We start from the raw sequence: 72,089 nt of genomic DNA on the forward strand, positions 1-72,089 counted from the left end.
CTGTGTTGCTCATCATTAATTGGATCTTTTTTCTGCATAATTTATCTGAACTAAATTACAAGATATTCCTTTCCCAGTGCACTATGTTTACAGACTTCTAAAATGACTTATGTCTGCAAGGTTTTACTTCCTTAAGTTCTGTTACAAGCAGCAGTAGCATTGGAACAATTTTGATAGTGGAGATGCTAAAAGCCATTGATGAAAACTGTAAACCCTGTAGATGATGGAACCATTTAAAGCCAGAGGGTGCTAACTCACCCCTAATTCCAGCACCGCTGATGAGCAGACACAATCATAATAGTACATGTCATTTAATATATGGACAGTCTAATATTAATTTTAAGAATCTCCAATCCTGATCAATCACTTTTGGTCATATCCAGACACTAAATAAGTTCCTTTTCTTTTCTTGATCCCTTGCATTTTGAAAGAGAGAGAAGGTGGAAACAGTATTTTTAATGTTTTCCTTGCAAGTCTGATTGTTCAATAAACCTTCATATCTAGGGAAACCCTGAGGACCAGAGCTTCAGCGAGTTGAAATTGTCCTAGCTCCACCACCTGCTTTTGAGCTATGCTGATTTAAACCTGCTGAGGCTCTGGCCCTAAAAGAGCCTAACACAACCATGTTTTGCATTTGTTTATTATCGTAACTGTTTCATATTTTGGTGCATTATAACAAAGCCAAGAACTGTACAAATGAAAACAGGAGGCATTTTTGAATTGTGGAAAAATCATCGCCACAACTTTGATAGCAGAGAAAGAGCACTGAATAAATGTGATCCCTTTGCTATATGATGGAACATGCTGTGGAAAAATAGGCACTAATGAATACAGAGAAAATGACAACAGCAACTACATTAAAATATGACAGTAAAGGGGGCTGTAACTGCCAACGTAATCCATGAGAGTCCAATTTTTTCAGTTAAATCCCCACAGAAACATGTCAATCAAACTCCAGACACATTTTACGCTGTATGTTGTGTTGTATTTCATCATATAGCCAGCAATATCTGAGGCATAGAACACTGTTTACAGTGAGGACGTTGCAGTTTAATTCTTCCTGAGTATTTCAAGTGGAAGAATTAATTGTCAGTAATTTCTGTAAGACTGAAGTTTTGGTTCCACTTTTCCAATGTAACGCTTATGACACCAACAGATCTCCCTAACCATTCTCTGTTTCTGTGCAATTACACTCGCATTTTTACCTAATTTTATATTCAGTCATACTTATGCTGTATCCTGGATTACTACTTTGTTTCCTTTATAATGCCCAGGGATTCCTTTTTAGTCATACGACAAGGCATGGGTGTAATTATAGGGGAGGACAACGGTGGTAAAGGACAACAGTATTTCTCCTCTGCAGCCTGAAGTTGGTTCTTCATGTGGCAATGCTCAGCCAACTCCCTTCCCTCTGCTGGCCTCCCAAGGACTGTTGGGCTCGAAGAAGTATCAGGTGCAGCCTTCCCCCCTGTAGGTGCCCACATATCTCCCTGGCTAAGGAAGCTGCTGCAGTGAAAATCCTTTCTGTAACCAGCTGATCTCCTTCCTTGCCCTACCTAGGCTTTCCTCTGCTGGCTTGGTGGGGGAGATGATGGAGGAGAAGGCAAGCAGAGCTGGCGAGGAGCAAAGTCAGAGCCACTGCTCCATCCTACCATAACCTTTTTTTCCCTTCTCTTCCCCGGCGTTGGAGATAGGTTGGGGAAGGACAATGGTTACAGGAAGCTTTGAAGGGAGAGAGAACTTTTCAGGGGCAGGTTACCTACATGACTTAGAAGGGCAAGTTTCAAGAAATCAAAGGACCCTTTTTTGTACTATTCAACTGAGCCCTGCTCTGCAAGGTCTCAGATTCAGAATATGAAATTTGTCCGTCTCATCCCCCCTCCCCCCAACCTATCCTGCATAGCATTCATAGAACAGCTAGGTGGAGGTTTTGGTTCCTTAGGTGGGCCAACAGGAAATGTATTTTTCCTCCGAGGCATTCAAGCTATCAGCAACTTGTAGTCCAGACCCGATGTTACTGGTGCATGAGAGGTAAATATCCCTATCCTTTCAACTGAGGGGATGTTCTACAGTAATTAGTTTGGCAGCATTGTTCCAAATGCTATTCACTAGCTACCAGGACCCGAGTACTCTTCACTGATCATCAGGAATGGATACTCCTTTACTCTACTAGCTCTTGCCTGACACTTGACGTCTTTGACCCCATTGAATTATTGCTGTAACAATGGAAATAACATGCTGTGCAAATACCACCTCCAAACCTGTAATGAAACCGAGTTGTGCATTTTCAATATGATTACTGCCTGCTATCTAAATTTCCTCCAGCAGCATCCAACAAAAACTGCTTCTGTCACAATTGTCTGAGGAGGAAAATAGATGAAACCTGCTTGCCCTTTCTGTGAAGCCAAATGTCACCGTTATAATGATTACAGTAAGAAGCATTGCCGAGCACAGCTGCAAATTCTCTTGTATCAGTTCTTTTTGGTTCTACTCCATCTGAAGTTAATGTCAACCTATGATTGTACCAGAAGGGGAGATTTGGTTAGGAAAATTCAAACTGTGGGGGGGAGGCGAGGGAGCTGCTGCACCAGCAGAGCTAACTACAGTGTTATAGAAGAAGAGGTACATTAAGGGCCCAATTCAGCATAGGCCTTCAGCTCATTTGTGCTGGCTAGTCTAAAATGAAGACTAGTTCCTATAGATACAAAAATTCATCAAGGAACGCTGTCTAAGTTAATAGGTCAAAACATGTACCTTTGGGCTAGTGCTCTCTTCACAAGAATGAGAAATTAAAAATCACATAAAACTTGCTTCTTGTCATCCTAACTCTGTGCTGTGTCTCATTTGGGAGCAATTTCTGCTGTGCCCAAAGCTGTGTAAGGCATATGCCAACAGGGGGCTCTAGTGTAGCAGAAGGACTTCAGGGAGTCATTCCAGTCAATGCATAATGCAACAGAACAGTGGCACATTGAGGGACCCCTATGCAGCTGAGGAGGGTACAGTGCTGCACCTAGAAGTTTGAGCTCAACCTACCACTGTTTCTAATGCTAATGCCCCTGATGCTTGTGTGTGTATGATATGAGCCTGCTTGGACTAGTAAATCCTTATCCTGAACCACTGCAGAAGTGGGAGTTTTGCCTTGTGTCCGTGAGTACAGGATCAACACCATAATCTGTGCCTCTCTATTCTTGCTGCTTCCATTCGTATGCATGTGCCCCCTTGCTATACACTATTAGCTTGTTAAAACATTCAAGAATCCCGCTTAGCCATCAAGGAATACAATTTGCGCACTGGTTTACTATGGAAAAGTAGCTACTAGCAAAAAGTGGCTAATTTTTCTCTCCCTCAAACACACTTTTTTTCTTTTAATTAAACACAATTCGAAAATAGCAATAAATGGAAAACTGGGAACAAATGACTTTTACTGTCAATGTAGATTTGGCTAAGGGTTTTAAGTACCAGCTTTGATGTGTTTGTAGCAAGAGCTCAAAAAAGTGGTTGTCATTCAGCAGGAAGAATTCTAAAGTTAAAATGTTCAATGATTCTAACATTACATATCACAGAAAACTGCTTCCCTATGCATAGAAAAAAAACAAGAACAAGCAAGAAACACATTCATTTGAATTTGGTTCTGAACATTCTGGAATAATGGACACAAGGCAAAGAATAGCCATGAAAGTAAAAGAGGAAGAGTTAGTTCCTGTCAGACCTTTGTTAACAGGAAAGAATAAATAATGGCCAAGAATATTTCCAAGTTAGACCTGGAAAAATATAAATAAGATGAAGCCTTGAAAGAAGATCCTTGAATTCAGATAAATGTAAAATACTCCTAACTTGCTGTGTCTGGCCTTTATAAGAAAATCGTGTGCAACATTAAATGAGAAAATAATTTAAAAAAATAGCTGATGAGTCAAAGGCCACGGTGAGTCATTACTGTATAATAGGCACATTTTGACACAGAGGACACAGTGACAGCTCAGTGAATCTGTCTGTATCATAACATATAGTATGATAAAAAGATGGCCAAGGCACATTTTACATTATTAAAAAGGTATTGGTCACAATAACTTTGCTGAAGTAATTGGGATAAATAGTAATATTCTAAGACAGCAGACACCCAAGCAGCCATCTTACTTTGCTACAAACTAGCATGTAATACTGTTGTCCTCTAAAAACAATTCTGATTCTGCAAAACAACAAAAAACAAACAAAACAAAACAAAATCCCCAAGTATACCCACAACTTATTATGTTTTCAGCTATATTTTTGTGTGGTGATTTTGATAGTCCATAGAATTGTAGGACTGGAATGGACCTCAAGAGGTCTTCTAGTCCAGTCCCCTGCACTCAGGGCAGGACTAAATATTATCTAGACCATCCCTGGCAGGTGTTTGATCTGCTCTTAAAAATGTCCAATGGTGGAGATTCCACAGCCTCCCTAGGCAATTTATTCAATGCTTAACTACTATGACAGTTGGGAAGTTTTTCCTAATGTCCAACCTAAACTGCCCTTGCTGCAATTTAAGAACATTGCTTCTTGTCCTATCCTCAGACATTAAAGAGAACAAATTCCCCCCCCCCCCCCCCGTAACAACCTTTTATGTACTTGAAAACTGTTGTATCTCCCTGCAGTCTTCTCTTCTCCAAACTAAACAAGCCCAATTTTTTCAATCTTCCCTCACAGGTCAGATTTTCTAGACCTTTCATCATTTTTGTTGCTCTTTTCTGGACTTTCTCCGAATTGCCCACATCATTCTTGAAATGTGGCACCCAGAACTGGACACAATACTCCAGCTGAGGCCTAATCAGTGTGTAATAGACCGGAAAAATTAATTCTTGTTTTGCTTACAATACTCCTGCTACTAAATCCAGAATGTATGCTTTTTTTGCAAGTGTTACATTGCTGACTCTCATTTAGCTTGTAATCCACTATTACACCAGATCCCTTTCTGAGTATTCTTTCTTAGCAGTCATTTCTCATTTTGCATATGTGCAACTGATTGTGCCTTCCTACGCGAAGTACTTGCATTTGTCCTTATTAATTAATTAATATCCAAACTCTCCTCAGGCCTGATGTTTTCGTTAGCTTCAATTTGTACCAAATTTTATTTGAACCTGCAATCTTGATAACTATATCTATCTATCTATCTATCTATAAAGGTAGAAACCAAAAGGTATATATTTCAATGATATCCCCTTTTCCTCTAATGTATAAACATGACTACAGCCAACCTGGTGAAGCCATGAGGTTTGTGAGGAGGCTAAATATGAAATCCTAATAGAACTCAGTATGAATTAAAAAAGGCTTTGATACATGAACCATAAGAATATTTGCAGTAACACTAGTTAAGAGAAAACTAAACTGGCAACTAAAATGATCAGGGGTTTGGAGAGGGTCCCATATGAGGAGAGATTAAAGAGGCTAGGACTTTTCAGCTTGGAAAAGAGGAGACTAAGGGGGGATATGATAGAGGTATATAAAATTATGAGTGATGTGGAGAAAGTAGATAAGGAAAAGTTATTTACTTATTCCCATAATACAAGAACTAGGGGTCACCAAATGAAATTAATAGGCATCAGGTTTAAAACAAATAAAAGGAAGTTCTTCTTCACACAGCGCACAGTCAACTTGTGGAACTCCTTACCTGAGGAGGTTGTGAAGGCTAGGACTATAACAGCGTTTAAAAGAGAACTGGATAAATTCATGGAGGTTAAGTCCATTAATGGTTATTAGCCACGATGGGTAAGGAATGGTGTCCCTAGACTCTATTTGTCAGAGGGTGGAGATGGATGGCAGGAGAGAGATCACTTGATCATTACCTGTTAGGTTCACTCCCTCTGGGGCACCTGGCATTGGCCACTGTCAGTAGACAGGATACTGGGCTAGATGGACCTTTGGTCTGACCCAGTATGGCCGTTCTTATGTTCTTAAAAATTTGTAAAGGACTTCAACCCTCTTTTTTGAGGACAATATTCAGTCACTGATTATCTGTAGTTAGGAGGAAACTTCCCCCATGGGCATGGTTTTGCCTAATTGTACTTTATGTGGTACTGGCCACTGTTGGAGACAGATGAAACCTGTGTGCAGATCAGAGCATGCAATTTGCCCTTTCAAAATAGTGAAAACTCCTTAACTGTGCTCACTGTATAATATGTTTCAGTAGGCTAACTTCAATCATTGTGGCCAGATCCTCACCTCTTACTCCCTCCATTCTGCTTCCCCTCTTACTCCTTCCATCCTTGTGCTCCCTCTCCATGCTGAATTCTTTACATCCTCCCTATGAAGATGACAACAAGATGGTCTCATTCAGGGCAAAATATAAGACCCTCCATCTTGCGAAAGATTGTTGCAAAGTGACGGGGCAGTAGTTGGCAATATTATTATTTGATGACTGATGCTTGAGCACCAATCAGACTATTATATGTTTAATAAGTTCACCTATTCATGCCAGAAGAATATTCTTTTTGAAGGAAGTTCTAATAAGCACTAATACTTTTACTCACTATTGAGCTGCAGTATTCCCTACTACCTTTCAATAGCCAAAAGGGTATGGACTTTATTTGGTGCTTTAATCATTCTAGTACAGTCCAGATGTCACAGTTAAAGCAGTTCCTCATCTAGAATCTTTGGCTTAGTTTGGAAAATGGCTGCAGCTGATGGGAAATCTGATTGGGCAAGAAACAGTGTACACTGGTCTCGTTATTAATGCAGATAAACCTAAGTCCCTGGCCATTACCATCTGACAGCCTCCAGATCCAGATTACAACAAGCTCAATATTAACCTTCTGGATGGCATATTGAGGAGACAGCAACTGTCAAATATTTGGGCAGCATCATAGACAGTGCTGGACAATGACTGAAAGATGTGGATGCACATATAGCGGCAGCTGCTGCCATGCTTTGGGCCCTTCAGCAGCCTCTGTGGAGGATGTGACATCGATCTCCGTACAAAGCTGTGGATCTATAGAAACACAGTTATACAAATTCTGTTGTACTGAAGTGAAATGTGGACACCGAGGAAGGCTGAAGATCACTGGATTAATGTTTGCAATTCTGATCATCTCAGTCAGCTGCTCCATATCAAGTGGCAGGACATCATCAGAAATGAGGATACTCAAAGCTGAACCAAGTAACTGCCTCCATTGCCACTGGTCTGATTTTGGCAGCTTTTTTGTTACGGACATGGTATTAGAATAGAAGATCAATGAATTCTGAAGTGTGTGTATCAAGGAATGCTGCTACATGACCAATGATCTTGTGGGGACCAAAAGCTTCAGTGGCGCAACAAGATTGTATATTCAGCTTATGTCTGTCACTGGCAAACAGATCACCTGAAGCATCTTGCCAGAGATCAGTGTGGGTGTTCTCAATTTGTAATTAGGATTATAATCTAGACTCTTTCCTCAATCATCATCATCCATGGCAAATCCCAGAGGGATGTGGCTTCCTTGCAGATTGAGATCTACCTGGATCATTCTCTGGCTAGGTTGTTAAGGTGGCCTGACATCACAATGGCATAGTGACCCCTGGGAGACTGTTTACCCTCAAGCTGTAGAAAAAATAACAGTAATAGTACAAAACCAGCTGACACATGGCTCAGAATACACAGTTTATGTGACTAAAATCTCTCTCTCTCTCTCTCTCTCTAATGTTCACTTTCACATATAACTTTGTGATTAATTCCCACCAATATTTTGGCATTTATGATTTATTTTAAAAGTAGTGTTTTGTTAATGTGAGAACAGACCTGGAATTTCTCCATTCATTATTTTTGGGGATTCTCTCTCATATGTGCCAAAGAACACTGCAAAACAGTACATTTTTCTGGAATTGATAAACATGGATATTTTCATCAGCATTACCATTAACATTGTCATATAACTTAGATCATCTTACGCTAGTTGAGTCTTAGTTGTTAATGAATATGTAAAACATCAAAAGCTAAATCCTGAGTTCTGCAGATGGGAGATAGGAAATCCCTTTCCCTGGGATTTCATGAAAATGTAAGGAGTGTTTTTGTGGATAAGGACCCAAACCAACAAAGCATTTAAGCATACATGTAAGTCATATTGAAGTTGATGTTAAACACCTAAAGTTAAGCACACAAAACGCTTTTGTGCATTGGGGCCAAAATGCCCTGCAAATGCAGAGTAAGTTTTAACATTTGGGTTTTGTTCTTTAGACACTGTAAAATAATATGATTATTTGACTATATTGTGTTTGTGAATTATTTACACGCTCCCTCTGTTTATCCTTTTCTCTGAAGTTTCATACTCTCAGATTAGTGATTCATAGCATGCATTCCATTGCTAGTTTTGTCATAACAATACATTTGCAGTGGGGCATTCAACAATGTGAAAACATTCCCATCATGTTCAACTTGCTTGTGCATACAATTTGTAGGCTGAAAACTTCTTGTCTATTCCTGGTGACTGCTTCATTTATGTTTGTCATATCATGTTTCACTCAAACTGTAAATATACTATTGAATTTCCTGGGTGTGGGATCTGTACCACACTGATGTGATTTACAGAATAACTTATTCTACTTCATATTACTCCAATATGTTTCTTATAGCTTTGTATAGTACTTCATTCTCTTGAAGTGTCTTTTGTTTAACCTGAGAGTCTGGAGACTGTAACATTCAGATAGCTCAGAGAAGCATTCGTAAATACAGTGGCAGATTTTTTTTAAAAAAAGTGCACCTGCTTCTGTTGCCAGCATTAAGTAAGTTATGTGCGAATTAGGCACCTAAATACCTTTGAAGATCTGGGCCTTTATTAATGACTCTGTTTGTTCACTGATGGTCCCTTTGCTTTTCTAAGCTGTGCTGTAAGGAAGGGAGTAACCTCAGTAAAGAGAGCATGGAGCAGGATCAGCCGGGAGCTTATAACAATAGCTAACAATGACTAATTGTAGTGTAATAACAAGAGTGCAATTACAGTAATTGAAACCCAGTTAGAAAAACTAATCCAATTGCTAATTTGGTATGCAAGGTGACAAGTGTGCAGATAGTTTTGGTGAGTGTGGGTGAGTTGTAAATGTCAGTTAAAAAGACTAAGGCCAAATCTTGGCAGGTGCTGAACACCTGACACCCTGACTGATGTCAGCTGGATCTGCAGGGGCTCAATACCTCTCCCATCACTGCAGGTCCTGACCCTGCAAACACGTAAGCATTGACTTCGGTGAATAGAATTATATAACTGCTTCAGTGCAAGATTCATGAAGTTGAGATGCCACAGTGATTGGAATTAGACTGGAATTAGAAATACCTAGATAGTTATAGTTACCAGTGATTACACTGCTTATTGGGTGCACAGGCAAGTGCATAATTACTTTGCCAGCGAACACGATTAATTTGGTGAGTGCCATGAATAGTTGTGTGTTACTTGAAAAACAGACCATAAAATGCATGTTTTAATGTATGAGTTATGATTTCTGGGTTAATCAGTGGGCTGAAAATTTTTGTGACTTTAAAAAAAAAAAAAAAAGATGCTGACTGAAAAAGGGGGAAATACCGTGAATGATTTATAACTTAGTCAACTGACTACACACTTGTAAAGAGGTTTTACAGATTAATCTACGAGACCATAAAAGAAAAACGAATTGTGCTATTTGGGGGGAGAGGGGGACGCTGTGGTATTTACTGTTAGTTTATAAAGAAATAGAGGGATTACATTTGGTGCACCATACTCCCTTCTGCTTCTGTGAGTGGAGATTGACCAAAACCCATGGATCTAGCTAGGGTTCAGAAATGTGAGGAGTGGAAGTGGAGAGAACTGATACCTCAGTATGCTTCTTGCTTTCCCCAGACCTCTATTCAGTCCTCCACACTCAAAGATCCCTAGGGATATGATGGAGGCAAGTAACTTTAAAAGAGAATATTCAAAATGATCTGTGAATTAATTAGGTTTTTTTAAGTGTTCATTGGCTGAGGTCAGTTATGTCAAGTTTTAGCCCAGCATACATTTTAACAGTTAAATTCTGAAAATAAATTCTAAAATAGGATTTCACATAAGAGCAGTTGAAATGTTAATGCTATAATGTTTGGTCCGTCAATCCAGCAAGGGCTATTAGTCAGGATGGGCAGGGATGGTGTCCCTACCCTCTGTTTGCCAGAAACTGTGAATGTACAACAGGGGATGGATCACTTGATGATTACCTGTTCTGTTCATTCCCTCTGGGGCACCTGGCATTGGCCACTGTCAGAAAACAGGATACTGGGCTAGATGGATCTTTGGTCTGACCCACTATGGCTGTTCTTATGTAAAACTAGTTAAGAAATGTTTTTTGTTGATTTTCTTTTAAACTTTTCTCTTTTTACTTTACTTGAACTGAACAAAATGATTAAGTCTTCCATTTAATGAAATTCTCACATTGGTCCTTCCCAATCACATTGTAACTACAGATATTATACATACATCATTTTTTCTGACAATCCATTTTAGTCACATTTAAAATCAGGTTTTCACTAGAATAACTACTTTTTAAATTAAGGCACCTTTTAAATTATGGTAATTAAATTCAGATGATACTGTATGCATGAAATGCTGATTTTCCCCCCCCCCATGCTACATAGTAAGTCATGTCTCAATACACATCCCGTAATTTGTTAGAATGCTACCTTTTCTGTATTTAGTTTGTTTCTAGCTTGTTAACAATCAAATGTTTCTGCTGTGTGATTTATAAAATAATGCACATCTCAAAGAGAGCTAATGATAATAGGCTATATACAAACTAGAATCTTAATGCTATATAGAAATATTGTTTTTTTCTGAATTTGGTTTGATATAATAAATCTATTAGAAAGCAACAGGTTTTAACTTGTCTTTTTGGCACTTTATTTTATGAGGTGAAACCTTAGACTGATTACATACATGGTTTTCTAGAGTTCCAACTGTTGCAAAATCAAATGACTTTTGTGAAAACATATTAAATATAATCTTCACTTTGGCTCTTACTTACTCGATATTGCCTGTCTATTATAACATGTAACACAAACACTTACAAGACTGTGCTCCCACTCTGTATGTGGCTCTTCAGAAACATTTGGAATTTCAGCTTATTAGCCATTTTGTTTGTTTCCTTTGTTCATTATTTCCTTCCTTCCAGTAGTTATAATTGTAGCATATACAATGCAACTTCATTACCTAGTAGAGTTCAGGGCTTTATTAATGTGAGAATCCCCATCACCATGTGATTCCCACCCTGGGGTGTCCTGTAGGAACTACTGGAGAACCTCCTGGCTGTCGTATTGAGCATACATATCGGTACCCATTTCTATGCAATGAAAGAACCATCACTCTGGACACTCTTGAAAATCCCCTAAAATATTCAGTTATACAAATAAACAGCTTTCTCAATCACTTCCCACTGTATAATAATCCTACAGTAGAAAAAAACTACAACCATTTAAACTACCTTACCATGGTCCCACCAATATATATTACCTCACAATTCTCTCTGAATCCCATAAAACAGAGAGAAAGGATGGGCTTCAGCAGCATAGCCTAGTGGTCAGCAAAATTTGACCGTGGGCTTGTCTTCATTACGGGGGTAAGTAGCCCAAAATTTATGCTACTCCAGCTACGTGAATAACATAGCTGTAGTCAACGTAGCTTAGGTCAATTTACTGGGGTGTAATCACTGCACTGCATCAATGGGAGACTCTCTCCGGTCGACTTCCATTACTAGTGTTATCTTAATTACAATATGTCTATTTGTACAATGTGTCTTAAGACTTTTGAGTGAGATTTGTCTAAGAAGTAAATCCAAAAATCTGGTTTAATCCATGGTGAATGCACCTGTTCAAAGCAATATGAAATGAGCGTGGTAAACTAAGCAAAATATTTGTAATCATCTGTGAATTATATGGTAATTTGAGAATGCTTTCTACCAACAAAGTTTTAATCATTATGTAATTCTAACCATAACTTAATTTGAAAGCCAAAGGTTAAGGAGTTAATCAAACCAAAATGATAGTCACCCTGTTCCCAAGAAGAACCCTGAAGTCATTGGAGTAAAATGTGTAATGAGTATATTTTTGAATTCTACAGTAATTGAGTTTAAAATATTGTTCTTCTGCCATCTTGATAAAGCAGCATGTGGATGTTGGAGTAGTGAGCTTTGAGGGGAGTAGTGAATTCAGGTGCATTGCTTTTTATACTCTGCCATTGCTGAAATACCATCCAGCACCTGTTTAGAAGGCAGGATTGATACATCAGAGTTAAGGCTGCAATTCTTTCATGGAGGTCACGGATTCCATGACTTTCTGTGACCTCAGTGGCTTCTGCAGCGGCTGGTGTGGCTGACTTCAGAGCCAGCTGCTTGGGCCCCCCATGGCCAGCTGCACCCGTCACTGCTGGAGCGACCTGGGGCCAACTGCTCTGGTGGTCCCTGGGGCCAGCCGCACCAGCCGCTGTTTGGGAGGCCCTGGGCAGCTGGTCCCAGTGACTGTGTGAGCAGCGGCTGGTCCCGGGGACTGCTGGAACAGTGCTGGTGCAGCTGGCTCCAGGGAGAGCCCAAGCAGCAGCTGGTGGGGCTGGCTCTGGGGAGCGCCTGAGCAGCAGTCCTGGGGGTGCCCTGGGGACTGGCTGAGCAGAAGTGGTCCTGAGGCGGCTGGAGCAGTGGCCCCCAGGGGCACCCAGAGGCCATCTGGAGAGCGGTCCCTGGGAGCAGTGGCTGGGGGGAAGTCTACTCCCAGAACTGGAGTGGGGCCCCCCCAGAACAGTGGGGCCCCAGAAGTAGATTTAGGCATGGGTAATTTTGGTAAAAGTCATGGACAGATCACGGGCCGTGAATTTTTATTTATTGCCCATGACCTGTCTATGACTTTTACCAAAAATACTTGTGACTAAATCTTAGCATTAATTATAGTTAAACTGCTGTGAAGTTGTTAGTCAATATCTACAGCATCTTTGGGCACTCAGTCTACTTTTGTACCATCTATTGTAAGGGGACTAGAGGTGGGTGAAATTTTTTGATCAGAACTTTTTTTGTTGGAAAAACTCAGATTTGGGTTTATGGAAACATTTAGCAAATTGGTGTGAATTAGTTGAATTTCTTGCATGAAAATGCCTTCTTTCCCCTGTCCCCACCCCCCAAAAAAGTTCCTGCCAAATTTAAACATTTTGCTGACATTTTTGAAATTAAACATTTTGAATTTTTTATTTGAAATTACTTCGTTTTTGAAACTTCAGTTTTATTAAAAAAACCCTTTAAAACATCTTGAAATCAAAACAAAAGAAGTCCTTTCAGGTTGAACAATACAGTTAGTATGATCTGAAACTTCCACTTTTTAATTCACTGAAAATTTTGGTTTTTGGGTCAACCCAAACTGATTTTTAATTTTCTTTTTTGAAATTGCCTGCAAACTGAGGAATCGGTTATTTTCACAGTCCCAAGTAGGAGTTCTCACTTGGAATAATGACACCCTGGGGATATGGATATGGATGGATATCTATAGATATAGATATATGTGTGTGTGCATGGCACTTCATAGGCAACTGAAAAATGACAGTGCCCTGCTTTTAGAAGGTTACATTCTAAATTAAACATGGCACCGAAGTGGTTGACAATTATAAATATGGAGCATTGGAAGTTGTTAGACACTAGTGGTGAGCATTATAAAAAAAACAAACCCCAAGAATAGAATATGGAAGGCTACTATAGAGATCAGTTATGAGACATGCTTATTGTTATGTCTGTATCTTATTAGTTCCACTTTCTTTTCTAAGAATATATTTGAAGATGGTGGGCTGAAGACCAGGGTGAAGGTCAGTGACCAATATTGTACCCTAAGTTCAGTTTTTTCTTAAAGTACTTTCCGGACCAACATCAGCTCAGGTGAATTTGTTTTATTACTATGTTCAGACAAAAGCATTGAGCTCTCTCTCTCTCTCTCTCTCTCTCTCTAAAATTAAAATCTAATTCAAACAAAAAACCTTGTAATACACTAGTGAATGCTTCTTGGCCATTCCCTCTACAGTTTTCCAGTTCTACCAATTCTTGCAAGTTTATTGAGAGTCTTGTGATATTTGGTGTTTATTGTAATGTCCCAGTTCCAGGAGTCAAGACCCAGATCCACAATGAGACTTGGACACTTAAACCTCAGATTTAGACACCTAAATCCTGGATTCAGATATCACAAATCCCCTATTTGACTGCTGCTTAAACCTAGAGGCACCTACATTCACTTAGAGCAGTGGTTCTTAACCTGGGGTGCATGCACTCCCTGCGGGGGGGGGGGGGGGGGGGGAGATGCTCTTTCTGGGGGTGAGAGACATGCCAGATTTTTTTAGAAAGTAAATCATCGAAAACACAAATTAAGCACAGGCACGTAAGTACAGCTACTTTGTTTCATCAAACCTATGTATATATTAACATCATACATTTTTAAACGATTACTGTAATATACAAACAAAAAATATATCTAGGTTTAACGAACTGACCTACTTCAATGATTTTTGATAAGGGGTGCGAGAACATATTTTGAGAACCAAAGGGGTGCAGGCTGCAGTAAAGGTTAAGAACCACTGACTTAGAGTATTAATTGTTGCTGTAAAAGTTCCCCAGGTGCCTAGGTTTGTGCTTCTGGGCATGCACACTGCTGCCTCAGGAAGATGTCTGGATGCTTATCTCACCCCTATGCCCGAGCATAATCCTCAAGCCAGGTGAAGGCATCCCCCCAGCTACCTATCTTGTCTGTGGGGCCCAATCTGGTAGGGGTGCTGGGAGCACACCTAACCCCAAACAAAATAGATGGGGAGCAAGAAGACTCCCTTATAAACTTTAGCCCAGAATTTAGGGTATTCATGTGGCATGTGGAAGATTCTGGTTCAGTTACCCCCTACCGCTGACTGAAAAGGCAAAGGGATTTAACAAGGGTCTCCCACCTCACAGGAGACTGATCTAATCACTGGACTATGGGCTGTTTCTCCTGTTGTTTTCCACTGTGTATAACTAATTAAATATGCAGTGGGTCAGTGACTGAGTGACAAGGACTCTGTATAGTCCTGTAATAAGGGAGATTGCTTCCTCCTCCTCTGCTGGTGGTTGTGTGTGCCGTTAGGCATGTGCCACCATTATTCTTGTAAGAAATAGCCTTAGCGCCTGCTACTCCTCCAGGACAGGGTTCTTGGCTGTAGATTGCAAGCGGAGATAGGTGCCTCCCTGAAGCCCAGATTTGGGTGCCTATATCTGTGGGAGGGACAGGGATTACAACACATACTTCTTGTCAGCATCTCCCATTAGCTAGCATAGGTGGCTCCCTGCCTAACACACTGTCTTTTGTGGATCGTCATTCTTAGGTGTCAATCTCTCCCTATACATTGTATATGGAACCCATATGACTAATCCAGGGTTTGTGGATTCCAGTGATTTTTCTAGGTGCCTAAGTCCCTTTGTGGATCTGGGCCCAAGTGATTTACATGAGAATCTCAGCTTTCATTTTAAAAAAAAGTTAAGTGTGTACCCTAATGGTTGTGTAGAAAAGGTTGAAAACATGAACCCAGAAGGTTCAAAATCCAGCAGGCAAATAAAAAGACCATTTATTTTTTTTTATTTAAGTCATGAGACGTTAAAATAATCACATCATTTTCTGGGTGGCTGACTCATGACTCAGTATTGACTGAGTTTGGCAATACTGCTTTTTATTAGGTTTCAGAGTAGCAGCCATGTTAGTCTGTATCCGCAAAGAGAACAGGAGTACTTGTGGCACCTTAGAGACTAACAAATTTATTTGAGCATAAGCTTTCATGGGCTACAGCCTAATTCATCGGATGCATGTAGTGGAAAATACAGTAGGAAGATATATACACACAGCGAACATGAAACAATGGGTGTTACTATACATACTATATTAGAGCATAAGCTTTCGTGGGTTACAACCCACTTCTTCGGATGCAACCCATGAAAGGTGCCACAAGTACTCCTGTTCTTTTTGCGGATACAGACTAACAGGGCTGCTACTCTGAAACCTATACATACTATAAGGAGAGTGATTAGTTAAGGTGAGCTTTTATCAGCAGGAGAGAAAAGGAACTGTTTGTAGTGGTAATGAAAATGGCCCATTTCCAGCAATTGACAAGGAGATATGAGGAACTGTAGGAGTGGGGGGGAGGGAATAAGCATGGGGAAATAGTTTTACTTTGTGTAATGGCCCATCCACTCCCAGTCTTTGTTCAAGCCTAATTGAGTGGATGGGCCATTACACAAAGTAAAACTATTTCCCCATGCTTATTCCCTCCCCCCCACTCCTACAGTTCCTCATATCTCCTTGTCAATTGCTGGAAATGGGCCATTTTCATTACCACTACAAACAGTTCTTTTTCTCTCCTGCTGATAAAAGCTCACCTTAACTGATAACTCTCCTTTATCGTGTGTATAGTAACACCCATTGTTTCATGTTCTCTCTCTCTGTGTGTGTGTGTGTGTGTGTGTGTGTGTGTGTGTATATATATATATATACTTCTTACTGTATTTTCCACTACATGCATTCGATGAAGTAGGCTGTAGCCCACGAAAGCTTATGCTCAAATAAATTTTTTAGTCTCTAAGGTGCCACAAGTACTCCTGTTCTTTTTGCTTTTAATTAGCTTTTCTTAACTGACAGAATAACTTAAGTCCTGACGTGCAAACCTTACTGACAGCAAGTAGCATTCATGCAAATAGTCCCTTGGAGGTCAGCAGAATTACGCTTTGAGCAACAATCAATCAATAAGGGTGTCAGGATCAGGCCTTAGTTTATAAATACTTACATCTTTATAATAAAAAAATCAGATATATGCAGCCATAATACAGCTGAATGTTCTCTAGTCAGGGTAAAGTACTCAGTTCACAGTCTTTTATTTGATCTGCTTGGGAACTGGATTAGTGTCACATAAAATGAAAGCTGTATTGCTTAATTATCTATTCTGTGGCACAACACACCAAAGCCATCTTTCCTTTTCACTGGAAAGAAAGACTACTTTGAAGGAGCTGCCAGACAGAGCAAAATGACACTCTAGCATACTGATGGACAATTATTCATAGATTAGAAGGTCAGAAGGGACCGTTAAATCATCTAGTTTGATCTCACAGATCTTATAAGATTTGGGCCATAGCCACTAATATGTACCTACCTACCTTTAAGCACATGAAGAATGACTTAAGTGAAACTACTTGTGCTTTAAGTTAAGAACGTTCTTAAGTGTATCTAGACTCAAGCCTATGTTTGATTCTTTTTTACTAAAATATGCAGATTTCTAAAAAAAAAAAAATAAAGCCCTTGTATTTACATTGCTTCATGTAATTTTTTGAACACTGAGACATTTTGGTAATGATATAATGTAATTAATAATCAGTTATGAATTTGCTGTATATCAGTAGGACACCCCATGAACAGAATGTAACATTGGTTTTCATAGTTTAATTTTTCAGAAGTACTGGGCTTTCTCTAATACTTCATGTCACTTCTTGTTAACCTGAAATCATCATTTCCATTAGAAATCATGGAAAATGGCCCTGTTACACTAAAACCAATTAACTAAATAACTATTTTATTAACCATGAATAAAATATTTAGTAATTGAGGTCATTCAGCATTTTGATGGGTCAGGTTCTAAGTCCCTAATCCTATTATTCAGTTTGTCTGTGATAACTGCAACTATTTAATTAATAATTATTATACTATGGAAGAGAATTAAAATTCCCCCATTATTTAGTGAAGTATTGTAGTGCCTCTGTAATTCTGAGGGTTAAATCCATTTTTGACTAGCCATGCTGTTAAGTGTCTGTTCTCAAATGCTGATAAAGTGCAAGAAATTACCTTTCAAATTACAGTAGTGTCACCTATGAATGTACTCAATATCTCTTCGGGTATTTTTCACCTTCTATGAAGATGACAAAATCTGCCAGTTAAACATTGCGCAGCTCAGCTCGCAACGCAAAGTGTTAACACTTTAGATTTCATGTGAATTCACATGTAAGAAGGGATGTGTGTGTGTGAGTATTGACAGAGTGGATCCAGGGTGAGAGAGTGACTTCTCATCCTTTGCCACTCTTCTCCTATCCCTTTCTCAGTCACTGTTCCTGGAACCCCACCTAGGCTATGTGGGGTTACACTAGCACTTTTGTCAGTCAAACTTATGTTGCTCAAGGGTGTGAAAAAAACACACCCCTCACCAACATCAGTTACACTGCCAAATAAATTTGTTAGTCTCTAAAGTGCCACAAGTACGCCTGTTCTTTTTGCAGATACAGACTAACACTGCTACTCTGAAACCTGTCATTATGCAAGGCACTGCATTTAGCCGTATGGAGTGGAAATCATCAACTTCATGAAAAAACTCGTACAGATACAGACAGACATCATCTTCCTTTCCAAATGCAAACAGATGGACATCATACCAAAAGGACTAAAGGTAAAAAATCCATTACAATCTACATATCACACAGACTATGCTGAGAGATTGTGCCACACACTGTCAAAGAGACTGCGAAACCACCTGATCAACATCCTATACAGGGAAAGATTAAGACTGAGCTCTCAAAACTGGATACTCTCATGAAAAACCAACCTTCCACACAAACTTCCTCATGGATAGACTTTACAAAAACTAGACAAACCATTTACAACACAAACTTTGCTTCTCTACAAAAGAAAAAGGACACTAAACTGTCTAAACTGCTACATGTCACAAGGAGCCACAACAGTAGCTCCCTTAACCCACCCAACAATATTGTTAATCTTTCTAGCTATTCTCTTAGCCCAGCAGAACAATCTGTACTATCTCAGGGCCTCTCCTTTTGTCCTTCCAGACCCACGAACATGATTCAGTTCTGCGGTGACCTAGAATCCTACTTTCGCCATCTCCGACTCAAAGAATACTTCCAACACACCTCTGAACAACATACTAACCCACAGAGACCTTCCTACCAACACTACAAAAAGAAGGATTCTGGGTAGACTCCTCCTGAAGGTCGAAACACCAGACTGGACTTCTACATAGATCGCTTCCGGCAACGTGCACGGGCTGAAATTGTGGAAAAGCAGCATCACTTGCCCCATAACCTAAGCCGTGCATAACACAACGCCATCAACAGCCTCAGGAACAACTCTGACATCATAATCAAAAAGGCTGACAAAGGAGGTGCTGTCGACATCATGAATAAGTTGGAATATGAACAAGAGGCTGCTAGGCAGCTCTCTAACTCCACATTCTACAGGCCATTATCCTCTGATCCCACTGATGATTATCAAAAGAAACTACACCATCTGCTCAAGAAACTCCCCGAAAAAGCACAGGAACAGATCTGTACAGACACATGCCTAGAACCCCGACCAGGTGTATTCTATTTGCTACCCAAGATCCATAAACCTGGAAATCCTGGATGCCCCATCATCTCAAGCATTGGCACCCTAACGGCAGGATTGTCTGGCTATGTGGACTCTCCTCAGACCCTATGCTACCAGCACTCCCAGCTATCTTCAAGACACCACTGACTTCCTGAGGAAACTACAATCCATCGGTGATCTTCCAGAAAACACCATCCTGGCCATTAGGGATGTAGAAGCCCTCTACACCAAAATTCCACACAAAGATGGACTACAAGCCATCAGGAATAGTATCCCCGATAATATCACGGCAAACCTGGTGGCTGAACTTTGTGACTTTGTCCTCACCCACAACTATTTCACATTTGGGGACAATATATACCTTCAAGTCAGTGGCACTGCTATGGGTACCTGCATGGCCTCACAGTATGCCAACATTTTTATGGCTGACTTAGAACAACGCTTCCTTAGCTCTCGTCCCCTAACGCCCCTACTATACTTGCGCTACATTGATGACATCTTCATCATCTGGACCCATGGAAAAGAAGTCCTCAAGGAATTCCACCATGATTTTAACAATTTCCATCCCACCATCAACCTCAGCCTAGACCAATCCACACAAGCGGTCCATTTCCTAGACACTACTGTGCTAATAAGTGATGGTCACATAAACACCACCCTATATCGGAAACCTACTGACCGCTATACTTACCTACATGCCTCCAGGTTCCATCCAGGACACACCACACGATCCATTGTCTACAGCCAAGCTCTAAGATACAACCACTTTTGCTCCAATCCCTCAGACAGAGATAAACACCTACAAGATCTCTATCAAGCATTCTTAAAACTACAATACCCATCTGCTAAAGTGAAAAAACAGATTGACAGAGCCAGAAGAGTACCCAGAAGTCACCTACTACAGGACAGGCCCAATAAAGAAAATAACAGAACGCCACTAGCCGTCACCTTCAGCCCCCAACTAAAACCTCTCCAGCGCATCATCAAAGATCTACAACCTATCCTGAAAGATGATCCCTCACTCTCACAGATCTTGGGAGACAGGCCAGTCCTCGCTTACAGACAGCCTCCCAACCTGAAGCAAATACTCACCAGCAACCGCACACCATTCTGGGCCAGATGGACCATTTTTATGGCCCAGTGGGGCTGTTCTTATGTCCTTATGATTATATGTGCATGTGAAAAATTTCACTAACATTTTGGGGCAAAAATGTCCATTTTTTCAAACTGCTCTAGTGTTCAGATTTTGGGTTATATTTAATGCAGATGTTATTACGTATATTGTACCACCCTTTTGAAGATAAATATGGCTTCATAATAGTAAACCAGAACTTGGCCCTCAAATCTTAATTGAGCACGAGGGTGACTATTCAGTTAAATTCCCTCAAAGATTGGATTAATCTGTTGATATCTCTGCTTGCTCTGGGGTGTCTGCACGATTAAATTATGTCACATTGTCAGTTGCAAACTTCACTTTACTTTGTGAATGTTCTGGTTACAGCCAGTCATTTTGGCATTTTGTATCTGCCAATATCTTGGTTTTGCAGACTTAAAGGTATCTGGAGAGAGGTTGTTTCTTACTCTTATAAAAGAATAATTCCCTTGCTGACTGGAATTTATATTCAGGCAAAGTATTTAAGAAAAGAATTCTAGTCCCTGATGTCTTTTTAACCCTTAAGTGAATTTCTAATCACAAATGTCACTTACAGAAAAAAGTGAGTCAGGGTGAGTAAAATTGGTTTATCTATATTTATTTAATTATGACTATTTAATATTTATATCCTGGTATCAGCTACAGACAACCACTGGGATCAGGGCCCCATTTGCTGTACAAAAGACTCAGAGAACTACATGGGACCTTAGTAGGCCAATTACAGAATCATTTCCGGGGCAGCTCAGGGGGCCAACTACAGTGATTTGAACCTTAAGTGCTAATCACCCTCTGCATTATTATTTTTATGGCAGTAGTGCTTAGAGGCCTCAATCAAGGATCAGAGCTCTATTGAATTAGGTGCTGTGTGCACACTAAAAACAGATATTCAGTGCTCCAAAGACCTCACAACGTGGGATCATGACAGGCCCTGCAATAGGAGGAAAAAGCAACAGACATGGTGGTGAGAGCACAAAATAACAGTAAAATGAGAATCTTTTGCATAATAAACTCTAGTTTCTGCTCACTCCCTGCTTACTTATTGGCATCCTCCCACTGCTGCTGCAAGCTGCCTCTTTATGCTCCTCCCATGGCAGTCCATGCATCTGCTGTTGTGAAGTAGAGGACATAGAATGTAGGACTGGAAGGGACCTCAAGAGGTCTTCTAGTCCAGGCCCCTGCAGTCATCGCAGGGCTAAGTATTATCTAGATCATCCCTGACAGGTGTTTGTCTAACCTGCTCTCAAAAATCCCCAATGATGCAGATTCCACAACCTCCCTGGGCAATTTATTCCAGTGCTTAACCACCCTGACAGTCAGGAAGTTTTTCCTAATGTCCAACCTAAACTGCCCTTGCTGCATTTTAATCCTATTGCTTCTTGTCCTATCCTCAGAGGTTAAGAAGAATAATTTTTCTCCCTCCTCCTTGTAACAACCTTTTATGTACTTGAAAACTGTTATCATGTCACCCCTCAGTCTTCTCCAGACTAAACAAACCCATTTTTTTCAATCTTCCCTCTAGGTCAGGTTTTCTAGACCTTTAATAATTTTTGTTGTTCTTCTCTGGACTTTCTTCAATTTGTCCACGTCTTTCCTGAAATGTGGCACAATACTCTAGTTGAGGCCTAATCACTTCAGAGTAGAGTGGAAGAATTACTTCTCCTGTCTTGCTTACAATACTTCTCCTAATACATCCCAGAATTATGTTTACTTTTTTTTTTTTTTTTTTTTTGCAACAGTGTTACACTGTTGACTCATATTTAGCTTGTGATCCACTATGACCTCCACATCCCTTTCTGCATTACTCCTTCCTTAGGCAGTCATTTCTCATTTTGTATATGTGCAACTGATTGTTCCTTCCTTAGGAGTACTTTGCATTTGTCCTTATTAAATTTAATCCTATTTACTTCAGATCATTTCTCTAGTTTGTCCAGATCATTCATCATTTTAAACCTATCCTCCAAAACCCTTGCAACCCTTCCCAGCTTGGTATCATCTGCAAACTTTATAAGCGTACTATCTATACCATTATCTAAATCATTGATGAAGATATTGAACCGAACTGGACCCAGAACTAATCTCTATGGAACCCCACTCGATATGCCATTCCAGCTTGACTGTGAACCACTGATAATTACTCTCCGGGAAGAGTTATCCAACCAGTTATGCACCCACCTTATAGTAGCTCCGTCTAGGTTGTATTTCCCTAGTTTGTTTATGAGAAGGTCATGCAAGATCATATCAAAAGCCTTACTAAAGTCAAGATATACCACACCTACTGCTTCCCCTCTATCCACAAGGCGTATTAACCAGTCAATTAAAGCTATTAGGTTGGTCTGACACAATTTGTTCTTGACAAATCCATGCTGACTGTTACTTATCACCGTATTATCTTCTAGGTGTTCACAAATTAATTGCTTAATTATTTGCTCCATTATCTTATCCATTACTGAAGTTAAGTTGACTGGTCTGTAATTCCCTGGGTTGTCCTTATTTCCCTTTTTATAGATTGGCACTATATTTGCCCCTTTCCAGTCCTCTGGTATCTCTCCTGTCTTCCATGACTTTTTGAAGATAATTGCTAATGGCTCAGATATCTCCTCAGTCAGCTCCTTGAGTATTCTAGGATGTATTTCATCAGGGCCTGGTGACTTGAAGACATCTAATTTGTCTAAGTAATTTTTCACTTGTTCTTTCCCTATTTTAGTCTCTGATCCTACCTCATTTTCACTGACATTTGCTATGTCAGGCATCCACAGATAGGACTGTGTTCCCTCATCTTCTATACTGCCAGTCTCTCCCTGCAGATTTGGGTGAACGAATCCCTCACTGAGAGAGGCTGGTGGTGTGAGGGAAACCAACAATTATTTCCATTAGAGCAGTGCCTCTTTTTAACAGAAATTAGGGTTCTTCTCATTTTGCTTCAGATAGAAGCTATTGCATTATGAATTCTAATCTCTGCTTTAGTATGTTAATTCTGTTTAGGTTCTTATGTCAAACAATGGGTGACATATCAGTCATGATTGTTCTAAATATGGAATTGACTTTTATTTAGAAATTATAGAACTGAAATCTGAATTGCATTGGTGTATTATATTTATGATCTGAATTCAGGTAGTACATTGTTTGTTCAGCAGGAGGTGGAGATATGTGGCTGTTCGAAGGGAGATAGTTGAGTCTGAGAAGATGATGTGAATGGAGTGAAGGTGGGTGGTTAATGGCTTACCTGCTTATTTCTTGGGATTCTGTGATTTGTGTTGGGTGCAGTCTAACAACCTTAGCTCTACATTAATGAAGGTTTCTATGCTATATTGTGTCATTTGGTCTGGTTTATTAAACTGTGAATGGCTTCACAATTCTGTTAATTTTTCTGCAGGCAAATTCTCATTCAAGATCAATATTCATGCTTCTCTAGTTGTATAACTAAGTAGGTACAGAATACTAAAACACTTCTATGTGCACTTTATTGTTTAACTACAAAAACAAAAATTGATTTATGCAACTGTTTAAAGACATAAATATTCTGTGAGCTTGCTCCTAAGCAGCTGTGCATCTGGAGAAAGAGCAGAAAAATCAAATTCTTTCCAACAAAAACACCACTATATTATTACTTTGTAGAGTAGCATTAGGTCAGAGTTTCCATTCCATTTCAGAGTAGAAATCCTAAGAACATGGTTTTGCAAATGTAGAAGGAAACTCCTCTCATCTACCGGAGAAGACCATTGACTGCAAAAGATGAGAACAGGTTAGAGGAGAAATGGAATCCATCAAAGCCTGTCCTTTTCAACTCAAAAAATTACTATAATCTTCAAAGTGAAATTAATGATTATTTTATCTTGGTTTGAATAATCACCTGGTGTCTGAAAGTCTATCCAAAACTGGGGGCAGATTCTGTGTCCCTTATTATTATTATTATTCTTTCAGGAAATCCTTATTCAAGTAAACTGTTCCATTCAACTATGTGTGTGAGTATACCATTTGCTTGAATAAGTATTGCAGGATCAATACTTACGTACCATTACCATACATCTTATTATAGTTTTTTGTCATTTAATGTCTTCTGTTAATCAAATTAAGGGTCCTCTGCTGCAAACTCTTACTCATGCAAATAGTCCCCCAGCCCCCTTATCTGACTGATCTACAACTCTTGCGTATGCAAAATTGGCCTAAAAATATCACAAGAACAGGTTTCCTTTCATGACTTCATCTGTTTCCTCATGGGCCAGAAAACACATTAAGAACCAGCTTTCTCTTACTACCACTGCCTGCAATAGTGGCATTTCAACACTTCTGTTTCTGGTCTTGACATGTAGAGGCTCCCACAAGTTAATAATTATAAATGTTTACTGAATCTTGGAAGGGGTTTGACTGAGGTGCATGATACTTATGTTATAGAATCAGTTTGCCCAGATTCATTACTATGTATCCCTGGTTTCTTTCCTTTCATGAAATCAAATATAACTATGAACTGAAGATTGGTTACACTGAAAATGAGGTTCAACATCTACTTTGAATCTATTTTGAATGTTTGGGTCATGTTTATTATAGTTCAGTTACATTTTGAGTTTGGCGGCAATAAAATACTATTGACTTGACTGGGAAATACAAGGACAAGACATTGATATTGAATGTGCCTGGGGTCACTCTCATCAAAACTGCTGTCAGGCATAATTGGATAAGGGTGCCTGGGCACAGTTAGAAAGGGAAAAGAATCTCCTATTTTATGTGGGGAGTGCCTCTCTGGTGGCAGCATCTTTGAGGTGATGACAGTGCAGGGTGATGGCAGGAGCTGAACAGGGAGCAACTACCTATATAATGGAGTCTAGTGTGGGCCTCCCTACCCAGCAATTAAATCACCCCCGCTGGGTCAGGTGGTAGAGCCCCCAGAGAAGCTCAGGCAGCACTAGCCTTCCAGCATCCTTGGACTTCTTCAACCTAGGACAGCTAACTGTGAGTGGGAAGTTGGGGAGGAGGGAAAAGGTTAGAATGCACCAGCCACTCACAGTTGCCAAGACTGAGGCTGGGACTACGCTTAAAGGACTTGCTTGCGAGTGGGGAAGTATTTCCCATCAGGGTTGTCCTGGGTAGTGCATATAGTTTCACAGGTTTCTGGGTGGGGGCTGAAGACGGTGTTATTTAAACCATATAAAATTGAACTTGGCCCTCTTTTGCTGTCATCAACACCTGGCAAAAGGGTTACACCAATACCAAAAACATCACCTTTTATCTTGTGTTAAATACCATATACTGGGCTGCGTGATGTATGTGCAGAGAAAGGAGGGTGAGAAGATGGGAGAACTGCTTATTTGTTCTCCAGTTTAAATGGAGATGGAGGAGTTGGGTGTGTGTTTTTTTTATAACCACAACTAAGTAGGGAAATAATGACTGTGGGAAAACTAACTTCTATTAAGTCCACTTCTTGGAAATGTTTATACTGAAAGATATCCTGAGTGATAATATAGCACCTTGTTTAAAGTTTTGTTATCTGAAATCAGAGTGGGAGCATCCTCTTTCAGGGGAAAAGACCAAAATATACATCCCAACATCCTGAAAAAAGCTGACATTTAGTGAAATCTGGTGCATTCCAAAGTAAAAAAAATAAAAAAAATAAAATAAAAAACCAACCCTATGCACTTTCAGAAGTAATTGTATAAGGCCCAGGATAAGTCATTAGTGCCATGGATGAATTACTTAACTAAAGAGGGGGTCATCTCCACCAGAGGCAGGGAAATCACCTCCACCTTCCATTCTGCTGGATAGCAGAATTTTAACAAAGGCTCCTGCAAACCCACTGTAGTTTCAAGCCAGCCTTTGATCTGACTCGGGTAACATAATAGAATAATAAAATAGGCTGTACTATTGTGGGTGGGGGTGAGGAAGGGAAGAAAGAAAAGAAGCCATCATTTTTAAGTTCTCTCACTACTCTCACTACTTTGATGAAATAATGTTAGTCTGCTGAATTCACCCTCTGTCCAGGGGCTTTGCAGATGAGTTGGGTTCTTAATGATTTGATTGCTCACTGAGTGCTTGAATTGCTTTTTACCGAGACAGAGAGTCCACTGGTACTAAAAATCCTCCTCTCCAGGCACTGTACATGAGCCAGCTCCACTGCTTTCCCTCTGACTCTGAGTCATTGTTATTGAATTCTGTACCTTTCTCTGGGGATGCTGAGTAAAGTGATTGTTCTGAATAGAATTAGACAGGGAAATGTAGTAAAGCTTGTTGCAAGCTGGAAAGACAACAACTTTGTTCTGTTTGTTTGCTCCTGATCATGACTGCTAACTACACAGATCTTTGCCCCTGAGCCCTGGAAAGAGTAGCAACACTGTTCTCATCTGTAAAAACAAATGTCTGTTACCTAATATTAAAATGTCACTAACAAGTACATTAAAATCCTCGTATTCTAGGAGGAGTTCTTCAAATTGCACACATTGTGTTTGAATGTGCATTTTATATACATATAATATAATTATAAATTTTAAAAATACTTACTTTTACCAATACTATCGCTATATAATACAATTTGATTTTACTTTACAGCATGCATCTCTATATATGGTTTGTGCTGTTAACCCTGAGTTAGCCTGTCCGTCTGGGCTTCCAGACTTAGGCTATTTCATTCCTACTGTCTTCTTTGGATAGCATGGGAGTGAAAGTCCTACTATATTATTTCACTAAGGATTCCTTTCTAGTGATACTGTAGAGCACTAAAAAAAGTAATTTATTCAGATAATTATATGATATTAAAATCATTCTCAAATAGCTTTGGGAAGCAATTATCCAAAAATGTGACCTGATTGGCATATTAGACTATTTTACTGCTGATAAACTTATGTGTATAACATCACTCACACAAAGCATGTTATAGTAAAAGTGACATTACATGGAAGATTGAAGATATTAATGAAAGCCACAGGTCTTCACACAGAAATTTAAATAAGTGCAACTAACCCAAATCACATTTGAGTTCTTCAATAAAATTTCAAATTTTGAAGAGCGGCTGGTAGGATTAACTAATAAGACAAAATACAAACAGAGAATTTTGTGTGTGTGTGTGTGTGTGTGTGTGTGCATGCGTGCTTGGTGGGGGAGGGAAAGAGACACACAAGATCTCTGTAGAAGTGAACCAACCACACACAATTCCAAGTAGTGAGTAGTACATTTTTTCTAGATTAGCAGTGATGGCCATCAGAAACAAGTTCATTTAAATGTATTCCTTACAAATTCAATCTAAAGAAGTAGCTGCAGTTCTCTGACCCTTCTGTGTTTTGCTCAGAAGTCGGTTGTATTCTGCATCCAACTACTTTGAACCTGAGCCAACTCATTCCTAAATGATACTCACTTAAGACTTTCATAAATGTAATTTCAGAGATAGTTTTAATGGACAACTTTAGGATGGTATGAAAGAACTGAAAAATTTCCAATTACATCATCTAGCCTCACTACAACATAGCATTACCTGTAAATCTCCTTGAAATTGAAAAGTTTCCTATTTTAAAAAAATGGCTTTGATACGTGTGACTACAGTGAGGACTGTTGAAAAATAGTGAAATCTGTTGCATGGAATCTTGAAAAGAAATGGAGAATGGCAAGATCTAGCTTGTGCATTTAACAAGACTCCACTACAGTGAATGGCACATGAAATATGACTATTTTGCCAGACACAGTAAAAATACCATTAAGTAGACACAATATGAAAATATTAACATGGATGCAACGCTAATCATCAATGAAGATCAGGAGACCTAGACATTTGCTGCAGGGATTTATAGTCACAATGCTGGAGAATTTGTATTGTATTGTCTTGCACCCTATTAAAAAACAAACCAAAAAATCCAGCCTCTTGAAGTCTTTGAATTATAGTCATGAAAGTTACACTATGCCTAATTGTGAACTATACAAGTTTGACTCTGCACTGCATGTGATCTCCAGTATACAAATTACTGTCTGTATTTAACTATCACCTATCTCCTGTCATCTGCCTGACTAGGGGTCTGCCAAATAATGTTAGTGACCATACGTTCTGCAGAAATAACTTTATAAATTACTAATTACTGTTGCTAGTGGACTGGATTGTAGCAAACATGAACTTATCCAAACTTTCCCAAACTTTCCTTGTGGTTTTCCCCTGATTAGCCTCATTGCTCTGTGCTTAAACAAGATAAACACTTGTGCTTCAGGTCATTTATAGAGGGAAAAGTTCTTCCTATTCCACCTCCGAGTTCTGATAGTCTTCTATGGTCTGGAACCTTGCGGGCAGAATTTGGAATGCCCGTGCAGGAATTAGACTTATCACACAGCTGTACAGCACAGCTCTTTGGGGATCCTCTCGGTGTTGCCATAGAGGAGAATTTGGGTTTGGGGAACAGATTTGCGAAAGGGAAAGGACAGGGTTAGTGGATTCACCATGTTTCTCCCCCTAAATGGGGGAAGAGCAGTTCTCATAATGGCTATTGCTGTTCATTGCGTTCTCTCCTCTCTAGAGAGTTAATAACCCTATGCATATTGATATGTTTAACTTAATATTCCAGCAGTATTAACTGGCACTACTTCTGTATCTCCCCTCCCCTGTGTAAGAAGCAATTTGCACAAGTGTGGATTGCCTGTCCAATGGGACCTGTGCTGCTAGTAGGGAGCCTCAGAAGAGTCGAGAGGCTGACCCTTTGCAGACTGGGGGTATGTAGGATTGGGAGGCCATTAGTCCTACCCCACCAGAGGGGAAGATTTCAAGGAAACTCCACACATAATATGTTGATCCACCAAAATGGCACTTGTTTCCATGGAGGGGATGATCTGTTGCAAAATCTTATAATAAGATAGCAATTACATTGTATCACTGATAAATCTTTATAACATAGATCTCAGCTTCACTATACCAGAATACTTCTGTCATACCTGAAACAAAGCCAGAATAGTATTGGTAAAAAGAAATCAACAGACAAGGCCATGCTGGATTTTGGAAATTAGATTTGGGTAGAAACATGATCCAAGATTTCAAAACAACTTCTGAATTCAATGCAGGCCTCACACTGTGTATTTCAATGTGAACCTAAAAACATCTTGATTTCTGAACACTATAAAAATGTTGAAAATGAAACTGCAGCCAAATCATTCTCTCCCTGAGGATGGTTTAAGAAACTACATCAATTTAACTTAACTTTTTTTTTTTTAAGAGTCAAGCACTCAGAGATTAGGAAGTGCTAGAATTGTGGGTTCTTATTTCAGCCCCCTTTTGCATATTCATTGTGATAGTCTTTAGTTATGTTCAGTCACTATTTCCCCCTCCCCGAGGACATAGTTTTTAGGATACAATTTTCTAATGTTTAAAAAAATGAAAAACAGAAATTTTATCGTATAGAACAGTGGTGGGCCCTGTGCCCATCAGGGCTTTGGATCCGGCCCGTGAGATTGCCCCCCGTGGTGCCGTGGGCCCTGCGCCGCTCTCAGAAGCGGTGGCACCATGTCCCTGTGGTCCCCGGGCAGGGGGGGGGGCAGAGGGCTCTGTGCATTGTCCTTGTCTCCAGGCCCCGCCCCCCGCAGCTCCCATTGTCCAGGAACGAGGAACCGCGGCCAATGGGAGCTTCGGGGGAGGTACCTGGAGGCATGGCAAGGGCAGCGCACGCGGAGTGCCTCAACCCCTCTCCCCGGGGCTGCAGCGCTTCCTGGAGTGGCGCGGGGCCGGGGACTGGGCAGGCAGGCAGGGATCCTGCTCTGGCCCCAGTGCGCACTGCTGCCACCCTGGAGCCACTTTAGATAAGCGGCGCCGGGCCAGAGCCCGAACCCCTCCAGCACCTTGCACCCTGCCCCCCAACTCCCTGCCCTAAGCCCCCTGCCAGCACCTCACACCCCTCCTGCACCCCAACTCCCTGCCCCGAGCCCCCTCGTATACCCCACACCCCTCCTGCACCCCAACTCCCTGCCCTAAGCCCCCTCGTATACCCCACACCCCTTCTGCACCCCACCCCCTGCCCTGAGCTCCCTGCTGCACCCTGCACCCCTGTGCACCCCAACCCCCTGCCATACCCCGCACCCCTCCTGCACCCCAACCCCCTTCCCTGAGCCCCCTCATACACCCTGCACCCCTTCTCTTCCCCCATCCCTTGCCCTGAACCCCTTCCTGCATGCCGCACCCCCTCCCATACCCCACACTCCCTCCTGCACCGCAACCATCTGCCCCGGCCCTACATACAATTTCCCCACCCAGATGTGGCCCTCAGCCCAAAAAGTTTGCCCACCCCTGGTATAGAGCCATGTTGACCCCCAACTTGGGTCATCAGCAAAGTTTGTACACAGACCTGCCACTTTACTAACAGGATAAATAGTAGCAGTAGTAGGCTGTTATCCTTAATGTGGACAAGCCACTAAAAGGAGACGAGTAACACTTTGCCAAAGGGTTTCACAGCTATTTGCTTACAGCAGAAAAATATAGAGACTTGGCACTCCTGGGTTCAATTTCAGATTCTGGAAGGGTGCATGTTCTAATGGTTATAGACTGTTCTAAAAATGTGCACACAGCCTGTCTCTGTCCCCTGTTCTCCTACCCAACCAGCTCCTGACTCCTTCTCCTTCAGTCTAATGATCTCCCATTCTGTGCCTATGAATGCTCCAGTCCCCTCCTCCTATCCTCTGCAGCTGTCCCACCATTGGCTCCCGGCTCCATCCCCTTATCTCCTTCCCATTCTCTGGCTCCTCCAATCCCATTCCCCCTGGCTAATGCCACAGTCCCCTTCTCTGCTCTTTCCTCCTCATCCCTTTGCATTAGTCAATCTGCTTCTCCATGCTGCTGGGGTGCCATGAGGGGTGGGATTGAGAGCACAGCAGAGAGAGTCTCTCTGATCTCAAATCTGATGCCTGGGATCTCACAGTGGCTATGGCAGATAGGAAAAACAATTGTAGGGAAAGTCCTGCTGAGCCTCTTCAGCCCTGAGATGGAGCATCCTCAGTCTGTCTTGGGGACAGGTACATGCAGTCTGGTCACACATAGGAGCTGTGAGGGGATGTAGCATGCTTAGTGCAGATGGAATCTTTGGAATTTTAGCTGCCAAACTCTTAAGAAGTCTCTACTCATCTTGTGTGAACTTAAATTTTTCAGAGGTCCATAACTTGGGCAAAATTTGGGTGAGTTTTCATGAGGACACCAAAAGGGACATCCCTTGTGACCAGGGCAACCCTTGCTTGCAAAATTTCAAGCCCTTGCCCTAAAGCATGGAGAGTCTAGAGTGTCTCAATGAAAAGGTTGTAATTTTTTTGGTCTGTTACGTTTTTCCCAAAGATTTTTTTAAAAAATATTTTTACCAGACTAATTCTTGATACAGCTGAATTGTTTTAGCTAAAGCTTATATATACAGCCTTAGGCAGGACACTCAGCATGGAAAATTTCAGTCCACATGATTAAACTTTGCAAAGTTATAAGCAACTGAAAACATAATCTTTATAATGGAAACGTGTCAGGCAGCCTTAACTATAGGTGATGCTACCAGCATCAACTATGATGTACTTTCCGGGTAACATCTAAACTGCACTCTTTTTGTACCTTTCTAAAAGACCACTTCAGCATCTGTGCATTATACTGCTCTTCTACTCTTTCCTCCTCCCTTTCTCTTGCATTTTGTCCCCTTATTCCTCTCTCTTAAGCTTCTTTTTTTTCTTCAACCCTTCCTCTCGATTTCTCTCTTCTCCATTCAGTGCTTTTTTTCTTTTTGGCTGTTCTCTTCTCTCCTTTGCTTTTTTTCTCTCAGCTTCTTTCAGAATTTATCAGGGATGGCACTAGTCCAGTCTTTCTGCTCAGGGTAGTGGGGCATTTCACAAATCTTGGTTGCTATGACGGGTGGAGTTTCCCAAAGTGCTTATTCAGCTCTAGGGACTGAGGGATGGATTGATGCCAACTCAAATGCACATTAAATAATTGTTCTGGCCAAAGCCAGAAAATTGCAGAGCTGCATGTTGAGATGAAAGTTGTATAATACACACTTCTATTGTGCCTGCAATATTCTAGTAGTCTTTACTTATAGGTCACTAAACAATCCAAATGAAAGTCTAATTAAGGCAGTTATGAGAACAATATCTAATGCAAGATTCTTATTATACCCTTCTGCAAGAAATTGAAATGATTTGTTGTTCTTCTTGAAAATATAACCTTTGCTTCTATGTGTTGAATGAATTAGTAATACATTAATAATCCTGAAGTTTTCCTTGAATGGAATTCTCTAAATATTTCTGGGGCATTATCATTAATTGTACTATCACAGCCTTAAGTTACCAGCTCTGAGAATAATAGAAGCAGGCAAATAAAACCTGATCACTACAAGGAACACAGGGGAAAAAAACACTTACTGATAATGATTACAAGTGACAGTTTCTTTCATGCAATCCACGAGCTGAGATTTCAACCTGTAGTGGTGCCACATCTCATTATGCAAAGTGATTGTGGCTATGCAGATCAGCACAGGCAAAAAATAGCATTCAGATAATATCAAGGAACACTGATTTAAATAGAAATGTTTAACTATAGGTCAGGAAGTCATAGCAGCAAAGTCCACAAATAGAATATTAATCAAATTTGTTTAAGAACTGATAGGAGTACTACACGTCCTTTAACCCTGCTTAGCTTGAGAAAAGGTGACGTAACAATTTCTCCACATCCCAAAATAACCAAATCAGATATTGTTTCCTCAGTGACAAATTAGGAGGAAAGAATGGAAATAGTTTTTTTTAGGTTATTTTATTCTTCAGTATGTTTAGTATGATTCTGCATCCCAACTTACAAAAAGTTAGAACCAAAAGTTCAGCTAGCTTCAAATTGGAGTTTGTGAGACTCCTGTAGAGGGAATGGGGGAAAAAAACAATTGGTCTGAAAATTAGAAGAGTCAAGGCCTTTCCAGATGTGACAATGAAGACAATAGTATTTAGTGATGAGTGACCATCAAAGGAAAAAGGAGACTAATATTTAAAGTTAAACAGAAAAGGTTACAGGAAATGACTGTTAAAATATTACTATATTACTGTCATTCATACTTACTCCTTTCTTCATATGCTTTATCTCCTGATTTGGAATGGAATGAAGTTATAAACATAGGTTTTCTCTTGTCCAGCCAGTATGGTCTCCTTTGGATTGTGGGAAGGAGCTAGAAGTAGAATGATTTCTCAGAAATCATAATTTTGAGTATAGGATTACATAAGAATGGCCATATTGGGTCAGACCAATGGTTCATATAACCCAATTCCTGTCTTTTGACAGTGGCCAATGCCAGGTGGTTCAAAGGGAATGAACAGAAAAGGCAATCATTGAGTGATTCATCCAGTGTCATTCACTCCCAGCTTCTGGCAGTCAGAGGCTAGGGACATCCATAGCATGGGGTTGGATCCCTGGCCATCTTGGCTAGCAGCCATTGATAGGTTTATGTATGATGGATCCATCTAATTCTTTTTTGAACCCAGTTATACTTTTGGCCTTCACAACATTCTCTGGTAACAAGTTCCACAGATTGATTGCATTGTCTGAAATAATTCCTTTTGTTTGTTTTAAACCTGCTGCCTATTCATTTCATTAGGTGACCTCTGGTTCTTGTGTTATGTGAAGGAATAAATAACACTTCCTTATTCATTTTCACCACACCATTCACAATTTTGTAGCCCTCCATTGTACCCCTCTTAGTCATCTCTTTTCCAAGCTGAAAAGTCCCAGTCTTTTAAAACTCTCCTCAGATGGAAGCTGTTCCATACTTCTAATATGTTTTCCTTGGCCTTCCCTGTACTGTTTCCAATTCCAATATATCTTTTTAGAGATGGAGCGACCATATGCACACAGTATTCAAGATGTGCGCGTACCATAGATTTATATAGTGGCATTATGATATTTTCTGTCTTATCTATCCCTTTCTTAACTGTTTATAACATTCTGTTAGCTTTTTTTGACTGCTGCTGTACATTGAGCAAATATTTTCAGAGAACTATCCACAATCACTCCAAGAGCTCTTTCTTGAGTGGTAACAGCTAATTTAGATCCCATCTTTTTGTATGTATAGTTAGGATTATGTTTTCCAGTGTGCATTACTTTGCATTTATCAACACTAAATTTCATTTGCCATTTTGTTGCCCAGTTTAGTGAGATCCCTTTTTAACTCTTCTGAGTCTATTTTGGACTTAACTATCTTGAGTAATTTTGTATCATCTGCAAATTTTGCCATCTCACTGTTTACCCCTTTTTCCAGATCATTTAGTTAATGAATGAGAAGCATTTGCAGATGAATTCCAAATTAAAGAAACAAGATTTGGGTTTCCTGGGATCCTATGAAATCTTTAGAAATCAAAGAGGATTAGTGGATTCATCATACATACATACCAAAATATGCGAGCAGAGAATCTTTAGTAATAAGTTGGTGCAATCAGAATGGTTGGAAAAATACCTTGGAAATATTATAATACATGGGAAAACTGGTGTTGTACTTATTAGTAAAGCTAATGACACCTACATTATGAGTAAAAAAGGAAAATGATTGTACCAGATGAAGACAAAGTATTGTGACTAATCATTCTGCAGATCCTCTCAAAGTGAGTAAAGGAATAGGCACATAAATCAGTAATGAACATTTCCTCAATGTACACTAAAATGTCTTAGGCCTTGGCTACACTGGCGCTGTACAGCGCTGCAACTTGCTGCGCTCAGGGGTGTGAAAACGCCCCCCCCGAGCGCAGCGAGTGCAGTGCTGTAAAGCGCCAGTGTAATCAGCGCCTGCAGCGCTGCATGCTCCCTTGCAGTGCTGCAAGCTACTCCCCTTGGAGAGGTGGAGTACTTACAGCGCTGCGAGAGAGCTCTCGCAGCGCTGGCGGCGTGACTACACTTGTGCTTCACAGCGCTGCCGTGGCAGCGCTGCCGCGGCAGCGCTGTGAATTCCCAAGTGTAGCCAAGGCCTTTGTGAAAGATCAATAGTTATAATTAAAAATATTTGAGATATGAGCTTTGAAAGCGAAAATTCCTAGCATCTATCTCAAATGAGAAAATTAGAAATCTGGTCAACCTTTTTAAATATCCAGCTTTAATAATTTCATCTTGCACCTGGTTACACCAAATATATTTATCTGTATTATTAATATTTATTATTTGTATTACTCTGGCACCCAGAACCACCAACCAAGATAAGACTAGACAGACAAAGACTGTGAGAAAGGAAGCAATATTATCCCTTTTAAAGTCTTTTTATGGATGGAGGAATTGAGACAGAGAGAGATGAAGTGACTTGCCCAAGGTCATATGGGAAGACTGTGGCAGAAGAGGGAATTGCATCCAGATCTCCTCAGTCCTGTTATGACCTTGAAGACCCCTCAGTGCCAACTGGCAAAGGGTTCACTCTTCTGTAACAGGAACTCCCAAAAGGCCTGACCAACTCACTACAGTCAACACATTACTTTTGTAATAGTTAACCAAGATGGTCATGTAAGGTATCTAATAAAAGCTTAAGTCATACCGAGCCTCATAATTATTGTAAGATGTATGCATGGATATTTAAGGAGTTGTGTGTATGTACGGCAAATATGTTTTAAAGTCTGTGCTCAGGGCAGAGCTGATGAAGAGGTTTTGGATCAGACAGAAAATGTTGATTCACATGGCTCCCAGTTGCCAGGTAGACTAAGCTTTGTAGGCCAATACAATGGAAGTCCTATTTACATACGAGTCAACAGGGGATGGGAAGTCAACAAGAGACAAGACACTGATCTTGCTGACTCCGGAGACAAAAAACATGAATTTTGGAGGCATAAGAAAAAGGCAACGGGACACCTTTATCCTTCACCGAGGAAGCAAAACAGATAGCACTTCTTGCATTCATGAAAGGGGATCCCTCATGTTAGTTGGAAATGCTGGAAGATTGCTGTAGGTGAGAAACTACTTTAGACAAGGGTTTTAGCTTGTTAAAGTTTAGTTTAGACTGTAGGAAGCATGTTATACTTTTTGTTTTATGTGTAACCATTTGTTTCCATCATTATCCTTATTCACTGCCTCTTAAATCTTAGCCTTTGATAATAAATTGATTGTTTTCACTATAAATATATCTCAGTGCTGTGGTGTTATATTGGAGCTGATTTTCAGTTGAACCAAACAAGCTGATATGGATGGTGTGTACATTGTTCCTTTGGGGACAGTTTACCTGGTAATTGTTGTGAGCATTCAGTGGTTAAGGGCTGAGAGTTCCAAAGACTTGGGGTTGGTGTGTGTTTATCACTAGCCTCCAAAGAAAGAGTGAGGCCTGGATGTCGGTGCTTGTGTTGCCAGAGGCTATTGGTTTCAGGGAGCTGAGCCACAGGCTCAGATAAGACTGCTTCATGCCAAGGGTAGGTAGTGGGGAGATGTCTCACAACTCTGGGTAGCATCACACCTAGTTCAGTGTCTTAACCACAAGACAATTCTTTCTCTCTAATGGCATGTATGTTGCATGAAAATATAAATTAGAGAGGGGCCAGAATTAATATGCCATACCTGGACCATACTTCTTCCCTAAACTTTGGAAACTTCAGATCCACCTACAAACTGTAGCTTTAATATAGTTATCTAACAGATCTGTAATTTGTGATCTGACTTGTTCACCATACTTACAGTAATAGGAATAGCACAAGTGCATGAGGAGTATATAGTGAAAATCAATAAAATATTTTTTAAATAGGAATGATTGATTATAGCACAAGAATTTAGAAAGACAGAGTGAAAGAAATCCTTCTTTTTATATAATATTTTCCCCCCCAAAATGTTGAGCTACTGTAATATTTGGCAAGAGTAAAGTTTCAATTTGGCAGATTAATAGCTTCTCTGGCATGATAATTAATAATTCTCCTAGTATCATGGTGGCTTATTAATCTTTCTAGTTGCTAGAGTTTTGGAACTTGCTGATAAAATTTAAAGTAATTCCAGGGCAGTTTAGTAATCTTATCTGGATTTATGAAGATTTAGTATATAGGTTGTAGATAGAGTTGTTGGTCACTGTCCCGCCCTCACATTAATGCAATAGGATTTTTGAAATAGAGGTACTTAATTCTGACCCTCAGAAGCTGATTTTATTGCTGAACAGGGACAGAGCCCAGTTCTGTCCCCTTGTTCCTCTGCTGAAAAACCCTTAAGTTAAAAAAAAATTGCCTCTATAAGGAAATGGCTAACCTTGACCTTCAATTTCTGGCAAAGTGAGTGCAAATGATAGAGTAGCATTAAGTCCCTGTTAATGACTGAGCTATTAACATTGGTGAAGTCCTCCTTCAATGATTTTCATACATAGTCCTTTTGAAAGAAGACTCCTCTCAGATTAAAAAAGGAATCTGTCATGACTAATCATAGCTCCTGAAATGAGTGGATACTAAACCCTCAAATAACATCTTACAGACAGATCCTGAGCTGGTGTAAATCAGCATAGTTTCGTTTACTTTGTTAAACTACACCAATTTCCACCAACAGAGGTTTTGGCACAGTGTTTCTTATCAACACTCCTATGTCGGAGACCCATATTACATTGTGTACCTCTGCCACCTGTAAAATTAACATCATTAGCACAGACTGACTTCAGGTTAGTAGCCATCTTCCTTCATTTTTTGCAACCTCACCACTAGGAAAGAGTGCAAAAACACACCGAAAGATGACAATATATGTTGTAAAGCTGGATAAGCTAATGGTAGCCTTTGCTGTTCCTGGTGGTGCTGGTCTGCCAAAGTATTCAGAGACATTGTCTTTTAATGATGGACAAGAATTCTAATTTTCTCTCCCTGTTTAACAGGGTAGATATTGAATATGAAAATAAAAATGGCACCTGGAAATCTTGTGCTATGCTTTATCCATTTATACTCTTATCTATCAATTTTCAATTACATTCTTTCATTTGATACAGCGTCAGACTGTTCTGAACTGTGCCTGTGCAGCAAAAATGCTCACCATGTCCTGGATTCTGTGACAGTAACATCAATCAAGGACTGTTCAGTTGAACACCAACCAAGTGGACAAATTGCGATTGGCCTTAATTTTTACTGATATCCTGATATTGTCATGGATGGCCATCAAGAAGTAATTGCAGCTTGCTTTGAAATTAATTTGCTTGTCAGAATATGCTGCTGATACCCAGTAAAGAGTAATGATCAGTCTCACCATTTAGAAGTGTTAGAGCCATTCAACTCCTATCCCTATGCCATTATTTACCTGAGGTATTTTCTTTGTATTGCTTACAATACAAAACTTCAGTAGCACTAAAAGAGATGTAATAGGGCAATACTAATTCTAATTGGCCTTCATTTTGTATGTCTGTGTTTGTAAACCTGAAGCTAATCTACACACAAGGAAAATTTATACCCAAAACCCCATTAGTAGTTCTGGAATAGTGCTTGTCAGAAACAGCAAGGAATATGTTCAAACCTGAGCACATTAATCAAAAGTCTTGTTCCACTGTATAACAATGTGTTTTCTACTAATTCTCTTGATGGGTAAAGTAAATTACTTTCTCTTATTTGTCTTCTCTCCATTTCTCACCCTTTTAAGCTCAAATTAGTTGTTTATTTGTATTAAATGTAACACAACCACTGAATTTAGTTATTACTTAAGTAAGTCAGATTCAAAAGGGATAAACATAGAATTCAAACCAGTAGAGGCTGGCTACATTTCATAGACTTTGGCATAGGGGAGGAAGTGCATGTTTTGATGATTGTTAGTTTTGAAATTGTTGCATAAAACTAAATACTAAGGTATGATAAATGTAAGAAATAGTGATCTATTACTTAGCTATGCTGTAAAGTACACAGCTTGTGTTAATGGGCATCTTTCCCTTAATTACATCTTGCATATGATTCATAGATTTAAAGACCAGAAAGGACAAATAGATCATCAAGTCTGACCTCAGGTATAAAACATGCTACAGAATTTCACCTAGTTACCTCTGTATTAAGCCCAGTAAGTTGTTTGACTAAGGCATGAATCAATTCTGAAGCACTTAGAGGAGAGGAGAGTGATAAGGAACAGTCAGCATGGAGTCACCAAGGGCAAGTCATGCCTGACTAACCTAATTGCCTTCTATGACGAGAATACTGGCTCTGTGGATGAGGGGAAAGCAGTGGATATGTTATTCCTTGACTATAGCAAAGCTTTTGATACGGTGTCCCACAGTATTCTTGCCAGCAAGGTAAAGAAGTATGGGCTGGATGAATGGACTATAAGGTGGATAGAAAGCTGGCTAGATCATTGGGCTCAATGAGTAGTGATCAATGGCTCCATGTCTAGTTGGCAGCCAGTATCAAGCGGAGTGCCCCAAGGGTCGGTCCTGGGGCTGGTTTTCTTCAATATCTTCATTAATGATCTGGAGGATGACGTGGACTGCACCCTCAGCAAGTTTGCAGGTGACACTAAACTGGGAGGAGTGGTAAAAACGCTGGAGGGTAGGGATAGGATACAGAGTGACCTAGACAAATTGGAGGATTGGGCCAAAAGAAATCTGATGAGGTTCAACAAGAACAAGTGCAGAGTCCTGCACTTAGGACTGAAGAATCTCATGCATTGCTACAGACTAGGGACCGAATGGCTAGGCAGCAGTTCTGCAGAAAAGGACCTATGGGTTACAGTGGACGAGAAGCTGGATATGAGTTGCAGTGTGCCCTTGTTGCCAATAAGGCTAACAACATTTTGGGCTGTATAAGTAGGGGCATTGCCAGCAGATCGATGGACCTGATCATTCCTCTCTATTCAACAGTGGTGAGGCCTCATCTGGAGTACTGTGTCCTGTTTTGGGCCCCACACTACAAGAAGGATGTGGAAAAATTGGAAAGAGTCCAGCGGAGGGCAACAAAAATGAGTAGGGGGTGGAGCACATGACTTATGAGGAGATGCTAAGGGGACTGGGATTGTTTAGTCTGCAGAAGAGAAGAATGAGGGGGGATTTGATAGCTGCTTTCAACTACCTGAAAGGGGGTTCCAAAGAGGATGGATCTAGACTGTTCTCAGTGGTACCAGATGACAGAACAAGGAGTAATGGTCTCAAGTTTCAGTGGGGGAGGTCTAGGTTGGATATTAGGAAAAACTTTTTCACTGGGAGGGTGGTGAAGCACTGGAATGGTAACAGAGGGTCCTGTGGCACCTTTAAGACTAACAGATGTAGTTTTAAAGGTGCCACAGGACCCTCTGTTGCTTTTTACAGATCCAGACTAACACGGCTACCCCTCTGATACTTGACACTGGAATGGATTACCTAGGGAGGTGGTGGAATCTCCTTCCTTAGGTGTTTTTAGGTCAAGCTTGACAAAGCCCTGTCTGGGATGATTTAGTTGGGGATTGGTCCTGCTTTGAGCAGGGGGTTGGACTAGATGACCTCCTGAGGTCCCTTCAACCCTGATATTCTATGATTCTATTAACTGTTTTACTCCAGATGGTGTCAAGAATAAATCAATGGGAACACAGCACTTCTGGCTGATGAAAAATTGATACAAGTAAGCATGCTCTTACCTAAACCTACAATTTATTAGATTTAAGCACACACAGACATAAGCAATAGGTTTAGAACATCCCAAATCATTACCTAGAATTTGAGATGGTATTGAGTAATTGACAATAGGTCCGCCATGGCTGGTCACTTCCCCGCCTGGGAAAAATCTCTCGGGATAGCTTCAGAGAGGTGCTGCAAAGTACACTCTATTATCTAGTCTTTTTATAACTAACTTTTACAAAACACATAGCTCATAGTGACCCCTACCAGCTCATCACCTCTCCTAACTTCAATAACAAACAGTGCTCACAATCTTAGTCATAATGAGCTTCTATATCAAAGATGCTCAAATTCAAGGTCTTAATCCACTTATTTTCTTTTCAGTCTCAATTTGTTAACTCTTTTCTCCTCTCCTTCCATTCTGATTAGCAGAAACTGCAAATCTGCAGCTAGTTTTGACCTCGCCTCCAGAAGCCCTGTTTACTCAGATTAACCCATAACTATGTGGTGGCTGATTTATGGTGGCTGAATGCACACAATATGGTTGCAATTAGCTTAATCAAAATCCGGGGTGCACAGTTCCCCCTCAAATCCGGGGCAACACTGGTATAAAAATGGCTTGCAATGGTACCCCATCTTATTGCCTTAACTTAGAATATAAATATGCTTGACATTTTTAATATTGGATATTTCTGTGGTAATTATAAAGTTTCTGCATTGCTTCTATTTTCTCTTCAGCAGATGCTCACTTCTCTAAGCTACTGATTCTCAAAAGCAAAATATTAACATATTTCTGTATTAGAAAAAAATTATTTTAGGCAGAGCTTTTTCACATTTAATGTGGACAGCTTGAAAAATTCAAATTTAGAGTAAAAATATATTAACAGAAAATCAGTTCTATGGCATTGTGGGCTATTGCACTAGCCTTTCGCCTTCAGAGATCTGAATTCCATATTAGATTACAAAAAATTGTAAGAAAGACAAATGATAAAAAAACTGCCATATATCGCTTTCTTTCCTTCAGCATTAGGTGATGCATCTGATTGTTACTGAAGTAATAGATACTGTGAGTATATTCATCTCCATTTCCAGTGATTAGCAAACATTGATCCAGTAATTCACAAACGTTGCCTGTGAAGGCTTCAACTTTTCTTTGAATAGTAAATTGAATTTTTATTGCCTACATTCCATATTACTTGTTTAGAACTTCATTTATATTACATGATCCAACAGTCCAGAGGTGTTTTGCCTGAATAAAGATTGCAATAGGGCTTGTAGATCATTTTAATTTTTCCAAACAGGTATTTCATTGAAAGAATCACTTCTGACTTCTGAGTTGGTCTCAAATACTGCTTGGTGATGACAAAAAGCAACAAAATGAACATGGGGCAGATCTGACAGGTTAAAGTCTCCCTCAAATGATTTTTGAACATCCAGTGAAAAGTAAGAAACAAGCATTGCCCTGAAACCTTACTAGATACACAGATGTAGGACAAAGATTATATGTTGTAAAAAATTGCACAGATTCTTCTACAACAGTGTCCTCTGCATCCAAGGAAAAAGCAGGATTTTCTTTTTGTAGAGGTGTCTAGCAATGAATCTTTTCCTAAGCTCCATTTAGAGGATCCTCCTCAGCTATGCTTTTCTTGCAAATGTGTTTCTGGAGCTTAATTACATTATAGTAATAAATCTAAGGACACATACTGTGCGCTCACTCTCTCATTACTGGAAATAAAAAGAATGATTTCTGAGGAGTTGGGCTGAAAGCTTTTATAAGCATTTATCTGATGAGAGCAATCAGTGATAGAACTAACAGCTTGCTCTTTAACCCTCATATCTGAGGCTCATTAGATTACCTTGCATCACATGTCTCAAACATCTGAGCTGGCCTAATGAGACTAACTGTGCCATAAAGTGAACCAAAAAAAAAAAAAAGTCTTACATTTGAAGTAGATTTAACCCCCTCCCCCCACTTTTGGAAAAATTTAAATGCTGATTTGATTAAGCAAATTAAAATGAATAAAGTAGAAGTTAAAGGAGGTTTGAGGGAAAGTTCACTAGCAGCAAAATAAGACTTGTGTGACCTCTAGTTCTTTGGATTGTATTGATTCAAATGAAATGCAACTAATATTTGAGTCATATCAACGTACCATGTATTCATTGCTATTGAAACAAATGTAATCCATACCTTTACAGGTCTGAAAGGTTTTTAAGACATGCTGTGCATTGCTGTAGATGTATAGGAATGAATATGGCATTTAGCATTGCCTCTTTTAAGTATGGATAGCCAATTGTATTGAACACATACCTATTAATCTTATAAAACTAAGACTCAGATTCTCCTCATAATTCGATAAACAGCTGTCTTTGTTGTTCCTGTAACTTTAGGTAACAGCTGGTTACTTCTGCTTGCTATTCATTTGATAGCCTTTGTACTTTTCTTGGGGGATGTGTCGTCATAACTTAAGTAGGCTGGTTTCTGAAGCAAAGTCATTTATGGGCCATGTCTGGCTAACTCCTTAATGACATACTCATCTTGACAAACAAGCTCGTTGAATTCTGTGGCGTTTCCCCTGCAGGGTAGATATAAGCTCAGGATGTTCCCTGAAGACCACTTTGTTTAATGTCAAGTTCTTTTTAGCAAATCAGTCTTCATTCATGAATTAATCAAGGAGCACATCCTTGAAATTTTTACTTTCACCAAGACATGGCTTGGTAATTCAGACTCAGACATTTAGGTATTGTCTCCAACTGATGCATGTCGATAACTCATTAATACTAATGAAAATATTAGGGCATAGTTTCCACAAGGTTAAGTAGTTCAGGTAAAAGCTGAATACAATATTTCCTTCAAATGCAGCCCATTTTAGGGAAGGAGCTTTTGGCACCAGAACTGTTGAATTACTGCTGCTTACACTTCTTACCTGCCTGAATGAACTATTAGAATGTCTTCCAGGTACTGTACTCAATCATTTATGACAGGTTTCAGAGTAGCAGCCGTGTTAGTCTGTATCCGCAAAAAGAACAGGAGCACTTGTGGCACCTTAGAGACTAACAAATTTATTAGAGCATAAGCTTTCATGGGCTACAGCCCACTTCTTCGGATGCATATAGAGTGGAACATATATTGAGGAGATATATATATACACACATACAGATAGCATGAACAGGTGGGAGTTGTCTTACCAACTCTGAGAGGCCAATTAAGTAAGAGAAAAAAAGTTTTGAAGTGATAATCAAGATAGCTCAGTACAGACAGTTTGATAAGAAGTGTGAGAATACTTACAAGGGGAGATAGATTCAATGTTTGTAATGGCTCAGCCATTCCCAGTCCTTATTCAATCCTGAGTTGATGATACACACACACACAGAGCACAATTGCCCAGATGTATTGTAGGATGTTTTTTCACCTTCCTCTGAAGCCTCCGTGTTTGGCCAGAGCCTGTGTTTGGCCTGACTCAAATTAAAACCATTTTTTGAAAGTAATAATTTATGCAAGAGTTATATATAAAATCTTAATTGCATCTTAATTTTACTATTCATATAACACAAACTCATCACCTTCATTAACAACAACAACAAAGGATGAATAACATTTGTATTAGAAGAAAGAGTTGGAGAAAAACTCAGTGAATGCAATAGTCTCCAAACTGTGATGCTAAGCCACAGATCAGATCTTTTTCCTGTGCTACAAAGGCTTGAGCCAAAGCCCATTCGATTTAGACGGACCCACCTTGAAAAAAGATTCATTAAAAGGAAAAAAAAAACCCTTATTCTATTGCAATTGCAATATATTAAGGGAGAGATTTGCAACCATATTGGCCTACTTCTGCTCCCACTGAAATCAATGGCAAAGCTCAATTTGATTTCAGTGGTTGCAGAGTTAGGATGACACAAAGTACTTTTAAAAATCCAACCCTAAAAATGCATGCCACACCTTACTTTGTGCATGCTAATTTCACATTCAGATATAGGAAGTAGTATGTAGTGTGGTCCCACAGTGGTCCGTACAAGGTTCAGTACTACTGAATATTTTCATTAATGACTTGGACAATGGAACAGAGAGTATGTTTAGAATGTTTGCAGATGATGCCAAGCTGGGAGGCGTTGAAAGCACTTTGGAGGACAGGATTAGAATTCAAAAGGACTTTGATAAATTGGAGAATTGGTCTGAAATCAACAAAACTAAAGTCAGTAAAGAAAAATGCAAAGTTCTACACTTAGGAAGAAAAATTCAAATGCAAAAACAAAAGGGGAATAACTGGCTAGGCAGCAGTATTGCTGGAAAGGATTTGGGAGTTATAGTGGATCACAAATTGAACACAAGCCAACAGTGTGATGCAGTTGCAAGAAAGGCTAATATTTTAGGGTGTTGTCACAGGGCTCTCTAGTCACTGATAGGATGCCTCCCCTTGACTGTGTCTGGGGAACAGCTCTGCCCTGTCTGATGCCCCCTTCCATATCTTGCTGATGTGGTGGCCCCTGTCACACTCCAGGTCCTGCTGTGCTCCCTATTCTTGGCTTTGAGTGCCTGTGGCTTGGCCCTTTGGCCAGGTCATTATAATTTTTCCCATCTGGGTTATCAAAGTCCCACTGGAGAAACTGTCTCAGGTAGTGTTCTAATCCTCTGCCCGGACTGTGCCACTTTCCCAGTAGCTGGTAGGGGAACTAGGGCTCACCCCTTAAACTGAGTTCCAAGACACTGAGGCTATGTACTACAGCTTAAGTTGGTATAAATTATATTGCTCAGGGGTCTGAATAAGCCACCCCCCACAAGTGACATAAGTTACCCTGACCTAAGCGCTGGTATGGACAGCAGTGTGGAGAGCTTCTCCCACTGACATAGCTACTGCTGCTCGTGGGGTTGGAGTAATTAAGTCAATGGGAGAGCTGTCCCATCAGTGTAGAGCATTTGCATTAGCAGCACTCCAGTGGCGCAGCAGCATTGGTGTAAGCTCTGTAGTATAGCCACAGAACAAGAAGTAATGGTCTCAAGTTGCAGTGGGGGAGGTTTAGGTTGGAAATTAGGAAAAAACTTTTTCACCTGGAGGGTGGTGAAGCACTGGAGTGGGTTACCTAGGGAGGTGGTGGAATCTCCATCCTTAGAGGTTTTTAAGGTCAGGCTTGACAAAGCCCTGTCTGGGATGATTTAGTTGGGAATTGGTCCTGCTTTGAGCAGGGGGTTGGACTAGATGACCTCCTGAGGTCCCTTTCAACCCTGATATTCTATGATTCTATGCTGCGCTGCTGTAAGCTCTGTAGTGTAGCCATAGGCTAACCTGGACTCTGTGCAAACATCATGAGTGAATGGGAATCTTGTCAAACTTCAAGTAATATTCACATTAGATTAATTTATTTAATCTATTTTAGCTAACAATGATGGATAAAATAGAAAATGCCTTAATTTGATACTGTTGTCTGTAAGATATTTTAGACTTTTGTCTTTATTCTTATATTCCCGTCTTTTCACAAAAGAAGCTTTTTTTAATGATCAAACTCAAGAAATGGATGTAAGCTAAAAGGATTTCAGAATTGAGACATCACAGCCAGTTTCTACCTTTCATCTAATGCAGGAGTGGGCAAACTTTTTGGCCTGAGGGCCACATCTGGGTGGGGAAATTGCATGCAGGGCCATGAATGTAGGGCTGGGGCAGGGGGTTGGGGTGTGGGAGGGAGTGCAGGGTGTGGGAGGGGGTGAGGTGTGCAGGAAAGGGGTGTGGGGTGCAGGAGGGGGTGCAGAGTGCGGGAGGGGACTTGGCAGGGGGGAGGGGTGCGGAGTGCAGGAGGGGGCTCAGGGCAGGGGGTTGGGGTGCAGAGAGCGGCAGGGGGCTCAGGGTAGGGGGTTGGGATGCAGGGTGCAGGAAGGGTTCAGGATGCAGGCTCCAGCCCAGCGCCGCTTACCTTGAGCAGCTCCGGGGTGGTAGTGGGGGTTAAAGCAAGCTCCCTGCCTGCCCCAGCCCCGTGCCCATGCCCATGCCCGCGCTGCTCCTGGAAGTGGCTGGCACAACGTCCCCGGGGGAGGCAGAGGGCTCCGCACGCTGCCCTCTCTGCGGATATCTCCCCCGAAACTCCCATTGGCTGTGGTTCCCCATTCCCAGGCAATGGGAGCTGCGTGGGTTGGTGCCTGCAGGTGAGGGCAGCGCGTGGAGCCCTCTGCCCCCCCCCCAAACGCCCCCTCCCTAGGGGGCGCAGGGACGTAGTGCTGGCACTTCCAGGAGCAGCGCGGGGCCAGGGCAGGCAGGGAGCCTGCCTTAGCCCTGCGGCGCCACAGGGCTGGCAATCCCACAGGCCGGATCCAAAGCCCTCATGGGCTGGATCCGGCCTGTGGGCCATAATTTGCCCACCCCGATCTAATGTGTGGTTTGGGGGTTTTGTTTGTTTGTTTTTTCTTTCTGATGGTTGCACTAGGTGGATATAGCATTTTAAAATAATAAGTGCAGTGCTATAGTGTGCAATTTCACATGCCTTATGTAAGAAATCATCCCAATGAAGTTACTGAAGTCCATGACTAAAGAGAAGAGTAAGAACTAGGTCAACAGAGAGATTTATTCAACTAGAGTTTTAACAAACTGATTTATGGTAATGAAGAGTTTTATAACAACAATTTGGCTTTAAAGGAATTGATTTAGACACTGGCATTAATTAATTAATTCTGAGACTTGTGTTTCTCTTGAATAACATTTAATTGACTTTAATTAAGCTCACCCTCATTTTACAAGTTAGTAGAGTGTTCTTTGAAAAGAAATCTTCATCACCAATGAGAGTTTTCAGTGTACATTTTGATTACAACTTTTGGGCTTGATCCTGTGCCCTTGGCCCCTGCAATCAGAGCTTACTCTCACGTGTGTGCAGGATCAAGCCCTTACTTTGTTAAGCCACATTAATAATTGTTGCTCAATTCAGACTCTGTAGGTCAGATTTAAAGATGCACAGAGGTGTTTCTTCTCCTCCCCCGCCCTGCCCATTTTTAAATTATCCCTCTCTAAGCTGTTCATATAACATGAGCCCAGAAGCTTCTTCTTCCAATAAATGGAAATAAATAAATAACCCCAGGCTCACCTCCCCCCATTATCTTTTACAGAAAACAAACATTTGTACAGTGTTTCAGCCAACATCATCTAACACTCTCTTTCAAAGTACTTTAAATTCATTGCAGTTTTCCATTCAACATTTTATGAAACCACAACAGCAAATTCGCTAATTGCATGGTATGCTACTCTCAAGGATGTGAGAATTATTAAGAATAAATTGGATCACATTTTGTTTCTCTGCTCAGTTGGAATTCTCATGGGGTTCATTAGCAGATAGCTATAGAAAACAGGCATCCTGGTGAATGTACTGGAGAATATCATTTTCCTTAATTATTCAGTAACTAGCCGACACAGGTTGGTCTTGAGGCAAAAGGAATTAGATTTACAAAGCTATACATCACAATAAATTAGTTCACTTGCTTTCAGTCCTGTGTATGTCCCAGTGCTGCTCCTTGTATTACCCATAAAATATGTTTATATTCTGCATCACTAAGCAATGTGTCATTTTAGCCCTTCTAACACTGTATGGTGTCTTTAACAATTTTTACACATACTCCAGAACTGGGTTCACACAAGTAAAAAAAAAAAGTGACTCATGGTTACAGGTACCAAAGTTTTCTCTATTCGTCCCTAATTCCTATGAGTAGAGAGGAACTGCTTGAAAATATTCGAGTAAAGGTAAGGCCCTAATCCTAGCTATTATTTATTTATCTCCATACTACTTCCACTGAGGCCTCACCAGTGCTGGGTAGAATGGATCAATTGCCTCCTGAGTCTTACATATGACATTCCTGTTAACACACCTGGGATGGGGTGTTAAACTCCTCCGCCCCCCACACACACATCAGCCCTGAAAGAATTAAAGTGGCACAGATAGGGCTAATTAACTTTATAGGCCACACCTGATGGAGAGTCTGGCTTGACTGAAAATGACCAATGGCTGATGACGCCCAGCTGGGGGGAGAAGTTGGTTAAGGTATAAAGCCAGGAAATTTGTAGCAGAAGGGTATTGCAGCATGGAAGTCGGCAGTCACTCTGGGCTTAGAGAGGGAAAAAGAGGAAACCCCAGGAGAGAGAGAAGTCCTGGGATCCTGGCCCGCAGGGAAGAGTTTACACAGAATGGTAGAGAAGAAAACCTGTGTGACACAAAATAGAAAGCAAGTCAGGGAAAGAGGCGTGAGGTTAGAGATTGTACTACCCTTCAAATTAAATATACAGGTAGACCTCACATCAAAAAAAATAAACATTGCAGTCCGTCACACTAATGTATGGAACTAATTCTTTACCCTCTGCAATACATTAAGGTAAATATCGGATAAAAATGGTTGCATTCACAAATAAAACATGACTTGTTTTCTCTCAGTAAACATTTAAGTGCTGAAACCATTAATAAAATCTTGTATAGTTGTTTGGCATTTCTTTCCTACAACTTCTTGTTTCTTGTATTTCTCTCCTCTTTAGCCAATGGCAAGTCTTGTGGGTTCTTGTGTTTTCAAGCTGCCTTTTGGCTGATTGCTCGTTCTTCTCATGAGAACGATGTTAATTAGTTATTTTTGCTTAAAGGCCTACTCTGCTTCAGGATTGAAAATACAACCTTTAAAAGGGATACTGTCTAACTTTAATTTTCAAAAGATCAACTATCTAGATCAACTAGAATACCCTTTAATTAGTATGTTCTGAAATGTATTAAGTACTATTCATGATTCCATAGTTTAATGTTGGGTTAGGTTTTACACAGCGGAGAGATTCAACAACTTTATTATATATACAGTATAAGGAATACAATATATCCTCCCCCAAATGATAGACTCTTCTGAGAATTTATATGTACAATGAAATAAGGGTATTTCTGCTGCTCGGTTTGTAGGATCTTTTGGGAGGAGCTGAGAGCAACAACAACAAACATTTTCAGGCCCATTGGTCATTCCCCTTTTCTGTCTGTGCACACTCTGCAGCTGTTAGTGGTAAAACACCTATTATAGGACCAAGGGAAAGACATGCACCATCAAGAAAATAGTTAAACTAACTGTACCCACACTACCATGAAATATATTTTAAAAAGAAGAAGAGAGAAACCACTTTCTCCAACATTGCTTATTCTGATCTTTGGGATTACTTGTAACAATAGTAGGTGCATGTTGCGATGGGAAATGTGATTTTTAAGCCAAATGTTTCATTTTCAATTGTATTTTCTAATGTGCCTTTAACAACTTGAACAAAATGGGTCTTTTAAAATTAGAATAACAGGCAGCTATGGTACTATGGAAGCACTGGTCATTGCTCCATAGTTAAGGTGGAGTGGAATTGTGCACTAAAAGAAAAGATTCAACCGCTTTGTTATGTATGAAAAATACAGTGTATCCTCCTTGAAATTACAGCACTTATTCTAAGAAATGTATCACTCTGTCAGACTTTAATTTTTCTGTGCATAGGCTATATTTGAAGAAATTAAGTTGTAATTAAGCTAAGTTATTGAGGATAGTTGTGTTTGATTGTTCTTTTTTGTATGGAGGCACCTGGAATTGGATACAAAAGTAGGGTCGTGTTATAAAGTAGCTTAAAATAGGACACAATTTCTCATTTCTTTTCTTATTTTCTTCTGTAAAAGCTCGTGGTCCATCTCTGTGAAGTTTCAGTTTGTTAGTTTTTATGTTCTTTGAATTTTCTTTGTATCTCTTCTTTGGTTTCTCTTTATCAATTTGTAATAAGCACACACTTTACCATTATCAGAATTATTGTGCGCCACAATGTTAACTTTGACCACCTCAGGATGAGGGCTTTTGGTAAGTAGGCTGATAGAACTACACTTCTGAACACAATACATTGCTGCATCAAACATCTACAAAGAAGTGGTGGTAATAGTAAGGTGTGTGCCTGTGGATAGAGGACAAGATGGTATGTACTATTAGTTGACTTAACTTTTCACTTTTGTGGGCTTGTGTCAGGTGTACTATTTGTTTCACAACTTTATCTACACAAATAATAGAATAGACAGGGACAGGTAAACATCTCAGTCATTGTTAACTGGGACCTTTGTGACTCACCAATCATCATTTTTTCTCTATGACCAATTTTCATGTAACAAATTGGTTGCAATGAGTTAGTGGTATGAAAGAGATGTTGCATGTATCAGGAGTTCTCAATGGTAGATGACTTGGTTCCAAGAGTAATTTCTTCTGAAAAGTTCTATAATAAATGCTAACTAGGATGCCAGGGAAAAGCATAAAAAAAAATCGTGTCTTTACAAATAATTTCTTCTAATCTGAGAACACAAATACTAAAATGCACTAATCATAATTGTATGGTTATTCAATATGGTGTCATTACAGGATGGAGTTATGGTTGTTTGAGTCTTCTGAGTGTGTACTTCCATATCTTAACATATTTGGATTTGTAGAGAAGTTAAATTCAGAACATTTCCTGGATTTTGAATGCTTGTTTTAGGGATAGTTATAGCATCTTTGTAATATAATGTTCTCCTTAAATTGCTATTATCTATATTTACATTTAACTCTATATTTACATAGTTTTGTGTAGGAATCAGAGTGTACGTGGATTTTTCCACTGAAGTTCAGGTAGAACTGACATTACTAGAATGGGAGTTCTGCATGTGCAAAAGAAAGTATTTCAAGATACTGGTAATCATTTTATGCCTTTGTCACACAGTACTTATTTTCTTATTTATACTATAGTTTAAGGTTTAGAGTCTATGCCTTTATTACTCTCAAATCTTCTCCAAGATGCTGTTCATTTTTCATTTTTCCATGTCTTATGGACTTTTAAAAATTAATATTCATTTATTTCTTTCATTGTGTTCTGACAGACTTTGAATGTCCAGTGGTCTATCACTTTAAGACCCTGGGTGAGGATGATAAAGGCAAAGGGTTATATGTTAAAGGAAAAAGAGATGCATCTTTGCCTCATAAGATTAATCAGATACTACAGTGATGAGCACTATACAAATGCTTTTACAACATAATAGTAATAATAAGCTCATGGCAGAGCAGGACCCCTATTATCAGGAAACTATTTACATCATTATGGGGAAACCCTATCATTAATTAGGATATAATTATTAATTTTAAATGTATGTAACTTGAGTACTGTGATATAAGACTTTTCTCCCTGCAATTTTTGTCCTATCATGTGAGAATGGAATCAACTGAAGGTAATCATTGTTTTGAAAAAATAATGGACTCTTTGATTAATTGGCTTCTAGAAAAGTATCACAAGATGGGTAATGGTCCTTTTGTAACCTTGTGGAAGGAAACAGAGTTGTTTTTCAGACAAACAAAGGAATAAAAACTCACTTCATATCAGGGAACTTCTGTGTTTCACATAGAGTCATAAAAGTCCAGGGTTGGCCTTAAGATATTTTGGAACCAAGAAGACAAGAACCTAAAATACAAATTCTCTAAGCACAGTTCTGAATCTTATATATCTTTATATTCACCACAAAAATAAGAGATTTTAAATTAATCTATCAAGCTGGTGGGATAAAGCACAGCAGGGCTACATCTCCCCCCTCCTTAGGAATAAATAGGAGATTGGGCCTGAGAAGATTAAAGATAATGCCAACATTTTCAAAAACAGATAAAGATTTTGGGTGTCCAACTTGAGACACCTTAAAGGGATCTGTATTTTAGAGGGTGAATACTTAGCACCAGGCCCAAGGAAGGTGTCTCTGGTGGGGAATCCAAATATTCAGGCACCTAAAATCACTAGTCAATTTTGAAAATGTTGGCCTAAAGACAATGAGTGGATATATCTATCATTTACTAAGAAAGAGAAGTCAGACTAGATTTTCTGGAGGTAATGAGTCTCTTAAATCTTTCTTTTACCAAGTTATGCAATAGCATGAACAACTTCTTATCAGGTAGATTTATTAATGCAGGTTTTATTTAGTTCACTTTTCCTATGCTGTGTGCCTGTAAAAATAGATATTAATGCTTTAATTTAATTTGACTGAATCATGTTTTAGGGTATATTCCCTCACAGTGTCTCTTGGAGGCACGATACCATGAAGAGAATTTATGCAGTATGTGAAAAGCTGTCTGACTGCATTAGCTAGTGGAATAGGTAGGCATTTGAAACACAGGCACTAGAGCAAAACAAAACCCTCGTCCAATTCCACTGTTTGTTTTTACAGGGAGTGGTGATAGTTGTGATGGTAGTGGAAATCCTTGCTTAGTTCTTACTCAGTCCTTACTCTCTCAAACAATAAGTGAAGTCAGTGGGAGTTTTGCTTGAGTATAGATTGCAAGGTTTGGTCCAATAACTCTAGGGCAGGTGTCGGCAACCTCTGGCTCGCGGCTCGCCAGGGTAAGCACCGCGTCAGCAGGTTCGGCCGATCGCGGCTCCCACTGGCCGTGGTTCGCCGTCCTAGGCCAATGGGGGCTGCAGGAAGCAGGGTGGGCCGAAGGAGGTGCTGGCCACGGCTTCCCGCCGCCCCCATTGGCCTGGAGCTGTGAACTGCGGCCAGTGGGAGCCGTGATCGGCCAAACCTGCCAACGATTACCCTGGTGAGCCGCGTGCCAGAGGTTGCCGACCGCTGCTCTAGGGGGAGATTTTCAAGGGCACAACAGGCAGTCAGACATCCAGTTCCCATTGACTTGACTTGTAGTGACACCATGCAATAACCACATGACTACGGTGAAGACATTCTAGTGTTTGTGTTCCCTGATTAGATTAAACTGATTTTTAAAAACAGATTTTTTTTCCCAATTGTTTTCCACCCTCATGGTGTTACTACAGGGTAGAGTGAAGGTTGTTTGGGTGTCTCTGTGGTGCATTTCTGCATTTTAACTTGTTCAGATATCTTTTGTAATTTGCATCTTGATTTAGTGGACTGTGATAGTGAAACTAGAGCTCCGTGTGTGGAGGGGCAGGGCAGAAGTAAAGATGGCATGGTATGGTATTGCCACTCTTACTTCTGCATTGCTGCCTTCAGAGCTGGGCCCTCAGTCAGCAGCTGCTCCTCTCTGGCCACCCAGCTCTGAAGGCAGCAGCGCAGAAGTAAGGGTGGCATGATATGGTATGGAATTGCTGGCGGGGCACTGCCTTCAAAGCTGGGTGCCTAGCCAACAGCCGCCATCTCTGGCCCACCAGCTCTGAAGGCAGCGAAGAAGTAAGGGTGGCAATACCACGACTCCCCTACAATAACCTTGCAACCCCCCTGAAGCTCCCTTTTGGGTGAGAACCCCCAGTTTGAAAAATGCTGGTCTCCCCTATGAAATCTGTATAGTATAGAGTAAAAGCACACAAAAGACCATTTTTCATGGGGGGTGGGGGGGACCACATTTCATGGTCTGTGATGCGTTTTTCATGGCCGTGAATTTGGTAGGGCCCTAATGTGGTCAATGTGACTACTCATTAACCTTTACCCATTTTTTTTACCAGTTAGGCTAACAATTATTACAACAATCCCCCTTCATCTTCTTCTCTCACATGAATAAGAAACAAGATGATTGTCAGAATGGATATGATTTATTATGCTTGAACAAATATCTAAGGATTTGCAAAATATATATATATATTTACCAGCAGTGAAGAGGAATTAACATAGCCTATCAAAAAAATATATATATACATATATCAACACAAGGTTGCTACCCACAGTGCAAGTCACATTTATTTCAAGGGTGCTGTCAGGTTTGTTTTTGTGAGATTTCATTTATTTGCTTCTCTTAATGAATGCAGTGCATATGTAAGATATTTGCCTATCAGCCCTGGAGACTGAAGTTCTGATTTCACTGCAGAACGCATAGAGAATCAGACAGCAATCGTACTAGCTTCCTGAAACAGCATTGCCAGTTTTACTCAACCTTGACTTGGAGAGAATTCCTTGACCATTTCTAAGAATTCCATTGGCAAAAACTAAAATTGTTATCAAGGGGACTAAATGGGATTGTGATTTTTTTTCCTGTTGGGGAAACTTTTTACCAGGGACCTAGACTAAGACCTCTGACTCATTTCACATCAAGCACAGAAGAGCCATCTGATGGTAATGGCTTTCACATTGCCAGCCATGGTTAAATCTGTACAAGTAAACTTCAGGTAAAAGGCACTGAATCCTATTATCATTGCCAACCCCCACAGCCATTCATTCTGGTCCTGTGCCAGTTTTCAGTGGAACTGTTATTTTGCAAATGCCCACAATTTGTATGACTTTATTAGTAGTTCCCTATTGTGGTCTGGAAGGGAGTTATCAGGGCTTATTGATGATTACCGTCCAGTCATAGGCGCCAACACCAGGGGTGCTCTGGGGCTCAAGCACCCACTGAAAAAATACAGCGTGTGCTCAGCATCCACGAGCCACCAGTAGGTGGCAAGAGCATGTACATGGCGCACAGTAACACTGGAAGGTGGAAAGCACCCACTGGCAAAAACAAAAGTCAGCGCCTTTGTTCCCAGTTGAGCTGTAAGAAGATATTTAAACTACTGTACTAAATTCTTTATGAAAAGTGTGCTACAAGAAGAGTTCTAATTTATTCTGAATAAATCTGAAGTCTTAAAAGACATTGGTTGGAATCAATATGAAGTTAAAGGCATTTACTGTAATTGTTACCAAGTCAATATTTTTTTTCCGTGTTCAAGCAGAAAATACACCTGTTGTTAGCTGATATCAAACAGAAAGGAAGGGAACTTCCGATATCAAGCAGAAAGGAAAGGAGCTGAAGTATCCATATAAAATACCTTTGGAGGCAGTTCAGACTCAAAGACCACAGAAATTCAGCTAGAAAGTACAGCCATCTGACCTCTTCCCAGAACTTTCCTTGCTGCAGATACATCTTCCTCAAACTCTGGGGAAGCAGGTGCCTGCTGCCAATTAGCTTTGTCCACATTCCACCAAGGAGCACCTGCTGTGTTAATAAGACTAATTGGTGGATTGCTGGCAGCAACTACAGGGCTTCTAGATTCTCATAGCAGCATTCTCTAGTAACCTAGCAGTCTCTAGTTTTCTAGACATTATGTAGAGTCCACCCTATTACAATCCCTCTCACTTGTTTATGAAAAGTAATTATATAGGAACATCTGAAATTTCCCCTATAGATCTCTTGTCATTGATTTTAAAATCCTGGAAGGAGACTTAATAGAATGAAATCTCATTGGCTTCAGTTGGAAAGGGATTAGTACCTGTGACTATTTCATTCATAGTAACTCAGTATCATTTTGTAACGTCTCTGGGGAATTACCATCTGAGTAACTGTAAAGCAGTTTTAAAATTAGTTGCTGTAACTTTATTGACTTCAGTGGTGCAACATGGATTTACTGCAGCTGAGGATCTGGCCCACATTTCTTTGCATTTTACAAGTATATATTCCTCCATTCCAGATAAATTTTTCAGTCCATTGGCTTGCTCATGATCCTGAAAACACTATAACTGCATATGACAATTTTTTCCCCCTATGGTTCTCCTTTAAGTTAATCAGTTTGAGATCTCTTAACATTTTGTATTATTGGAAACATTAAAGGTATTAAGTTTACTGCTCAATCAAAATACCTTCAACAAGCATGTACTTTAGGCCAAAGTCATCCTCTCTCTTGAGCTCAGCGGGGATGAATTTGGCCCTGTTTAAAGTGTGGTTATGTTGAAAACAAACCATAAAGTTGTGGCATTACAAATATATTCTCCTTCAATCACTTTCAGTTTTCAGGTCAAAAAGGTGTGTATTTTTATTTTGCTTTTGTTTGACTACCTATCAGCTTTGTAAACCCACTCTGGGACCTCAGGTTTCTATAAACTTTCCATTACCAGTAACTAGCTGTTGATACAGTACTCTTATATTTGCAGGGAGATGAACTGGTAATGATTCTATTTCCACCATCTATGAGCCTGTGACAATTTTGCTGATGAGGAAGAATGAGATGGATTCTAATTTTCCATGTCTGCACTAGTTCTATTAATAGTTATAAAACTTAGTTGAGTTAGCAGAATGATCTGACACATGGAGTAAGGCCTGATTTTGAAATATGCTAAGTACCTACAGCTCCCATGGACTTCAATAGCACAGTGGCGGGCCTGTAGGTGCTACCATAATGCCAAAACAGAATTCTAATGAGTGTTAGGTTATCAAGTTGGGCACCAAAATTAATGGCTGTTTTTGAAAATTTGGACCCTAACTAATAATTGTTCCAAATATTCATTAATCATTGCCTTGCCTACAAGAAATAGTGGCTGTAAGGTGCTGTGATACACATGGTTCTAAATATTCTAACCCCATGCATGGTTGAATCATACTTTTAAATAGAGAGCAAAGAAGCTTACTGATGTTAATACCTTCCTTTGATGGGAAGTTGTAAATAACTTCCTATAAGACTTGATCCATAGTTTATTGAAATTAATTCAAGTAAGTTTTTCCAGTGGGTCCAATGGGCTTTGAAGCAATCTAATATAGAAAAGTGTATTAGAGTGACAGAGATAACAGGGAAGTTCAAGAGGAGTCCTTTTCCCCCCTAGCTACTTAGCAAGACAATGGGACTTTGCGGTCGACAAGTAATGGTGATGTCAGAATCTTATGCAATCTTCCATTTGGTGCTAAAGAATATGGACAAAAAGATTCTGTGAAACAATGCACTTGAATATGACTACAAGGTTTCTTGCCTTTGAATCCTTTCTTCCTTGATTGCCTATTGTTGCCCTTTTCCTGTTCTTTCTCTAGTTAGGATTTGCTTACAAAATGCACCAGCCATTTTCAAAACAACTTGATTGCCGTAGACATTATTAAAATTTAAAATAAATTTTGTTGATAGGATTTGAGTAGATAAAATAAAGGTAGGAACATTGTATGGCATGACTTGTGGTGACTATAGAGCTAACAGGGAGATTGGAATTAAAGCAATGATGGGTGGATTCCATATGGCAAGCAATGTTTTTGTTTTGGTTAAATCAGAAAAGGGATATTTCAGACCATTGCTCCAGTGCTTATGGAAAGCAGGTGGGAGTACCACTGTATTGCACTAAGGCTCATCATACTGGACTCCAATATGATAACAGATGTGCATCCACCCAGGAAATTACCATTTTCAATAAGAGACAGAGCAGCAAATGAATTTTCATGCATGGAAAAATAATGTAATAAACTGAGCAAGGCTCCTGACTTGATAAATTATATGTTTGTTGTAGGAAAAAACAATTTGTTTAAATTTTTAAACCTTCAATAGCGCTATAAAACAGGAGCACTTCTGACTCCCAATGATAAAATAACAAGAAGGCACTCATCAGGAAAATATGTTTAAAAGTTTTGATGCTCCATGTGGCTTTTGGAAATTTTCCTATAGGTAATTTTAATTTTCAGTATCAAATATTGAACACATTTAGGAAGCATTTGGTAGCTACCTTTATTTACACATCTATATTTACAGAAGCCATAGTCTTTCTCAAGAGCTTTACCAGAAAAAAGAAAATAACTTCCAGCTATGTAGATCCTCTCCAAGACCTGAACTGCACTCTGACTGGAGTCAATAGAAAACAAAAACTCCCACTAAGTTCAGTGGATTTTGTCTTGGGTCACAGGTGCCAAGAAATAATATGATTTCAGGTTAAGACAGATCCAGGACTGAATGTAGAAAAAAGCAGAAGTCTGAGGGACATTTCACCTGCACTACAACTTTCCTCTAAGGCTAGTACTAACCATTCCCAGAGACTGGCCCCCAGTCCGAACGTTTTCCGTAGATAGCCATTCCTCATCCACTACCCTGCTTGTAATGGAGTACTTGGATACTTGTGTGTGAAAGTACCTTGTTCAGGCCTTAATTATCTCTCAGCCTACTACTGCAGTTGCCTATGTCCATTCCCCTCCGAAATCCCCTTCGTTGGCTTCCCATTGCTTCCCAAATCAAATTTTAATTCTTTGTTCAAGGCTCTCCACAACCCAACTCTTTCCTTCATCTCAGCTCTTTTCTTCTCTTATTCTCCCACAAAACTATACAATGGACTGAGTAATCTTTAATGTCCATTTCCTAGGTCAGCCTGAAGGCTTTCTTTCATGACCCCTCTCCTATAGCTAGAACTCCCTTCCTGATCCTGTCTGTGCTCTCCTTTAAATCCCGTCTTTTAAACCCATCAGGGAGGCTCATAAATGATCATCAGATACATTTATTATTGTTATTTAATGTAAAATTCTCTTCTTGCAGTTACCTTCCTGATATGTACTTTGCCCTCCCAAGTGACTTTATAATCATATTGCTCACTCTTTTCTTTCCCTCTGTGCTGACATGTTGTCTTGTTTATGTTTATTTAATTTGAATAATATACTTCACAGTGAATAGAATCCATCTTTTTCTGTATTGTAAAGTGCCATGCACATCTAGATTGCTATACAAGTAAATGATTATAACCATATTAACTAGCAGGAAGGGTCTGTGCATGAAGAATGACTATATTTCAATGTTGTGACAGAAAGCTTTCCATATGCTAGGTGGCAGGGTTCTGTAACTCATTAGTGGTCCGCTGGCCACAATTTCAGAATCCTGTGCTATACCAACAGAAAGATGTAACCTCCCTCCTTTTCCCTTGGGCCTGGCAGGTTCAGTAGTGACGATCTCAATCAAGATTTGTGGAATTCAGTTATTGTACTGCCAAACTAAATTGTGCAAAATTTTAATTAAACCATTTTCTTAATCCGCTTAATTTATGATTGTGTCAAAGATGCCAGTGGTAATTCTGTGCTTAATTTATGAGCACAGAATTACCACTGGCTTCTTTGACACTATTAAGGCCCCATCCCATAATACTCACATTTCTCTTTCTGCTAGTGTGGCAAATAATGGGATTTCATAAACACAGAATCAGAGGACGAGGCAAGTGGTGTAAATTGTACAGCAATAAGTCTGCATAAAAGTGAGGCCCCACTCCTGCTTTATCTTATGCCCTGCTGTCACCCCACATTTCCATCATCCCTTATGTCACTTCTCATTCTCCCTGAGCTATCTGTGCTGACTTGCAATAATGGACTAATGTGTTGCTTACATTCCCATTGACATCACCTTTGAATTAGTCCCAATATGCTGGGTTTTGTTTAATGTGAAAGACAAGCATGATGAACATTCCTGACATAATTCTATCTATCATCTTATATTAACATGTGATGCAGAATACCATCACTGATTAGCTGGAATGCCTTCAGGCTTTAGTAGCTGCCTCATAATGTAAATATATATTTCCGTTTTACCTGGTGGAAAATCTGGGGTTATTTTTGTTACCCATTTTCTAGCTGGAATCTGACTGTATATATATCAACATTAAATTTAAGCTAACGATGCTCTGAATGGTTATGAAAAAGTCACATATTGCTGATCAGGATATTCCCAGCTCTTGCAGGCTAATTTGACATGTTCTTCACAGTGTCTGTCAGAAATCCTGACCATACCACTCCATGAGCAGTCACAGAGTGACTAGCAAATGCAGAGACAGAAAGAGAAAAACCCTCAGGGGGGCAAGTGAAGATGCTCTGTGGACACCTAACTTTGCCCTTCCCCCACTTTCACTCCATGACTCCAACCCACCAGTATAGCAGCAAGGTCACTGGAATGGTACTGGAGAGGTATTGCACACTCTGATAACACAGCAAAGCACACTGAATACCCCTTGCATCCCACCCAGCACTCAGGCTAATAGATCTGTTTCAGAGTAGTCAGCTAGCAAGGGGACCCACTGGGGTGAACATACTCTACGACACTTTCTTGTGGTGCTCAGGACTGAGAGTGACTTTGTTACCCCCTGCCTCCAGCGAGAGGGAGTCTTGCTGGTGCTTAACTGGGTGTCAGCTCCCTGACAACATCAGTCTGCTAGCCACCTAAACAACCTCCTCTGGGCTATGCCAGCTCTTGCTTTGTCTTGCAGATTAACAATAAGTGCACTCCAAGCCTCTTAGAAGCGTTCCCCTGCAGTGTCCAGCCCTTCACCACTGGACACTCACAGCAATTACAAAGTAACCTGTCCCCTAAGGAGCAATGCACACAGCAGCTTGTTTGGGTCACGTGAGGATCATCTCCAATATACTATCACAGCACTGAGCTATATTTATAGTGAAAACAATCATAAATCTTAGCCTTTGATAATAAAGTTAAGAGAGAGTGAATAAAGATAATGATGGAAACAGAAATAGATACATACAAAACAAAAAGTATAACATGCTTCCTAGACTTAACATTAACAATTAACACTGTCTAAAGAAATTTATCTCACCTCATGCAATTTCCCAGTATCTCCAACCAACATGGTTGGGATCCCTCTTTCATTAATGCAAAAGTGCTGTCCTTATTGCTTCCTCAGTGAAGGATGAAGTTGTGTCTTTTTTCCTCTCTCTTATATTCCCCAAAATCATTGCTTTGTTCCCAGAGTCAAGATGACTCTGTGGTTTATTCCCTGGCATGTTGGCTCCATGTTGCATTCCCATCTTCATGTTGACTGTCATATGCAAACCGGCTTCCATGATGTTGGCGTACAATGCAGTCAGGTGAATATACATTCTTTGTCTGGTCAAAACCTGCTTGTCAACCCTGCTTTGATTCAGATTTTAGAAGATATTTTCCAGTATATATATTGTGACAGACCCAGACCAGTGGGGTACAGGAGTCTGGTAGAGGGCAAATATACTGGTCACTGGATGAATAGTTTTCTCTTTCCTGAGTGACCAGAGCAGGGGATGCACTAGAGTAATCAGGAACTTGCTTGAATCAATTAAGGCAGGGTAATCAGGGCACCTGGGTTTTAAAAGGAGCTCACTTCAGTTTGTGGGGCGAGTGTGAGGAGCTGGGAGCAAGAGGCGCAAGGAGCTGAGAGTGAGAGGGTGTGCTGCTGGAGGACTGAGGAGCACAAGTGTTATCAGACACCAGGAGGAAGGTCCTGTGGTGAGAATAAGGCAGGTGTTTGGAGGAGGCCATGAGGAAGTAGCCCAGGGAGTTGTAGCTGTCATGCAGCTGTTACAGGAGGCACTATAGACTGCTGCAGTCCACAGGGCCCTGGGCTGGAACCCGGAGTAGAGGGCGGGCCCGGGTTCCCCCCAAACCTCCCAATTGACCTGGACTGTGGGTTCTTCCAGAGGGGAAGGTCTCTGGGCTGTTCCCCAACCCACATGGTGAATCTCTGAGGCAAGAAAATCCGTCAATAAGCGCAGGACCCACCAAGATAGAGGAGGAACTTTGTCACAATATTTATACAAGTCCTTAAATATCAACTGTGTGTGTGTGTGTTACAAGGCTCAGTATGACATATGCTTTTATTAGATACCTCACTTGACCCTCTTTGGATAAATATTACAAAAGTAATATGTTGGGTATAGTGAGTTTGGCAGGCCTGTCAGGTGGTACTGTTACGGAACAGTGATTTCTTTGTTATTGCCATGTTCTTAGGGTCATATGCGCCAACCTCCAGTGGTAAAAGAAAGGGCAGGGGGCAGTAGGTAAGTCTCATGATCCCCTTATCCTGAGGTCCTCAGAAGCACATGTTCAGCCAACGGTCAGAGATGTGTGCAAGTTAACTTTCTCAAAGCATCAGTGCCCTTTGTTAGCATCAACCCCTCTTTCTTATAGCCTGTTTCTCACAAATCTGTTTGTTAGTGTGCTAGCTGTTGCAATGCAATCTGGTCTGACTCTATTAAGTATACCTTGAGTTTCTTCTTCCACTGCTCCTCCTCCTTCCCTCCACATTCACTCTCTCTTCTTTTATAAAATGTCTCTCTTGAAGACATCTTTGAAGCAACTCCTTTGTTAGCAGGTCTTGAGTGATTCCTCTCCACAGTATGTACACAAAGAAATGTAGCTTTTGCCCACCTTTCAGGGCCAACAGCTTATGCATATATAAGACACACAATTTTAAATTACAATAAATTCAGGTTTGGTACAACATCTTACACTGCTGAACTTTTAGGTCATTTCTGTAAAATAAAATGGTGAATCAGATATAGCCATCCTCAAAACAGAGTGTTGAGGAATTAACATTAGTGATAATATGTATATATAAAACATCTCAATATGTTATCAATATTTATATTCTATAATAGCAGTATTTTGTAAATATAAATGTGTTTCAATAAACCCGACTGTATGGAATCTACTATGGAAAAGCAGAGTACCATTGAACGATGAATACTCCAATTTCCCAAAGGCTGAGAATTTGCAACCAGATTCCATGTGACCTCACCTTGTCCTATCTCTAGTTCTTGTGTAATTGAATAACATTTGTATTCAGCTGCAACTTTATATAAGAAGTTTACTTTTGCTTGGGTGAGTAGCTCTCATTTTCTTTTGGTTTCCCATTTCTTTAATTAATCTTACACACATGAGGTCTGATTCTCTGTTGCCCTCCCCCTTGTGGAGTCATTTACATCAGCAAAGTGAGTGTAAAACAATACTGTTCTGATCTGATAGCATTTTACACCCACTTTGTCCTCCCTTTTCACCGGTGCAAATGACTGCACAAGGTTCAGGACAACAGAGAATCACTATGACTAGCTGCTTTTGGACTCTGAAACAGCTATGGTAGCCTGCTATAGTGGATGGAGCCATTTTATCTGTTGCTGCTAATATTATCCTATTTAACTTTAATTTGTGTGTGTTCAATGCACAGGCCACAAATGTTAATGGTTTGTTTATAACTTAGTGGGAAGGAATCCTGATTGGGGAGCAGGCTGACAGATCTATCTAGTTGTTGCTGCTGCTGCTTTATTAAAGTTCACACAGTTTGCTGGCATTGGTCCTGGTGGCCCTTCTCCCTTAGTGGAACACAGAGACTTGGCTCCACATGCAGGATTTTTAAGCAGCTAATAGTATTAAGCCCTTATGTGTGGCACAAGATCAGAGCTACCTTATGTCCCACATTCTGTATTTTTACAGTAGTTTAATATTGAAACCCTCATTCTTCATCCAAAATAAAGGATCCCAAAAAACTCATGGACCCTTTACTCCCATCCTCACTCCACTGCATGCGTAAGTTTCTCATTATCTCTCGCACCCTCTGTTCTTCTTTTAAGAACTTCAAAGATGGCTGCTGCCCAGCTCACAACTTCAGTAGCTCAATACTTACTATGAAACTCTTCTTATTTTGAAAAAAATCAAATCATAAATAGCCCTGAAATTTTACATAAAAGTACAATTTTTAAGGGCACAAGTTTACCTGAAACAGAAATCAAATTTTTCACATAACTTTGGATAATGAATGTATTTATTAGACGTCATTAGCTATATACTGTTTTGGTTTTGGTCTTTTTCATGAGACTGCCACCAGCAGTACTAATTTTGACCAGGAGGAGGTGAATAGATGTAGAGAAAATCAGAATCCTGTTCAAACATTCCCTTACTTCTAGAACCAAACATTACTACATGAAATGTTCAAATACTTTTTCCCATGTCCTTTTGTAGTGGTTCTTGAAAATAGAATGGCCACAATTTTTGTGAAAAAGCTTGTTCTTGTGAGAGCTCGAGCTCAGTTTTGCAAGCTGAAGGGGTCTGTATAGCTAGGTTAAACATCGAAACATGAAGATGTTTGTTCAAACTAAATCTAAACTCTGAATATGCTGAAGCGTGGCCCACTACTAATTATGCGAATGGTGCACACCTATCCATTAGGGACTGGATTGAGACCACCAACACATTTCCTAAAGTTCGCTGGACAACCTTGAAATAGGTACATTTTCGGGGCACTAATAACCTCCACTAGCTTGGCTTGGCAATGAAAGTCTCCTTATCTCACTACCAATCTCTGAGCCGACTGATCTGCAGCAACAAAAATACTTTATGGACAGTTTTAGAGTGATGGACATCTGGAGTATTCATCATCCATTGGAAATACATTACTCATACAGTACTCCTCTTCTGACCACCCAGTTTATTCAAGATTGAGCTATTTCCTAATTCTCTGTAACCTAGTCCCAGAAAATTGAGCCACTTACAGTAAATTACTATAATTGAGTCGGATCATCATGCTTATTTATTATTTATATAGTGTCAGAAGTGTACTAGGTGCTTCACTGTCAAACAATAAGACAAGACCCCTGTTCCAGAGAGTGTTACAAGTGATTGGCCAGATTGTGTTGGGTCCTTTGCAGATGATTATGGGAGGAAGGGGAGGCAGCGGAGACCTTTTCTCTCCTTTTGTGTCCCTGCACAACAGCAAGGCACAATTCTAGTCCTTATGTTTTGAGAGTGCAAGGACTGATTGAGGTTAGTCCTGATAACTGATACTGAGGAGACTACTTGGGGAGTAAGTACTGCTCTCTGTGAGTAAGAGTGGCAGAATCAGTCCCTTAGCTTCATTCCCTGAACTGATCTATGCTACAGCTATCAGCTCAACTGAGATAATACATTAACAAAACTAGTTAGATTACATAAGGGAAACTGGAGAAGTGATTATTTTTTAAAAACCCTCAAAGGTTAATGAAACTGCTGTCTCAGCACCTTGTAATCAATAGGAATCAGAATTAGTTGAGTAATACAGACAATCCATTACACTGAATGTATTTTTTATTAGTAACTACCATACCTACACCATGACACAGCATCACTCTGCTGCCTTTGAGCCATTCAGGAGACAAGTCTCCTGCTATAGTAATACACAGCCTAATCCATCACACTTTGAGATGAGATGCTTGAAGAATACCAATTTATGCATTTTTGGGATCACTTAAAAATTATTTGAAAGCCAAAGCACACATTTTCTGAATGCAAGACTTTTTAATGGATTTGCCAAAGTAATAACTGTAAGTGAAACCAAAAACTCAGACATAGCTTTAAAAAGTTGTTGTCTACTTACATTAACTTAATCTGGACTAAGCATTTGATGACCTAATGGATATTATACACTCCATAAATAAAATACAAGTGAAAGCATGATAAGTCTTCTAGAAGATACTCAGTCACTTGCAGAATTTAGACAGGTTGATGGAATGATAGAAAAAAGTCTTCCAAATATATCAAAACTAATGAAGAAAACAAGACATGTAATACAGCCAAGTTAAGTAGCAGCAGGGTAGAAACAACAAGCCAGCCACCTTTCAAGAAATTAAGGCAATTAGCTTTCACAGAAAGATTCCGAAAACAAAACATTTTAATGCAGCCATCTTAAAAATATAAATTACTACATTCTTCTTCATAGGTTGAAAAAAATAACTAACCACCCTAAACAAATTATTCATTAAACTTTACCACAGCAGGAACTAAAGAGAGAAAAATAAATGTGCCACCATAAAATATAGATGCACAGTACAGCACAGCAGGCATGAGGTGAATGAGTCATTTACGAAAAACTATCTATATGCAGTAAATACATTGAGAAATAAGGAAGCCTCTTATGGAAATTGCAAAGTTAAAAAAATTACATTGGACAAGTTAAAAATGACGACTGCTGAAATCCTTACTGCTTTAATCATGTCCTATTTCAATAAATGAAATTCTTTCCTTTGTTCTTCCTAAAACTTAATTCTAAACTTCATGGGGTCCAAAATGATCTCTTGCTTTGGATCCAAGTTATTTCTATCCTGTGTTACCTTCACAGGCTCTGAATCTGAAATCTGAATCCAGATAAAAATTGCCTTTCTGGTTTTTAAACTCTTCATGGACTCCTTCCACCCTCCTTCTCTAACATTGTGTCAATCTGTTCTCTTGTCCTTATTCTCTTATCTTTACCCTCTCCCCATCCCCTCCCTGTGATTCTCCACACTTTTGATTTGCTCTTTCAAATTTGTACTACCTCACCTATTTGGAGCTCTCTCTGATCCACTGACTTTATTTTATTTTTTTAAGTCTCAGGGTAAAACTTGCTTTCTCTGTAAGTTTTATGCTTGATCTCTTCAACATTTTGTGGCACTGTGTTCTGAGTATATTCTGTTCTACACAAATTCCTTTACAACACTCTTCACCCCAGGAAATGAGTACCTTCCAGATGTGCACTAAAGTGGTTCTGTCCTGTGTGGTTCATTCTCTCTCTGCCTCACCTCAGGGGGAAAATTCTCTATGTAGTGTGGTGGGCTGTTTTTATAAATGTTATGTACACTGTGGGATGTATTTATATTACAGAAGACAAGCTCAAAGAAGTGCATTTTGTCCTTGGTGTTAATGATGGGGTGGTTTGTGGTTGTTCTTAGTTCCTGTGAGAGTTCACTCCAAGGTCTTGGACCAGTGTTTGAGAAAGCTGTCTCCTGCATAGACAAACTTTACTCTTGTGATGGACAAGTCCACTGTGCCTGAGGAGCAAGGATATTAATCATGGTTCTATATAACTATAATATAATTCATTGTACAGATGCAAATTATTAGTCTCAATGCAACTGGAACACACTCTTACACGCCATGGAATGCATATTCTAGAGAAGATGTGCCCCTTATGCCTCCATTTTAGAGAAAGAGAGGGAGAGAGAGAGACTTGGAGTTGTATTAGAACAGCTGTGGTAGAGACCAAGCTGGCAAAACCAATAACAGCCTTTTCAGAGATGAACATGTGACTCTGGGTAAGAAGGAAGAACAAACACAAAACTAAGTACTGCAGTTGTAATTCCTCAATTAACACTCGCTCCTGGTCTTAAAAATTATTTAAATGGCGTTTAAAACCTCTCTGTGAAAGGTCTATGAAACTTCAATGAACTTCCAGAGAATAATTTGTGGAGCACCAGTACAGCTTTTCATCCCTCTCAAAGCAAATGAAAAGTAGGCACCTATAAGGATAATTCCTATACATTCATCTCCCCACATACATGTTTTATTGTTTTTTCAATATATAGTGTATACACACTATACACACACACCCCAATGGTAAAATTACTACAGAATATATGTAATACAAATTGTACATGCCTCACCTGAGTAACCACATAATCTTATTACTGTAACCATGCTTTCTCAACCCATCCTCTCACTATTCCAACTTGTACCTCAGATTGTAAACTCTTTGGGACAACAATCTTGTTTTTCTATTTGTTTTGTAAAGTGTTTAGTATATTTTGGGGACCTGTAAAAATAATAAGAAATAATAAAAATGTCAAGCAACCCCCCACAGAATTTTGAGGCAATATTACCTATTTAAAAATAACTATCAATATTCTCCTATAAGGCATTCAACATATTGTATCATTAAGATAGAATATTCTGTAAATTCCTTGGTAATGTTCTCTCTTGAAACTATCATTGTAGTGAATATTTGAATAAGAGCACTATCCATTCCTATATTCTAGCAGAGCAGTAGCTTGGCTGTGGTTAAGGCTGAGTATTGCTTCTTGTCTAAAAGACAATTATCTGAAGTGCTCTAAAATCCATATGCTGACTGAGATTGTCTTGAAATTTGCTGTGCCTCATACAGGTGTGTGGTCCAAATTTGAGGGCTTCCCAAGATACAATCCACTAAAATGATGTTTACAAAATCACCTGATTCTTACTGGGTTTGTTTGTTTTGGGTTATTTTTGTGTGTGCATAACTGGGGCTCATCCTATGGTTCTAATCCTTCCTAAACTGACCTTGCCTGCTTCGGATTTATCTCATTTAGTGCATGATACCCACTGCCCCTTTGGGAAAGCAATATTTCAAAAGCACTTGAGGGTTAGATTTAGAATTCCAGGTTGGGTTGAGCCTAACTGATGAACCAGAGAGTAAAATGCACATGTGCAGCAAGACAAGGGCACTGTTCATGCCAGAGGGGTGCAAGGAGCTTATTGTTGCAGTAATTGGATGGCTCAGCATGACATGCTGTAACCACTGAACCTCAAGCACTATGAGTTTGAGCCCTATCTTTGGAGACTTTAGTTGTGCTCTGCCTCTATATTGCAGGGGCTTCTTTTGGGAAGTTTTGCCCATGTTTAAGACTTGATGTTGTAAAGTGCTTTAAAATCCACATGCAGACTCTGATTTTACTTTAGATGTATGCACAAGGAAATTAGCATTAATTAAATAGAGGAAAGATGAAAGACTCTAGTAAGCAGTTAGGATAATTGTGCTTCTCAACTATTTATTGGACTGATGGAACTGAGTGTGATCAAAAGACAGCCATTCACTGGGTTGTTTGGTCTAGGGGTTCCTGATACTCAGACTCCCGTAACATCAGCCTCTCATAAAATGTTCAGGTTCATTAAACGAATGTGTTGTTGGCTAGGGAATATGGGGGTGGGAAAGGGTTGGGTGGATACAGGCTGGGGGCTCTTTCCCTTTGGAAACTCTTATCCCTTAGGGCTATACTCTTCCACATCTTCCAGGGACTCAGCACACCCCTGAAAATGACCTTTATTAGTGTAAGGATCATCCAGACACTAAGTCAGTTCAATGACTAGAGCTTTGAAGAACAGGGTTTCCAAAAATTTAGTTTTTCTAGTTTCCCTTGATGTATGGGGTCATCATCAAAGGGACCTTTGTTCTTTGTGAGCTCAGAAATGCTGACCGAGAAGATCCATAAGGGGGCAAAGTTGTGTACCACATTCCTCTGCAGTCACATACTTGGAGGGGAAGGAAAGTGATCCTACCTACGTCCTCCCCTACTTCTGTCCCACTCTCTTACAAATATCCCCCATTGCCCACCATTTCCTCCCCAGGGCTGCTCCACTAGGCCAATGGAGGGGGCTAAAGAGCTCCTCTTACCTGCACTGCTCCCTGCAGTGGGGAGGGAATACCAGGCTCATCATTCTCCTTGATTGTGCTGCTTCTAGGGGAAAGGGGAAGGTCAGAGCAGTGCAAGAGAGTGTGGGGAGGTACCTTGACCTCCCCTAATCTGGCCATATACATCCCCTTTGGTCAGGGGTGCCAGCAGTGTTACTGGGGAGCCTATGCGGTGGGCATTAGACCTGCCTTTTCAGAGCTTTTTTCCAGTTTCTACATTGCTAGCCCCAAATCAAAGTTTTCTAATCTTTCTGTGGGTCTAGCTCTTTATGTTTATATGCCAACCTCTGCATATCCTGGCAGCTTGTCTGCATTGTGCTCAGATTCCTAGGTGACACCAGGCAGTGCATCTGTAACACCTGACTGGTGCTTCCCACGTACAATATGTTTTTACTTCTGATGTGTTCGGCTGCTTTTTTTAAAATACTTGCTCTGTTTCAAATGGCAGAATGTAAATTAAGAAACGTTTGATAGGATGTCAATTAAAAGTGCTTACAATACCACTTCTTTACTTGCCTCAAAGTATGGGCTCCCCTCCTCTTTCTAGATGTGTCTTACAAGGGCCTGGGGACTTCTCTTTCTCCCTAATCAGTGAGAGTCAGACAGCTTGATTATTACCTGCTGCTCTGAGCATATATATCAGCTTGGCCCACCAGTGTTGCACGTCATCAGCTTCCACTACATCAAATCCATTCTGAGGGCCACCTTGATTTCACCTTGAACTTCCTGAGGTGTGGGAGTGAGAGTTTTACATAAAATCTCAGTGACAACAAAGTGCATGCATGTATCATGTAAATGTGAAGGTGAGTCAAAACACATTTAACTTATTGGTCTGGAGTGCTAGTTGTCATGATATGTCAATTAAGCATAGAATATTCTCAGAAACAACTTGTTAAAGTTGATGAACTGTGGGTCTGCCATGGTTTTGGTTTACAGGATTGCAGAATTTTGTCAAATAAATTATTAAAATTGGGGCAGATTTCTATTTGAGAGACTGAATTTGATCTTATCTTTATCATGCCCTGTTTATTCACTTTGTTTCTCTTTTTCTGTTGCCATGACTGGGGAATAAATAGAATCTCTCGCTTCTAGACACCTTCATCTGTTGCCCACATGCCTCTCAGCAATATTTTAGCCAATCAATACTTCTGGAAAGGATTGATGGACATGACAGTGCATTTTGCACATGGAGACAGGTTTCATTTTTGAGTTCTGTTTAGAAATCAGTTTTGAACTGGGTCAGGTTAATTTGCTCCACCTGAGCCCAAGCACAAGGGCAGCATGGGGGAGGGGGAGGGAGAGGAAATGTTAAAGCAACAATGAGCTGACAGATTAAGAGCACTTCACCTGCATATATGGGATAGAAACATGTAGGTATTGTGGAAATCAGTTTTTAAAGCAGATAGATTTTCCTTCTCTACATCCATAGGTATGACTAATTGCAGAGCATCTGGTAGGTCTGAGAAGACCTAATGCAGATTTCTCTAGCTCCTGAAAACCGAGGATGGCAACAGGGAGGACTGATTGATAAAATCACACAAATTTCACGAGTAAAGATTGCAGAATTGGACCTAATGTTAAGAGTAGCCACCTGCACTCACTTTAGCACAACTGAAAATTCTTTTTAATTCAGTTTCTCAGTTTTTTAGTTCTAATAACTGAATATTTACAATGTATCAAAAAGATCATAAGCACTAATGAACCTGGCTGTCTCTGAATGATGTATTTTTTACATCTGTATTTTTAATGTATAATAAATAAACCTGTGAGTCAAAGTTCAAAAGCAGTATTCACCAATTAATCCACCTTCAGTCTTGTTCAAATGAAAATGAACCTTTCCTTTCCTTGTACTGCAGAAGGGGGAGGGGGAGCAGGCAGGAGCGGAAATTGAGCTTAAAAGGCTCAAAATAGATAATCTACAATAAAAAACAATTCACTTATAGTGGAACCCAAATATTAAGCTTTAGGATCTGGACTTTCCTAGATATATACAAAATAATTTTTTGTCAAACTCAGTTGCCACTCACTATCTGGAGGAGAAAGAAAGAATTTGCATATAAATTAAATAAAAATATGACATAATTATCCAAACTAAAATTTAACCATGAAACAGATGTATCTATCAGCAACACTGGACTTTAATAACCACTCAGTCATCAGGTTTTTTTTCTTCAGTTTTTTTTCCTTAAGCATGTACTGTACAAATGTTTGTATGGCACGGTCCAATTTAAATTGTCAATGGCTGTTGGAGTTGTTTGTTTGTTTGTTTTTGTTTTGTGCTCTTCAGAGGAGGAAAATGCATACCAGTAGAAGGTAAAGTAGAATCACATTTAAAAATTCAGGTTTGTCGAGCTGTAATGTCAATGTGCATCCATTAAAAAGTTAACCTATTAAAACTAATTTTGCAGATGCCAATTAGTGTTATTGTTGTGCATAAAAAATTAAGAAAATGTTCTGTAAAATAATAACTGGTAAACATTCAGTGGATACATTAAAATGTTTGTTCTAGTACTAAGTGGTGCAGGTTTTGGGGGTGTGCTCTATGCTTAAAATGGACCAATACTGC

This window comes from Terrapene carolina, unplaced genomic scaffold (assembly GCF_002925995.2).
Source record: "Terrapene carolina triunguis isolate 2854851 unplaced genomic scaffold, T_m_triunguis-2.0 Scaffold66, whole genome shotgun sequence".
NCBI classification, from domain to species: Eukaryota; Metazoa; Chordata; order Testudines; family Emydidae; genus Terrapene; species Terrapene triunguis.